Here is a 70,800-nt window from a genome sequence, read left to right on the forward strand (position 1 = left end):
TCTACTCCGGCAACTACCGTCTTTGAAGCTGGCGGCAGAATTTCTTTGCGACTTTCCAGTTGACTCCTTAAGGCTTATCGCTAAGAACATGGCACTTGCTAATTCTGTTAGAAGAGCCATATGGCTAAAACTCTGGTCTGGAGACCCCTCTTCCAAGAGTAACCTGTGTTCCCTTCCCTTCAAACCTGGCAAATTGTTCGGTTCTCATCTCGATAAGCTTCTTGAGGCCAATATGGAAGATAAAGCGTTAAGTTTTCCACAGCCTAAACGCAGAGAGAGGAGATTTTTTCGTGCCTACAGGGGTCAAGATTCCAGGAGATCTACCTTTAGAGGTCGTTCCAGTCGTGGAAGATCTGACCGTAGAACCTGGATTCCGGCGGAGAAGTCCAGAAAAAAGACCGACGATAACAGATCTACCAAACCTGAGTTCTGAGGTCAGAAAGTGGGAGGACGCCTGGCACTCTTCTACCCCAAATGGCAGCAGATTACTTCGGATTGTTGGGCACTGAATGTTGTTCACAATGGCTATGCTCTAGAGTTCAGCCATCTACCAAGAGACAGATTTCTTCTCAACGATGGAAGAGACCCAGAGATCGTCCAGCTTTTAAAAGAGTTCGTGGAAAAAGGAGCCCTAGAACCAGTTCCAGTTCATCAAGAATATTCAGGCGTCTACTCCAGAGTATTTCGTGTTCCCAAACCCGATGGAAAAAGCCGCTTAATCATAGATCTCCGTTATGTAAACCGCTGCATGAAAAAGATCCATTTCAAAAGGTCCATCACTGCGGTCCTCAGAAAGAATCAGTTTATGTCCTCCCTGGACTTAAAGGACGCATACCTCCACATTCCGATCCAGTTACAATCAAGAAAATACTTGAGTCGCCATCAGGATGGGAAAAAGGACGCGGCATTTCCAATTCAGGGCCCTCCCGTTCAGCTTGTGTGGAGCTTCGTCTTCGGAGGATTCAGATTTTCCCCTATTTGGACGATGGGCTTGTCATTGCACAGTCAGAGAATCTTCTGCAGCATAATTTAGAAGAGACCATAAAACTTCTCCAGTCTGTAGGTTTCCTGTTGAACTGGGCAAAGTCCGATCTGATTCCCTCCACTTCCAAGATTTTTCTCGGCTTCCTGATAGACACAGTCTCCATGAAGTTATACCTTCCTCTACCAAAGATGGAGTTACCGAAGAAGGAGATAAGGAAACTTATATCTCTGCCGTCACCGTCTGTCCACAGAGTTATGAAAACATTGGGACATCTGACAGCTGTTGCGGATGCAGTACCCTGGGCGAATATCCACACCTGAGATCTTCAGCAGAATCTACTCCAGTCTTGGCGGCGCAGCCATTACCAGTTAGGGGCAAAGGTGAAGTTATCTTCCTCCACAGTACAGAGCCTCAAATGGTGGCTTCACTCAAGCAATCTGACCAAAGGGAAGAATTTCCAGTTTCTCTCCTCAGTAATCATCTCGACGGATGCATCCGGCCAGGGCTGAGGAGCACACCTCAAGAACAAGTGGGTGCAAGGCCGCTGGTCCCCCATAGAAATGGGACAGTCTTCGAATTACAAAGAATTGAAAGCTGTACTGTTAGCACTGTAAAAGTTCGAGACCGAGGTGTCAGGGAAATCAGTGCTGATCCATTCAGACAATCTTGTCACAGTATTTTATTTGAACAAGCAAGGGGGCACGAGGAGCAAGCACCTTCTGAATTTATGCAAGAAAATTTTCAAATGGGCGGAATCACATCTTGCGGAGTTGAAAGCTCTGCATATCAGAGGCTCCTCGAACACTCAAGCGGATCTTCTGAGCAGGAAGATAGTCAACCAAGTGGAATGGGAACTAAATCCTATTGTCTTCCAAAGCATTGTAGCCAAGTGGGGTTGTCTGTCCTGGGACCTGATGGCATCTGCAACAAACAAGAAGTTAAGCAGGTTCTGTTCTCTGAAGATCTCTGACAATCCTGCAGTGGTAAATGCTTTCTCAATAAGTTGGAAGGACCTTTCCACCTACGTTTTTCCCCCAGTTCCTCACATTACGGAAAATAGCAGAAGAGAAGCCTCTATTTGTAATTATAATAACTCCCTTTTGGCCAAGGAGGTCATGGTTCCCGCTCCTCCTTCATCTGTCCAGGGGAGAATTCTGGAAGCTCCCTCCTCATCCGGATCTTCTTCTCCAGAACGGCCTATATCATCAGAGTCTAGACTCTAGACCATCTAGATCTTACTGCCTGGAAGTTGAAAGATCTAAATTAGAAGCCGAAGGCCTCTCACAGTCTGTCATTAATACTCTGCTTGCCTCTCGCAAAGACTCGACTAACAGGAAATATTCTAAAATATGGAGGAAATTTGTTTCCTGGAGTTCTGATTCTGGCCACAATGACCTTGACGCCTCTTCAGTACTGCAATATCTTAAAGATAGCTTTCAGAAAGGTCTCAAACCAAATACCCTGAGAGCCCATATGACTGCCATTAACTCCATGACAAAAAATAGATTCCTTCATCACCCTCTAATCCTCAGGTTCTTCAAGGCAGTTAGAAGACTGCAACCAGTGCATAGAGATCCTACTCCTATTTGGGACCTTTCCTTAGTCCTAAAAAGACTTATCGCAGCACCTTTTGAGCCTTTACAAGATGTAGATCTCAAATGGCTTTCTTACAAGGCTTTATTTTTGACGGCCCTCACTTCCGCCAAGAGGCTGGGTGAACTCCAGGCCTTGTCGTCCAGATCTCCCTATGTACGCTTTTTACCAGATGGAGTCCTATTGCGTACAGTTCCTACTTTTCTGCCGAAAGTACCTTCTTTAGCTAACAAGAATAGGGAATCATTTCTCCCGGTATTTTTTCCTAATCCTGTTAACGAGCAACAGATACTCCTGAATACTCTAGATGTTAAAAGAACATTACAAATCTATCTCCAAAGAACTAAAGACTTCAGGAAACTCCGAAAATCTTTTTGTTCTCTTCGCTGGTCCAAGAAAGGGACAACTACCTTCTAAGGACTCTCTTGCGAGGTGGATAAAGACAACAATTATGGAAGCCTATTCTCTTGAAGCCCTTCCTCCACCCTTTCCAATCAGGGCCCATTCCACCAGAGCTGCAGCAACCTCCTGGGCTGAAATGGCGCAAGTTCCCATTGAAGATATTTGCAACGCCGCATCATGGTCCTCATCTCTGACGTTTGCTAAGCACTATCGTCTGGACATCAATGCTAGGAGCTCAGCCTTTGGTACTGGGGTTTTGTCAGCAGCCGTGGATGAAAGTCCCTCCCTATGAGATCTATTAAAATCCCATTCTGTGCTGCCGGAGGACGATAGGGGAAAGGAAAAATTCGTACCTGGGATTTTACTTTCCTTGAGTCCGGAGGCAGCACAAGTTTACCCTTCCTAATAAATTTATTTTGTGCATATGTTTGTCTGAGTCTATTTCTTTAACACACCGAGGCATCCGGGAGGGGTCCCTTATAGGGGAGGCCATTAATTTAATTAACTAATTGATTACTTGTTTTACTAGGTGGGCGGTCCTAGAAAGAAGAAGACCAACTATTAACCCATGATGTGCTGCCTCCGGACTCAAGAAAAGTAAAATCCCAGGTACGAATTTTTCCTATCTCAGCCAGGGGGCGATATAGGCTGGTGAAGGCCTGCCGACGTCCCACCTCACTATCTCAGCCAGGGGGCGATATAGGCTGATGAAGGCCTGCCGACGTCCCACCTCACTATCTCAGCCAGAGGGCGATATAGGCTGGTGAAGGCCTGAGGACGTCCAACCTCACTATCTCAGCCAGGGGGCGATATAGGCTGGTGAAGGCCTGAAAACGTCCAACCTCACTATCTCAGCCAGGGGGCGATAAAGGCTGGTGAAGGCCTGCCGACGTCCCACCTCACTATCTCAGCCAGGGGGCGATATAGGCTGATGAAGGCCTGCCGACGTCCCACCTCACTATCTCAGCCAGAGGGCGATATAGGCTGGTGAAGGCCTGAGGACGTCCAACCTCACTATCTCAGCCAGGGGGCGATAAAGGCTGGTGAAGGCCTGAGGACGTCCCACCTCACTATCTCAGCCAGGGGGGATATAGGCTGATGAAGGCCTGCCGACGTCTCACCTATCTCAGCCAGGAGGCGATATAGGCTGGTGAAGGCCTGCCGACGTCCCACCTCACTATCTCAGCCAGGGGGCGATATAGGCTGATGAACGCCTGCCGACGTCCCACCTCACTATCTCAGCCAGGGGGCGATATAGGCTGGTGAAGGCCTGAAGACGTCCAACCTCACTATCTCAGCCAGGGGGCGATAAAGGCTGGTGAAGGCCTGCCGACGTCCCACCTCACTATCTCAACCAGGGGGCGATATAGGCTGGTGAAGGCCTGCCGACGTCCCACCTCACTATCTCAGCCAGGGGGCGATATAGGCTGGTGAAGGCCTGCCGACGTCCCACCTCACTATCTCAACCAGGGGGCGATAAAGGCTGGTGAAGGCCTGCCGACGTCTCACCTCCCTATCTCAGCCAGGGGGCGATATAGGCTGGTGAAGGCCTGCCGACGTCCCACCTCACTATCTCAGCCAGGGGGCGATATAGGCTGATGAAGGCCTGACGACGTCCCACCTCACTATCTCAGCCAGGGAGCGATATAGGCTGATGAAGGCCTGCCGACATCTCACCTATCTCAGCCAGGAGGCGATATAGGCTGATGAAGGCCTGCCGACGTCCCACCTCACTATCTCAGCCAGGGGGGCGATATAGGCTGATGAAGGCCTGCCGACCTCCCACCTCACTATCTCAGCCAGGGGGCGATATAGGCTGATGAAGGCCTGCCGACGTCCCACCTCACTATCTCAGCCAGGGGGCGATATAGGCTGATGAAGGCCTGACGACGTCCCACCTCACTATCTCAGCCAGGGGGCGATATAGGCTGATGAAGGCCTGCCGACGTCTCACCTATCTCAGCCAGGAGGCGATATAGGCTGATGAAGGCCTGCCGACGTACCACCTCACTATCTCAGCCAGGGGGCGATATAGGCTGATGAAGGCCTGCCAACCTCCCACCTCACTATCTCAGCCAGGGGGCGATATAGGCTGATGAAGGCCTGCCGACGTCCCACCTCACTATCTCAGCCAGGGGGCGATATAGGCTGATGAAGGCCTGCCGACATCTCACCTATCTCAGCCAGGGGGCGATATAGGCTGATGAAGGCCTGCCGACGTCTCACCTATCTCAGCCAGGAGGCGATATAGGCTGGTGAAGGCCTGCCGACGTCCCACCTCACTATCTCAGCCAGGGGGCGATATAGGCTGATGAAGGCCTGACGACGTCCCACCTCACTATCTCAGCCAGGGGGCGATATAGGCTGATGAAGGCCTGCCGACGTCTCACCTATCTCAGCCAGGGGGCGATATAGGCTGATGAAGGCCTGCCGACGTCTCACCTATCTCAGCCAGGAGGCGATATAGGCTGGTGAAGGCCTGCCAACCTCCCACCTCACTATCTCAGCCAGGGGGCGATATAGGCTGGTGCGCAGGCCTTCATCAGCCTGCGCTGCGCTAACCCTATAACCTGGGAGCTCTGCAGCCGGGGGTCCTCTCCCTATAACCTGGGGGCCCTGCAGCCGGGGATCCTCTCCCTATAACCCGGACGCCTTGCAGCTGGGGGTCCTCTCCCCACGTGTGTGTGTGGGGAGGGTGCTGTGTGCCTGCGCTGCATGTGTATGTGTGGGGAGGGTGCTGTGTGCCTGCGCTGCGTGTGGGGGGAGCTTGCTGTATGCCTGCGCTGCGCTAACCCTATAACCTGGGGGCCCTGCAGCCGGGGGTCCTCTCCCTACAACCTGGGGGCCCTGCAGCCGGGGGTCCTCTCCCTATAACCTGGGCGCCCTGCAGCCGGGGGTCCTCTCCCTATAACCTGGGGGCCCTGCAGCCGGGGGTCCTCTCCCTATAACCTAGGGGCCCTGCAGCCGGGGGTCCACTCCCTATAACCTGGGCGCCCTGCAGCCGGAGGTCCTCTCCCTATAACCTGGGCGCCCTGCAGCCGGGGATCCTCTCCCTATAACCTGGGCGCCCTGCAGCCGGGGGTCCTCTCCCTATAACCTGGGGGCCCTGCAGCCGGGGGTCCTCTCCCTATCACCTGGGGGCCCTGCAGCCGGGGGTCCTCTCCCTATAACCTGGGGGCCCTGCAGCCGGGGGTCCTCTCCCTATAACCTGGGGGCCCTGCAGCCGGGGGTCCGCTCCCTATAACCTGGGCGCCCTGCAGCCGGGGGTCCGCTCCCTATAACCTGGGGGCCCTGCAGCCGGGGGTCCTCTCCCTATAACCTGGGGGCCCTGCAACCGGGGGTCCTCTCCCTATAACCTGGGAGCCCTGCAGCCGGGGGTCCTCTCCCTATAACCTGGGGGCCCTGCAACCGGGGGTCCTCTCCCTATAACCTGGGGGCCCTGCAGCCGGGGGTCCTCTCCCTATAACCTGGGGGCCCTGCAGCCGGGGGTCCTCTCCCTATAACCTGGGCGCCCTGCAGCCGGGGGTCCGCTCCCTATAACCTGGGGGCCCTGCAGCCGGGGGTCACGACTATGATACACTATTACACTGCGCTCTGGCTGCTGAGGCGTCCCCTGAGGCCAGACATGCGCAGTCTGCGGCCTAGAATGGCCGCCGCCATCTTGAAGGCTGGAAGCAGTGGACTGCGCCTGCGCCGCTTTGTGTCGTCACTTCCGCTTCGGTGCGCCCCTCATAGAGCTGTGTGAGAGCAGCGGTAGATCGTCGTCATGTTCCCGGGCTGGCCTCCCCGTTACGCTGGCTCGCCCGGTCCCCCGGCTCCGGCCCCGGCCTTCCAGAGCCTCCGGGACCAGCACTTGGCCCAGCTCGAGCAGCTCCAGCGCATGCACCAGCGGCAGCTAGAGACGGTTCTTCCTGCGGGGGCTCCTCCGCGACCCTACTTCACCCCCCCGCGCCCGCCGGCTCCGTACCCCTTCCCCCCACCACCGCCCTATGGACACACCGTTCCGCCGCCCGACTACCAGCAACCGCTGGCCCCTCCGGAGCCCGAGCATCCTCCGCCGCCGCCCGCCCCCGACCAGCCCCCGCCGCCGCCCGCCCCCGACCAGCCGCCGCCGCCCCCTCCCCTGCCCTCCTCCGAGGGGGGGCCCCCCCAGGAGACAAACTCTGCCACACTGGAGGTAAGTGTCCCCTAAAGGGGGGCTGTGCGCCTGCGCTGCATGTGTGTGGGGGGCTGTGCGCCTGCGCTGCATGTGTGTGGGGGGTTGTGCGCCTGCGCTGCATGTGTGTGGGGGGCTGTGCGCCTGCGCTGCATGTGTGTGGGGAGGGGGCTGTGCGCCTGCGCTGCATGTCTGTGTGTAGGGGGGCGCTGTGCGCCTGCGCTGCATGTCTGTGTGTGGGGGGGCGCTGTGCGCCTGCGCTGCATGTCTGTGTGTGGGGGGGCTGTGTGCCTGCGCTGCATGTGTGTGTGTGGGGAGGGTGCTGTGTGCCTGCGCTGCGTGTGGGGGGCTGTGCGCCTGCGCTGCATGTGTGTGTGGGGGGGGGGGCTGTGTGCCTGCGCTGCATGTGTGGGGGGGGGGGGGCTGTGTGCCTGTGCTGCATGTGTGGGGGGGGGTCCTGTGTGCCTGCGCTGCGTGTGGGGGGGGGTCCTGTGTGCCTGCGCTGCGTGTGGGGGGGGGTCCTGTGTGCCTGCGCTGCGTGTGGGGGGGGTCCTGTGTGCCTGCGCTGCGTGTGGGGGGGGGGTCCTGTGTGCCTGCGCTGCGTGTGGGGGGGGGTCCTGTGTGCCTGCGCTGCGTGTGGGGGGGGGTCCTGTGTGCCTGCGCTGCGTGTGGGGGGTCCTGTGTGCCTGCGCTGCGTGTGGGGGTCCTGTGTGCCTGCGCTGCGTGTGGGGGTCCTGTGTGCCTGCGCTGCGTGTGGGGGTCCTGTGTGCCTGCGCTGCGTGTGGGGGTCCTGTGTGCCTGCGCTGCGTGTGGGGGTCCTGTGTGCCTGCGCTGCGTGTGGGGGTCCTGTGTGCCTGCGCTGCGTGTGGGGGTCCTGTGTGCCTGCGCTGCGTGTGGGGGTCCTGTGTGCCTGCGCTGCGTGTGGGGGTCCTGTGTGCCTGCGCTGCGTGTGGGGGTCCTGTGTGCCTGCGCTGCGTGTGGGGGTCCTGTGTGCCTGCGCTGCGTGTGGGGGTCCTGTGTGCCTGCGCTGCGTGTGGGGGTCCTGTGTGCCTGCGCTGCGTGTGGGGGTCCTGTGTGCCTGCGCTGCGTGTGGGGGTCCTGTGTGCCTGCGCTGCGTGTGGGGGTCCTGTGTGCCTGCGCTGCGTGTGGGGGTCCTGTGTGCCTGCGCTGCGTGTGGGGGTCCTGTGTGCCTGCGCTGCGTGTGGGGGTCCTGTGTGCCTGCGCTGCGTGTGGGGGTCCTGTGTGCCTGCGCTGCGTGTGGGGGTCCTGTGTGCCTGCGCTGCGTGTGGGGGTCCTGTGTGCCTGCGCTGCGTGTGGGGGTCCTGTGTGCCTGCGCTGCGTGTGGGGGTCCTGTGTGCCTGCGCTGCGTGTGGGGGTCCTGTGTGCCTGCGCTGCGTGTGGGGGTCCTGTGTGCCTGCGCTGCGTGTGGGGGTCCTGTGTGCCTGCGCTGCGTGTGGGGGTCCTGTGTGCCTGCGCCGCGTGTGGGGGTCCTGTGTGCCTGCGCCGCGTGTGGGGGTCCTGTGTGCCTGCGCCGCGTGTGGGGGTCCTGTGTGCCTGCGCCGCGTGTGGGGGTCCTGTGTGCCTGCGCCGCGTGTGGGGGTCCTGTGTGCCTGCGCCGCGTGTGGGGGTCCTGTGCGCCTGCGCCGCGTGTGGGGGTCCTGTGCGCCTGCGCCGCGTGTGGGGGTCCTGTGCGCCTGCGCCGCGTGTGTGTGTGTGTGTGGGGAGGGTGCTGTGCGCCTGCGCCGCGTGTGTGTGTGTGTGTGGGGAGGGTGCTGTGCGCCTGCGCCGCGTGTGTGTGTGTGTGTGGGGAGGGTGCTGTGCGCCTGCGCCGCGTGTGTGTGTGTGTGTGGGGAGGGTGCTGTGCGCCTGCGCCGCGTGTGTGTGTGTGTGTGGGGAGGGTGCTGTGCGCCTGCGCCGCGTGTGTGTGTGTGTGTGGGGAGGGTGCTGTGCGCCTGCGCCGCGTGTGTGTGTGTGTGTGGGGAGGGTGCTGTGCGCCTGCGCCGCGTGTGTGTGTGTGTGTGGGGAGGGTGCTGTGCGCCTGCGCCGCGTGTGTGCGTGTGTGTGTGTGGGGAGGGTGCTGTGCGCCTGCGCCGCGTGTGTGCGTGTGTGTGTGTGTGGGGAGGGTGCTGTGCGCCTGCGCCGCGTGTGTGTGTGTGTGTGGGGAGGGTGCTGTGCGCCTGCGCCGCGTGTGTGTGTGGGGGAGGGTGCTGTGCACCTGCGCCGCGTGTGTGTGGGGAGGGTGCTGTGCGCGTGTGTGTGTCTGTGTGTGTGGGGAGGGTGCTGTGCGCCTGCGCCGCGTGTGTGTGTCTGTGTGTGTGGGGAGGGTGCTGTGCGCCTGCGCCGCGTGTGTTGTCTGTGTGTGTGGGGAGGGTGCTGTGCGCCTGCGCCGCGTGTGTGTGTGGGGAGGGTGCTGTGCGCCTGCGCCGCGTCTGTGTGTGTGGGGAGGGTGCTGTGCGCCTGCGCCGCGTCTGTGTGTGTGGGGAGGGTGCTGTGCGCCTGCGCCGCGTGTGTGTGTGTGTCTGTGTGTGTGGGGAGGGTGCTGTGCGCCTGCGCCGTGGTGTGTCTGTGTGTGGGGAGGGTGCTGTGCGCCTGCGCCGCGTGTGTGTGTGTGGGGAGGGTGCTGTGCGCCTGCGCCGCGTGTGTGTGTGTGTGGGGAGGGTGCTGTGCGCCTGCGCCGCGTGTGTGTGTGTGGGGAGGGTGCTGTGCGCCTGCGCCGCGTGTGTGTGTGGGGAGGGTGCTGTGCGCCTGCGCCGCGTGTGTGTGTGTGTGTGGGGAGGGTGCTGTGCGCCTGCGCCGCGTGTGTGTGTGTGTGTGGGGAGGGTGCTGTGCGCCTGCGCCGCGTGTGTGTGTGTGTGTGGGGAGGGTGCTGTGCGCCTGCGCCGCGTGTGTGTGTGTGTGTGGGGAGGGTGCTGTGCGCCTGCGCCGCGTGTGTGTGTGTGTGTGTGTGTGGGGAGGGTGCTGTGCGCCTGCGCCGCGTGTGTGTGTGTGGGGAGGGTGCTGTGCGCCTGCGCCGCGTGTGTGTGTGGGGAGGGTGCTGTGCGCCTGCGCCGCGTGTGTGTGTGGGGAGGGTGCTGTGCGCCTGCGCCGTGGGGGGCTCGGCCGTACCCCTCACCTCTCCGCTCTCCATGTTGCAGGAGCAGCAGCAGTATTACTACAAGCAGCATCTCCTGAGTCTGCAGCAGAAATCCAAGAAACGCTTGAATGAGGCGACTGCTCCGGAAGCTCCGCAGAGTGCCCCCCACCCATCTGCAGGACATGCTCCACCCCCTCTGGAGCCACCCCCAGTGGATACGGCTCCGCCCCCCGCACTGGACACCACGGTAAATCCCTAGACCTCAGGGTGGTCTCTGCTGCGGCAGGGGCTCCGGGGGGGTGGTCTCTGCTGCGGCAGGGGCTCCGGGGGGGTGGTCTCTGCTGCGGCAGGGGCTCCGGGGGGGTGGTCTCTGCTGCGGCAGGGGCTCCGGGGGGGTGGTCTCTGCTGCGGCAGGGGCTCCGGGGGGGTGGTCTCTGCTGCGGCAGGGGCTCCGGGGGGGTGGTCTCTGCTGCGGCAGGGGCTCCGGGGGGGTGGTCTCTGCTGCGGCAGGGGCTCCGGGGGGGGTGGTCTCTGCTGCGGCAGGGGCTCCGGGGGGGTGGTCTCTGCTGCGGCAGGGGCTCCGGGGGGGTGGTCTCTGCTGCGGCAGGGGCTCCGGGGGGGAAGGGTCTCTGCTGCGGCAGGGGCTCCGGGGGGGAAGGGTCTCTACTGTGGCTGCGGCTCGGTGGTGATCTCGGCTGCGGCAGGGATTTGCTGCCGCTCATTACTCTTGTGTTGTTCTTCCAGCCAAGCATGAACCTGACGGAGGACCCGGAGCAGGCGCTGCGGCTGAAGACCCTGCAGGAGGCGGCAGCGCACTGGCAGCAGCATGAGCAGCATCGCTTGGGCTTCCAGTATCAGGGCATCATCCAGAAACACAGCGCATTGCAGCAGCTGCTCCAGCGGTGTCAGCAGCTCTTAGTGGATCCCCCACACCTTGCTGTAAGTTACACAGTCCACGGTGGGGTCGCGAATTTCTGGGAGTGAGACCGATTTCTGCACATCATGTTCATAAGTGTTTAGAATTCATCTAATCCTTGTATAAACCCGTCCCCTGTCCCTGCTGTGACCACGTCCTGAAGTGACTGCTCCACAGATTCACAGCTCTTACAGTAAAGAAGCCTTTTATAAACCCCTCCAATATGGTGCTCCGGTATCATCCGCCTGTGAGTGGTAAAAGTATGTGAACCCTTAAAAACAACAGATAGTGTGACAGGTGTCTTCAATCAGATGTGAGCGGGGATCTGTTCTACCAAAGACAGGAACAAAGCAGATTCCTGCAGACCTCAGAAGAAGAGTTGTTGATTGTCATTAGGCTGGAAACAGGTCACAAAACCATCTAAGGCTACTTTCACACTAGCGTTGTTTGAATCCGGCGTTCAATTCCGACACCGGAACTGCCTGCCCGATCCGGAAAAACGTGTCTGTGAAAGTAGCCTAAGAGTCTGGACTCTGGCAATCCACAGTCAGACGGTGTAGGAATGGAAGAGAGACCATGATTATCCTCCCAGGAGTGGTCAACCAACGAAGATCTCGCGAAGAACAAGGAATGTAATGGTCCACGGGGTTACAAAGGAACCGAAGGAAACCTTTCTGACATTAGCTGATAGGAGGACACTGAACAACAATGGTGTGCAAGGCAGGACTGCAAGGAGAAGGCTCAAAAGGAACATTGCTGCTCGTCTGCAGTTTGTAGAGGTTACCTGGACAAGGATATTGGAAGAATGTTCTGTGGACGGATGAAAACAGAACTTTCTGATGTAAATGAGAAGCTTTATGTGTGGAGAAAGGAGCATCCAGCATAAAGACCTCATCTGTGACACACAGTACCAGTAGGATCATGGTCTGGGCCTGTTCTGCTGCATCTGGACCAGTAAGTCTTATGATAACTGATGGAGCAATGATTTCCGAGTTATACCAGAACGTCTGTCCACGAGCCGTATCTCAAGAGAACGTGGGTCATGCAGCAAGACGACGTCCCTCAGGACACAAGATGTTCTCCAAAGAATAGGTAAAGAAGAAAAAAAGGAAAAGTTCTGGAACTTCACAGTCTGGACCTGATGTGGAAGGAGCTGAAGCGAGCAGTTCATGGAGGAAGCCACCGACATAGCAGAGCTGGAGCTGCTCTGTATGGAGGAATGGCCTAAAGTTCTTGAAAGCCGATGTGCAGGAATAATCTACAATTGCCGGAATGAAGGGGGTCACACCAGATAATGAAAGTGGGGGTTCACATACTTTTACCGCTCACAGACATGATATCAGAGTATTTTCCTCCAGGTCTTTGTGACTCATTTGACTTTTTTTTTTTTTTTTTTATCTACTTTTAGGACTTATGTAAAATTCTGGAGTTTTAGGTCAAATTTATGCAGAAATATAGAGAAGTCTGAAAGGTTCTCAGACTCCCAGGCAGCGCTGTATCCTGAACTGATCCTGAGTTACTGCTTGTTCAGTGTCTGCACACAGCTTGTGGTGGTTTATAGTCTAGGGTTGACTCTCCAGCAGGCTGCCCCTTCCCTGCATGTTGGGGGGTAGCTAGCCTGCAAGCTTGCTGGCTGTGTGTAGACAGCTGGGAGTGGATGGGGCAGCACCACATTGTCCTCCCCAGGCCGTGTTCAGGTTCTTCATCAGCTTCTTGTGTTTTATTGCAGGCGCTGTCTGTGGACGTGCAGCTGCAGCACTACGAGATGCAGCACAAACAGTTCTTGCCTCTTCACCAGGAGTGGGAGAGTCAGTTTAAAAAGTGGCAGGAGTTACTGCAGACATACCCTCACAAGGACCAGCTGCAGGACTACCACGTCCAGTGGACATCGTGGCAGGCACACATGAAAGCCATCAAATCTCAGCTGAAGGAGAAAGTGACTTCTCTGAAAAGTTTGAAGCAGCAGTATGGGGGCAACCATTACATTGCTGTTGTACCTCAGTACCCTACGTATCCTCAAGTCATGCCACCTTCTGTACCCCCAGGAATAAGCATACCACCCCCATTTTCGGCATCCCAAATATATAGCACAGTTCCCCCTCCTCCCCTACCTACTGCTCCCACAACAACTTATCCTGAAGCTGCTCCTCCTCCTCTGCCCCCCGTGGCTGCACCTCCATTGCCTCCTGCGGCGAGTGCTCCGCCGCCTCTACCACCAGTTAGCTCTGCTTCTGTGGATGCAGTGCAACCACCTTTACCGCCTGACAACACAGACAGCACTGAGGCAGCTGCACCTCCGCCTTCAGTGTCGAGCACTGCTCCACCACCTGAGAAGACAAATTCCATCCCCCAGCTTCTGCCATCTTCTGGAGCTAGCTGCTCTGCACCTGCTCCCTCTCCTGTAGAGACAGACTCTTCTGGGGATAAAGGTCTTGCTCCAGGCCTTTCCTATCAGGCACAGCAAGCTCTGAGGAATGCCAGGCCTTCCACATATATGCCTCTAAATGCCCCATCTTATCCTCATAAACACCTGCCAGAGTTACCAACCACAGATCGTTGCAGTTCTCAGTCAGTGGAGAAACTTCCTGAACCAACAGATGTGAACTCCAAACCTTTAATGTTTTCATCTGACAAGGATACGGCACCCTCTGCTCCGCCATCAACCCATCCAGTGAACCCAGCAGGGTCGAGGTAAGGCTACAGTCTCAGGTTGTTTTTTGCTTCCACTCCCTGATATTGATGCTTTTTCTAGAAATAACCATGAGACATGATGAACATGGCAGAATTATTTGTGGCGCATCAACTTCACGTATTTATAAAGCTGAGCGTTTTTTCTTTTCTCGTGACAGGTTTTCTGGTCCAGGCTGTGGGCCTCGATCCTCAAGATTTCACGCACCTGAAGAAGGACAGTTTCCAGGTCCCAGGGATTCACTTGGATTTCAAGGTCCTCGTCCATTTCTTGATGGAAAGCACTTTCAGGGCTCTGGTTTCGGTTCTGCCAGTGATGCTTTCCAAGGTCAGAACCAGCCCTTTTCCAAGGAGCAGCTTGCTGGATCTGCCCCAGACTTGGGAGGAGCTGACAAATCCATGCACAGTTTAGAGCCTGGTGTCCATGTACAAACTCCACAGAAACAAACTTGGGAACGAGGTGAAGGTAGTAGGGAGGTTGGAAAATGGGAGGAAGTTCAAGGACCGTTTCCTGGAAAAAAGTGGGATGAGCAGCAGACTGTGCCTCCACACAGATGGGACCAGCCAGAAGAACCTTTGCACCAGACATGGGACAGACCTGTGGTTCCCCAGGAACGCAGTTGGGACAAGACTGCTGTAGACAAATGGGACAAAAAAGGCAACAATTTTTCTGGTAGGATGGGCAGATCTGAAGGTCTTACTCAGGAAAATGTAGATGACAAACCAGGCAGGCAGGGTTTAGACAGTAGTGACACTATCTCAAGGGACATCAGAAATAAACCTGAAAGTTCTCATTTTGGCAGACAAGATAAGCAAGTGGGCAGTAAGTGGGGGGAAGTTCCTGACAACTGGAGTGCCTCAGACCCCCAGCATGATAGATGGAGTGGCCCTGATAGAGTACCTCAAGATAGGTGGAGCAGCGCAGAGAATACTCCAGACAGTTTTAGTGATGCTGGTGGTCCTTGCCCTGATGGGGTTAGAAATCGTGAGGGACCTCCAGTAGATAGATTTCATTTTCATGAAGCTCCCTTCCATGGTCCAAATCTCTTCAGGTTTGGTGCTCCAGAGAATGCGTCCCCTGGAAGAGCCCGATTTCCTGGTGGACCTCATCGTGGTAGGTTTATCGCTCCAGAGGGCATAAACCGGGATAGATTTGACCATTCTGAGGGACCTACTAGGGTCAGGTTTGGTGGTCCGGAAGGTGGGCATCAAGATCGGTTTAGCTGTCCAGAAGATCATCCTAGAGATCTTAATGAAGGCCAGAATTTCCCACCACCTAGGAACAGCTTTGGTGGCCCTAAGCTTCCTGCAGACACATATAGAGGTTATGATCTTCCACCCACATCAGAACAATTTGGTCCTGACTGTGGGTCTCGTGATGAATGGGGCTTTCATGAAGAGCTTGACCGTTTTGGTAGTGCAAATAACCCACAGGACAGTTGGGTAGGTAAAAGGACCCAATTTAGTAAGGGCACTGGTAGACCAGAATGGCATCCTGAGGGTAGTATGAAGGAGGGTAGACTTTCTTTGCCTGTGGATGCTTCTCGTGATGCTAAAGGTGGGGAGAAGTGGGGAAAGTTTGGATTTGCTCCTAAAGACCAAAAGAGTCATGAAAGTTTACCGCAAGACAGCAGGGCTGACAAGGAAATGCCACCTCATGATGTTAAAGTGAAAAGTGATGAGCACAGTGGCCCCAAAGTTCCAGCTGGCACCTTCCACAGCCAGTTCCATGGGAGCGACCTGAGCTTTAAGGTTACTAGTGCTGAGTTAGGGAAAACTAAAGGCGACATAGAGACTGAAAATGTTGACAAAGCTTCAAAAGACAGCATCTCTTCAGTACAAGGACCACCTCAGATGGTCAGACCAGCTTCTCCTACAAGCCAGACAGCTGCTGAAACTACAGAGTCCATTCTAACTAAAAGTGAGGCTTCAATATTTCCCAAAACACTTTCTGTTCAGTCACATGAAAAAGATGTATCTGCTCCTGGCAATAAAATGGTCTCTCGAGCTGAGGTGTCTACTCCTGTGACTAGTGCTGATAAGATGAGTGGGCCCCAAGAATCTATTTCTTCAAAAGTGCCTGCTGTTTCAAGGCTTCCCGCACCAGAGGCTAAAAAAAACAATGTCCCACAGGTTCCTATCACGAATAAAACTGCTCAGATGCCTGTTCCTACAAAGCCTAATGAGACCCAAGTGTCCTCTGATGGTTCAGCTGACCTTCTGGCTCCTACTGCTCAACATGACCCTCTATCAACATTCTCTTCTCAGTCTGCTGGACCAGAAGCTCCTGCCATCAGAACTGGTGCCCCCAGTATGCCCACCCCTGTTATGTTTGAGGTGCCTCAAGCCCCTCCTTTTGTCAGAGCTGGGGCACCTCAGATTTCTGCTCCTTTGAAGCCTGGAGCTCCTCAGGCTGCCTTTCCTATCAGGCCAGGAATGCCTCGGGGACCTCCTCCAATCAGACCTGGGCTTCCCCGAGCTTCATACCCTGTCAGACCTGGATCTCTTCGGCCCCCTCCACCTGGTGCTCCTTGGGCTTCTCCCTCCATTAGACAAACTATTCCAAAGATTTCTCCCCCAGTCAGGCCAGGACAGGTCAGAGGAATGCGCCCGGTTAGGCCTGTTGCACCAAGGATGCTGCCCCCTGTTAGACCTGGTGAATTTCAGACACCTATTTCTGATGATGAATTCAATGTCGAAGCTCCCCAAAATGAAGATAGTCTGTATGAGCAACCTATAGTTGCAGATCCAAGGGCACAATCTTTTTATAAAGGGGGTGATCTTGGTACATCAATGAATGAACCACAATTTGAGCCAGACCATGATCCCATTATGGAAAGAAATAAGTTTCCCAGATTGTCTGTCCCAGAAGGTCATCATGGGAATGTCAGGCAAAATTTTCCCATTCAGGACATGGACAGTATTGAAAGCCCTCATGACCAGGAGTCTGCAAGACCAGGTAGTTTTAGAGAGTATGAGATGTCGGATGAGTGTGAGTATTATCCAGATGATTTCCCCACTCAAGGTCCAAGGAAAGGGAACTTTGAGCCAAGATTTCAGCCTCCATCCAGGGGGCGTTCAAGGGGATTTATTCATGAGAGACTTCCACCCAGACCAGGAGGTCGAGAACTAATGCATGTTCCAAGTGATAGAGGTTATGAGTGCAGTGACCCATTTTTAGAAGAGAGACTACCGTTTAGAGAGGGCACAGATGACTTGCCACCTTTTGATCGTGAGGCATTCCGTGCACAGCCTAGGATTTTTGAGAGGGAAAGGTTTTTAGATCCTTTCATAGAGGATCGAAGGAGGGACCTCCCTGTTGAAGGGCCAAGAAGTGAGAACTGGGAAAGGGAACGATACTGGCGGGATCATGAAGCAGAGTTTGCCAGAGACCCATATTTCAGGGAAGAACGACTCCCTTTGCCCGTTCCTTCTCTGCCTCGTGATTTAGACGTTAGATGTGACCCTTGGGTTCGGGAGAGGAATTTAGATAGGGAAAGCTATTTTGACAGAGCTGAAAGACGGTATTTATATGATGACCTTGGTAGAGACTTTGCCAGGATACCAGAAGATCTTGATCTTCCTCTAAGGGAGAGAGACTGGCAGCCTTCTCGGCGGCCATTGTCGCCACGTCGCCCTTTCTCCCCAGTTCAGACACGTTCATCGTTACCACCTCTTCCACCACTTGACAGCTACCTGGAAGAAAGATGGAGGCTAGACCGAGATCTTGCAGACAGAGATTTTCGTGAACGCTTGGAGCTCCGGATTCGGGAGTACCCAGACGTTTCTTTGTGGCGTGAGGACAGAAAGCATACAGAGTTTCCAGACAATCCAAGTGTAGAACCCAGAGATGGCCAGTGGCATCCATCTGAAAGAGTAATGGAGGAAGGAAGGAATCTGCTACCAGCTCAGTCAGCTCCAGAACCGGTTGGGCTTCCTGGACCATCCACCGTTGTGGACTCTGACCCTGCTGCCCCTGGTGTGGTTGCACTGAGCCAGAGACAACACGAGATCATACTGAAGGCTGCTCAGGAGCTGAAGATGCTTCGGTGAGTTTTGGATTGCTTTGTTAATGCTGGCATAAGTAGATTGTCCGCTTGTGGCCTTTTGCTGTTCTCCTTATGCTTTTCCTCTAGTTAAACCCACCTTTATTAGAATAAGACAGCTCAGCTACAAAGATTGTCTGAGACCGGGATTGTAGAAAAGAATACGTATAGCAGCACAGCGAAAAAAATTAAAGCCTTATCTCGTGGTGGTGCCAGCCGTGTCGGGAGCCAATCTGAAGTTCCCCCTTGGATGCGTCATATGGAAGAAACCGCAGCACTCGCTTGTCCTCAATTCTATGGAATTTATTTCACCAGCAAAAAATGCGACGTTTCGGCCGTAATGGTCTTTCTCAAGCAGGTTGCGAAACGTCGCATTTTATGCTGGTGAAATAAATTCAATAGAATTGAGGACAAGTGAGTGCTGCGGTTTCTTCCATATGAGACCAGAATTGGTCATTGTTGATCTTTAGAAAAAAATAAATCGAGAGCTCATGTTGTTTGGTCCAGGTCTGCTGTGATGTTCAGGAAGATGGCTCCCTGCTCGCTCGCTCGCTCGCTTGTCTCCAGCGCTGCCCCTGTAGTCTAAGGCTGGATTTATTACAGATTGTCTTAATAATCCACAGGGAGCAGAAAGAACAGCTGGACAATCTGAAGAATTTTTTCAGTGATACAAAACCATCTGATCCAATGAAACCCATGACGGAGCCATTACAGTCGGAGGTCTTACAGGTGAGATTTGTGTTTGAGTTCTTCTAGGTACAGATACGGCAGAGGATTTGTTTTCTGATTTATTCTTGAAGTCATGAGGCAATTCCTTAGCTTTGTCTCATGCATAAACTCAGGGAATCGACCGCTTTTGGCACAAACTATTGGTATTTGATGTTTTCTGCTCTTTATTCTTGCTTTCAGATGCCCCCAGGCGGGGAGAGTGGCGTGCGGCCATCTGCTAGTGGCAGAGGAGCTGCAGAGCACTGGGATGAAGACTCCTTCAGCGGTCTTTGGGATGAAGAACGACAAGCGGGTCATTCTGCAAACCTTCCTGTTGGGTCCAAACTGTCAGGAATTCAGCAGACTGTGGACTACGCACACGGGAGAGGTGTGGCACCCCCATCCTCTACTGTCGGGGTGTTCTATGATGTCATCTTGCTCATTAGTTTCTGTTCTGTGTCCTAGATCTCACAGTGGGCAAAGTGGAGCAGACCCCCTATGGAGAGAGAGTGGTGTTGTTGCCTGAACCTTCATTGGAGAGGGGTGCTTCTTCATTTCCAAAAGGTATGAGGGGTACAGTGCAGGAGAGCCTTGAGTCTCTGGTGCCTGAGCACAGACATGAGGAGGTTGTCGGGCTGCCATGTGCGTGCCGGTGCCCGGATGTACAGGACATGGTATTAGCTTCAGGTCTTAGGAGGGGGCACATATGTTCATTAAAACTAAGACCACTGTGAGTAAGTGACTCTGCCTTGTGCCGTTCCGCAGTTACACCTCCTGCAATGTATGGAGGGGCTCTGATACTGACCAGTTGGTGCTAAACAGAGTGATAACAGACTGTTCCATGTTCTAAGTATTTAATAAGGCAGACATCTTGGGGAGGGCCAGTTCTGTCTTGAGATCCGGCACCTTGCAGCAAACCACAGTCAGCGGCCAGCTGGCATGGTAAGAGAACAGAAGGGTACTGCTGCCTTCTGCACGACATTAACGTTGTGTCCTGCCGCATTTGCATCGCGGTTCTGTTTTGTCAGACTTTCTGATATTCTGCAACTTAAAACCCAATAAATGCTGACAGATGCACGTTAGGCCTCATGCACACGGCCGTTCCATTTTTTGCGGTCCACGGATCCATTGTGGTAATGCCTATTGTCTGCAAAACTGACAAGAATAGGACATGCTATATTTTTTTTTATTTTTTTGCGGGGCCACGGAACGGAGCAAAGGATGCGGACAGCACACGGAGTGCTGTCCGCATCTTTTGTGGCCCCATTGAAGTGAATGGGTCCGCACCCGAGCCGCAAAAACTGCGGCTCAGCTGCGGACCCGAACTATGTTCATGTGCATGAGGCCTAAGTCTGGAGATGGAGCTCACCTGTGTGGATGTGGAAAGCAAGTGAGGTGGCCCGCCTGGCAGTAATGGATGCAATGACTGGGCACAATCTCTTTCTCTAGACTATTTGATTGATTGCTATGACCGAGACCTCAGGGACCAGGATCCATACTTTGAAAGGCAGAGTAGTAAGCACCTGGACCGTCGGGGCTATGAACGCGAGAGAGAGCGGGATCGTACAGATACGCACAGGGACCGAGGAGACCATGACCGAGAGCGCTTTGACCGTGATCGTCACTCACGTGAAGACAGGTAAATGGTGGCTAGATGGTGAAATGGGCTGTCTTAGATGGCGTGCTCATGTGTATGCTGCTTCTGCAGGTCCTCGTCTTATCGGGATAAAGATGGCTCAAGTCGTCGTAGTGGTACTGACAAACCCTCCTATGAGCGAAAGCCAGAGCGGTCATCCTACGAGGCACCACCACCTGCATTTGGAGGTTAGAAAGTCCCTGGTCATCTAGAAGACTTCTCAGTATGGTGGTCGGGCTGTAAAACATCTGCCTTCTCCTCCTAACAGCCGCTCGTAGGCCTTACCCAGAAGAGAGGGCGGCGATTCCTCCCCCTGCGCCCCTTCCTCCAGAGAAAAAGCCAGAGACTAAAAATGTGGATGACCTTCTGAAGAAGCCGGGCCGTGGCACAAGACCTGAGCGGGTAAGTCTTTATTCTTCTGTCTCCTCGATCTCATCCTCCTCAAGGTGGTCTCAATATTTGCTTTGTCTTTGCTTTAGATTGTCGTTATCATGAGAGGTTTGCCTGGAAGTGGAAAGACGCACGTTGCCAAGCTGATCAGGGTGAGATAATGTTCTGCGGCCGATGTCTTCATGTTCTTGGCTCGTTCTCCTCATGAGCCCCCTACTATTTATTCACACTCAGGATAAAGAGGTGGAGTGTGGGGGATCTGCTCCTCGAGTCCTCAGCCTTGATGACTATTTCATGACTGAAGTAGAGAAGACTGAGAAAGATCCAGAGTCTGGCAAGAAAGTAATAAGAAAGGTGAGTTAGTGGCCTGAGCTGTGCCTGTAGCACACGACTTGCCCTGTAACACCAGCTCTGTATGTTCCTGAAGGTTATGGAATATGAGTATGAAGCAGAAATGGAGGATACTTACCGCAGTGGCATGTTAAAGACCTTCAAAAAGACCCTGGATGACGGCTTCTTCCCATTCATCATCCTGGACAGTATCCATGACCGTGTGCGGCACTTTGAGCAGTTCTGGAGCGCAGCCAAGACTAAAGGATTTGAGGTGCAGTATATCTCATAGCCTGTAGTGGGTGCTGTCATTGAGCGCAGCAGTGTCGGGCACGCACGGGGACTGTGACTCCTAGAGCGGTCAGCCTCTGTATATAGAAGGGGCAGGTTCAGCGGCGAGCAGTCAGCCTCTGTATATAGAAGGGGCAGGCTCGTCATTCAGCAGGGAGTGGTCAGCCTCTGTATATAGAAGGGGCAGGCTCGTCGTTTAGAGGGGTGCGGTCAGCCTCTGTATATAGAAGGGGCAGGCTTGTCATTCAGCGGGGAGCGGTCAGCCTCTGTATATAGAAGGGGCAGGCTCGTCATTCAGCGGGGAGCGGTCAGCCTCTGTATATAGAAGGGGCAGGCTCGTCATTCAGCAGGGAGTGGTCAGCCTCTGTATATAGAAGGGGCAGGCTCGTCATTCAGCGGCGAGCAGTCAGCCTCTGTATATAGCAGGGGCAGGCTCGTCATTCAGCAGGGAGTGGTCAGCCTCTGTATATAGAAGGGGCAGGCTTCTCATTAAGCGGGGAGCGGTCAGCCTCTGTATATAGAAGGGGCAGGCTCGTCATTCAGCGGCGAGCAGTCAGCCTCTGTATATAGAAGGGGCAGGCTTCTCATTAAGCGGGGAGCGGTCAGCCTCTGTATATAGAAGGGGCAGGCTCGTCATTCAGCGGGGAGCGGTCAGCCTCTGTATATAGAAGGGGCAGGCTCGTCATTCAGCGGGGAGCAGTCAGCCTCTGTATATAGAAGGGGCAGGCTCGTCATTCAGCGGGGAGCGGTCAGCCTCTGTATATAGAAGGGGCAGGCTCGTCATTCAGCAGGGAGTGGTCAGCCTCTGTATATAGAAGGGGCAGGCTTGTCATTAAGCGGGGAGCGGTCAGCCTCTGTATATAGAAGGGGCAGGCTTGTCATTAAGCGGGGAGCGGTCAGCCTCTGTATATAGAAGGGGCAGGCTTGTCATTCAGCGGGGAGCGGTCAGCCTCTGTATATAGAAGGGGCAGGTTCGTCCATTAAGCGGGGAGCGGTCAGCCTCTGTATATAGAAGGGGCAGGCTCACGGACACCTCTGCACTCGCACTGCCTGACATCTGACATGACTTTCTGTTCCAGGTTTACTTGGCGGAAATCTCTGCAGACATTCAGACGTGTGCCAAGAGAAACGTGCATGGACGCAAGCTGAAGGAGATTAATAAGGTGCGGGACGGGTCCTTGGCCTCGCGCCTCGTTCCTCTGCGTATTATGGGTCATGTCATCTTCTTCACCTCTGTTTTCAGATGGCTGATAACTGGGAGCCGGCTCCACGGCACATGATCCGTCTGGATATCCGCTCTCTGCTTCAGGATGCCGCCATTGAAGAGGTTTGTCTGGTGTCATGTTAGGAACGCAGGACAGTGAGCGGCTGCCCAACCCCCTTCATCTGCCCCTCCTTGTGCTGCAGACAACGGGCATTGAGCGTCCTCTGCCCGTCGCACACGTCTCCGGTCATCTCCCCAGTCTGCGCTCTTCCTTTCTGTATTGCTCTCCTCAAGGCGGCTTCTTGTGCTCAAAGTCTCCTTGCTGGATCTCCTGCGTCTTCTGCAGACCCTAGTTAATAGCTCTGCTAGCTGAGGGCCCTCGTTATAATAGCTCTGCTAGCTGTGGGCCCTCGTTATAATAGCTCTGCTAGCTGTGGGCCCTCGTTATAATAGCTCTGCTAGCTGAGGGCCCTCGTTATAATAGCTCTGCTAGCTGCGGGCCCTAGTTTATAATAGCTCTGCTAGCTGTGGGCCCTAGTTTATAATAGCTCTGCTAGCTGTGGGCCCTTGTTAGAATAGCTCTGCTAGCTGTGGGCCCTAGTTTATAATAGCTCTGCTAGCTGCCGGCCCTAGTTGAGAAGAGCTCTGCTAGCTGCCGGCCCTAGTTGAGAAGAGCTCTGCTAGCTGCCGGCCCTAGTTGAGAAGAGCTCTGCTAGCTGCCGGCCCTAGTTGAGAAGAGCTCTGCTAGCTGCCGGCCCTAGTTGAGAAGAGCTCTGCTAGCTGCCGGCCCTAGTTGAGAAGAGCTCTGCTAGCTGCCGGCCCTAGTTGAGAAGAGCTCTGCTAGCTGCCGGCCCTAGTTGAGAAGAGCTCTGCTAGCTGCCGGCCCTAGTTGAGAAGAGCTCTGCTAGCTGCCGGCCCTAGTTGAGAAGAGCTCTGCTAGCTGCCGGCCCTAGTTGAGAAGAGCTCTGCTAGCTGCCGGCCCTAGTTGAGAAGAGCTCTGCTAGCTGCCGGCCCTAGTTGAGAAGAGCTCTGCTAGCTGCCGGCCCTAGTTGAGAAGAGCTCTGCTAGCTGCCGGCCCTAGTTGAGAAGAGCTCTGCTAGCTGCCGGCCCTAGTTGAGAAGAGCTCTGCTAGCTGCCGGCCCTAGTTGAGGGTGGGCTCTGCCGTGATTCCAATGGGCAGGCTGCGGATTGAAGGAGGGGGTCCTGTCGTCGGTGTTGTGTGGGGTCCGGGCAGCCGCCCCTCCAGGATTAATCCGGCCATGTCCTTTTCCTCAGGTTGAAATGGAGGATTCTGAACCGAGTGCTGAGCCGGATCAAGACGTGAAGAAGGAAGCTCTGGATGAGGAGGAGAGCGAGCGGGTAGGGCAGGCAGCGCAGGCTGCTCGTATGGCATGGGCATTCCCTCTCACTGCCCCTGTAGCGTTACAGTGTGCCAGTAGCCTAAAGCTGGGCTCTACTACTGCGGCCAGCCCAGCACCCCACGTTAAAGGGAAGGTGTCTTCAGAAAATAAATGTCCCTGTGTATTTAAAGTTTTCACACTGGCCACGAGGCCTAAAATATGTCAAGACTTTCTGTACTTGGAGAGCAGCCACCGTGGACAGGAGGGGACCTCATTGTACAGGGAGGGAGAGTAGATAAGCTGAGAGAAAACTATTGTGAATCAAGGATTCTGTGATATCGGTCATTGTGATCATGCCTGTGATGATAATGTGATCTTTATCTGAATAGTTAATCGTCAAATTGAATTAGGCCTGGTGGCCAGTGTGAAATCTGCAGGTTCTTAGGGATCTCTCTTTAAATGTACTGACGTGAAACATCACCAACAGTCAAAAAGACTGGTCCAGGTTTACTAAATTCTGTGCCAATAATCTGTCTAAAAAAGTGGCGTAATTTGGATCATCTAGGGTTTCTACATTTAGTTTTAGTTTTTTTTCTTGCCTGCAGGTCTAGAGGCCGGGCTAAGCTTACACCATCTATAGGATTAGTAATTCTGGGGCAGGTCTAGAGGCCGGGCTAAGCTTACTCCGTCTATAGGATTAGTAATTCTGGGGCAGGTCTAGAGGCCGGGCTAAGCTTACACCATCTATAGGATTAGTAATTCTGGGGCAGGTCTAGAGGCCGGGCTAAGCTTACTCCATCTATAGGATTAGTAATTCTGGGGCAGGTCTAGAGGCCGGGCTAAGCTTACACCATCTATAGGATTAGTAAATCTGGGGCAGGTCTAGAGGCCGGGCTAAGCTTACACCATCTATAGGATTAGTAATTCTGGGGCAGGTCTAGAGGCCGGGCTAAGCTTACTCCAACTATAGGTTTAGTAATTCTGGGGCAGGTCTAGAGGCCGGGCTAAGCTTACTCCGTCTATAGGTTTAGTAATTCTGGGGCAGGTCTAGAGGCCGGGCTAAGCTTACTCCGTCTATAGGATTAGTAATTCTGGGGCAGGTCTAGAGGCCGGCCTAAGCTTACTCCATCTATAGGATTAGTAATTCTGGGGCAGGTCTAGAGGCCGGGCTAAGCTTACTCCGTCTATAGGATTAGTAATTCTGGGGCAGGTCTAGAGGCCGGCCTAAGCTTACTCCATCTATAGGATTAGTAATTCTGGGGCAGGTCTAGAGGCCGGGCTAAGCTTACTCCATCTATAGGATTAGTAAATCTGGGGCAGGTCTGGAGGCCGGGCTAAGCTTACTCAGTCTATAGGATTAGTAATTCTGGGGCAGGTCTAGAGGCCGGGCTAAGCTTACTCCGTCTATAGGATTAGTAATTCTGGGGCAGGTCTAGAGGCCGGGCTAAGCTTACTCAGTCTATAGGATTAGTAATTCTGGGGCAGGTCTAGAGGCCGGGCTAAGCTTACACCATCTATAGGATTAGTAATTCTGGGGCAGGTCTAGAGGCCGGGCTAGGCTTACTCAGTCTATAGGATTAGTAATTCTGGGGCAGGTCTAGAGGCCGGGCTAAGCTTACTCAGTCTATAGGATTAGTAATTCTAGGGCAGGTCTAGAGGCTGGGCTAAGCTTACTCCGTCTATAGGATTAGTAATTCTGGGGCAGGTCTAGAGGCCGGGCTAAGCTTACACCATCTATAGGTCTAGTAATTCTGGGGCAGGTCTAGAGGCCGGGCTAAGCTTACTCCATCTATAGGATTAGTAATTCTGGGCCAGGTCTAGAGGCCGGGCTAAGCTTACTCAGTCTATAGGATTAGTAATTCTAGGGCAGGTCTAGAGGCCGGGCTAAGCTTACTCCGTCTATAGGATTAGTAATTCTGGGGCAGGTCTAGAGGCCGGGCTAAGCTTACATTGTAAGCATGGAAATTTTGAATTGGTGGCGAGAATAGGGGCAGGGCATAGCGGTAGGGGGTGGGGTTTTTGTTGTAACTTGCGCCGTCCCCTGTTTTTGCACACAGACTAACAGGCGACTAATTTATTAACGGCGTCTCAGGCGCCCGGAAACAGTAGGTGCTCGCCCCTCAATATGTCATGAAGCATCCCTTTAAGCCTGCAGCAAAGGCGGCGACTTATCCGGAGGGGCGCATGTTCCCCTTAGTTTGTTTCACTTTAACCCTTCCAACATTTTTTTTTCTCCCATGATTTAGGGATATCTTCCGAAAAGCAAATGGGAGATGGACACCTCAGAAGCTAAACTTGGTGAGTGTGCGGCTGCCCCTCACATGGCGGTGAGGACTGTGGCCTGAATCTGTGTGATCTGGGAAGCTGGAGGCTCGGCGGGCCCCCTTCTGGGGGCAAGGAGGCTCGGCGGGCCCCCTTCTGGGGGCAAGGAGGCTCGGCGGGCCCCCTTCTGGGGGCAAGGAGGCTCGGCGGGCCCCCTTCTGGGGGCAAGGAGGCTCGGCGGGCCCCCTTCTGGGGGCAAGGAGGCTCGGCGGGCCCCCTTCTGGGGGCAAGGAGGCTCGGCGGGCCCCCTTCTGGGGGCGCATTGTATGTGCTGCCCGGGCTGTCAGGGCTGTACCCTAATGAGTTAACCGTCTCGCTGCCAAGAACATATGCATTACGATTGCTGCAGCTAAAGTAGATCGCGCCAGGTGAAAGGTCAGAGATCTGCAGAACAAAAGTACTTCCTGCGTCTTACAGTCCACGTTAAGAGACGCCGGGTATATAAACCTTATTGATGCAGAACGGGGTGTATAAAACCTTATTAATACAGAACCGGGTGTATAAAACCTTATTAATACAGAACGGGGTGTATAAAACCTTATTAATACAGAACCGGGTGTATAAAACCTTATTAATACAGAACGGGGTGTATAAAACCTTATTAATACAGAACGGGGTGTATAAAGCCTTATTAATACAGAACCGGGTATATAAACCTTATTAATACAGATCCGGGTATATAAACCTTATTGATGCAGAACGGGGTGTATAAACCTTGTTAATACAGAACCGGATGTATAAAACCTTATTAATACAGAAAGGGGTGTATAAAACCTTATTAATACAGAACCGGGTATATAAACCTTAATAATACAGAACGGGGTGTATAAAACCTTATTAATACAGAACCGGGTATATAAACCTTAATAATACAGAACGGGGTGTATAAAACCTTATTAATACAGAACGGGGTGTATAAAACCTTATTAATACAGAACCGGGTATATAAACCTTAATAATACAGAACGGGGTGTATAAAACCTTATTAATACAGAACCGGGTGTATAAAACCTTATTAATACAGATCCGGGTATATAAACCTTATTGATGCAGAACGGGGTGTATAAACCTTGTTAATGCAGAACCGGATGTATAAAACCTTATTAATACAGAAAGGGGTGTATAAAACCTTATTAATACAGAACCGGGTATATAAACCTTATTAATACAGAACCGGGTATATAAACCTTATTAATACAGAACCGGGTATATAAACCTTATTGATGCAGAACGGGGTGTATAAAACCTTATTAATACAGAACGGGGTGTATAAAACCTTATTAATACAGAACCGGGTATATAAACCTTAATAATACAGAACGGGGTGTATAAAACCTTATTAATACAGAACCGGGTATATAAACCTTATTGATGCAGAACGGGGTGTATAAAACCTTATTAATACAGAACCGGGTATATAAACCTTATTGATGCAGAACGGGGTGTGTAAAGCCTTATTGATGCAGAACGGGGTGTGTAAAGCCTTATTGATGCAGAACGGGGTGTGTAAAGCCTTATTGATGCAGAACGGGGTGTGTAAAGCCTTATTGATGCAGAACGGGGTGTGTAAAGCCTTATTGATGCAGAACGGGGTGTGTAAAGCCTTATTGATGCAGAACGGGGTGTGTAAAGCCTTATTGATGCAGAACGGGGTGTATAAAGCCTTATTGATGCAGAACGGGGTGTGTAAAGCCTTATTGATGCAGAACGGGGTGTGTAAAGCCTAGTCTAATTAGGGTCTTGCCTTATAGGGCGGCCCCCACTGACGTCATCAGCCGACGGTTACGAGGCAGAGACTGGAGCGGTTCTTTTCTCCTTGGCGATGAGCGGGTCGCTCTGACTGGATGCGCTCACAGCCAGGGAGAAGAGAACCGCTCCAGTCTCTGCCCATAACCAAGTCGGCTCATTAGAATATAAGGCGCCGAAATTAACGGGGGACGACAGTGGACTTTGTAAAACAGTGGTCTGACATCAGTGGGCGCCACCCTATAAGGTAAGACCCTAACTAGACTAGGGTTAAACTGATGGAAGGTCCTCTTTAAGGCCGCTTTCACACTACCGTATGGCTATTTTCAGTGTTTTGCAGTCAGTTTTTTTCACGGATCCGTTCCGTTTAGGTTCTGTTTTTCCGTATGGCGTATACAGTAATTATATGGAACAAATTGGGCTGGGCATAACATTTTCAATAGATGGTCCCGCAAAAAATGGAACGGATACGGATGCATTTCCGTATGCATTCTGTTTTTTTTTTTGTTTGTTTTTTGCGAACCCATTGACTTTAATGGAGCCACGGAACGTGATTTACGGCCAAATATAGGACATGTTCTACCTTTGCACGGAACAGAAACGGAATGCAAACGGCACGCAAAACGAAAAAAAGACTAGTGTGAAAGAGGCCTAATACAGAACAGGGTGTATAATACAGAAGTGGGTGTATAAAGCCTTATTAGTACTGAATTCTATGTCAGCCCTGCACTGAGGCTGTACAGCGCTGTATACTGCTGTACGGCCTCTCTGGGGGGTGTATTTCCCATGTAACTGGGGCTCCTATGTCAGCCCTGCACTGAGGCTGTACAGTGCTGTATACTGCTGTACAGCCTCTCTGGGGGGTGTATTTCCCCTGTAACTGGGGCTACTATGTCAGTCCTGCACTGAGGCTGTACAGTGCTGTATACTGCTGTACAGCCTCTCTGGGGGGTGTATTTCCCCTGTAACTGGGGCTCCTATGTCAGCCCTGCACTGAGGCTGTACAGCACTGTATACTGCTGTACGGCCTCTCTGGGGGGTGTATTTCCCCTGTAACTGGGGCTCCTATGTCAGTCCTGCACTGAGGCTGTACAGTGCTGTATACTGCTGTACAGCCTCTCTGGGGGGTGTATTTCCCCTGTAACTGGGGCTCCTATGTCAGCCCTGCACTGAGGCTGTACAGCGCTGTATACTGCTGTACAGCCTCTCTCGGGGGTGTATTTCCCCTGTAACTGGGGCTACTATGTCAGCCCTGCAATGAGGCTGTACAGTGCTGTATACTGCTGTGCAGCCTCTCTGGGGGGTGTATTTCCCCTGTAACTGGGGCTACTATGTCAGCCCTGCACTGAGGCTGTACAGCGCAGTATACTGCTGTACAGCCTCTCTCGGGGGTGTATTTCCCCTGTAACTGGGTTACTATGTCAGCCCTGCACTGAGGCTGTACAGCGCTGTATACTGCTGTAAAGCCTCTCTAGGGGGTGTATTTACCCTGTAACTGGGGCTACTATCTCAGCTCTGCACTGAGGCTGTACAGCGCTGTATACTGCTGTAAAGCCTCTCTAGGGGGTGTATTTCCCCTGTAACTGGGGCTCATATGTCAGCCCTGCACTGAGGCTGTACAGTGCTGTATACTGCTGTACAGCCTCTCTGGGGGTGTATTTCCCCTGTAACTGGGGCTACTATGTCAGTCCTGCACTGAGGCTGTACAGTGCTGTATACTGCTGTACGGCCTCTCTGGGGGGTGTATTTCCCCTGTAACTGGGGCTCCTATGTCAGCCCTGCACTGAGGCTGTACAGCACTGTATACTGCTGTACGGCCTCTCTGGGGGGTGTATTTCCCCTGTAACTGGGGCTCCTATGTCAGTCCTGCACTGAGGCTGTACAGTGCTGTATACTGCTGTACAGCCTCTCTGGGGGGTGTATTTCCCCTGTAACTGGGGCTCCTATGTCAGCCCTGCACTGAGGCTGTACAGCGCTGTATACTGCTGTACAGCCTCTCTGGGGGGTGTATTTCCCCTGTAACTGGGGCTACTATGTCAGTCCTGCACTGAGGCTGTACAGTGCTGTATACTGCTGTACGGCCTCTCTGGGGGGTGTATTTCCCCTGTAACTGGGGCTCCTATATCAGCCCTGCACTGAGGCTGTACAGCGCTGTATGGCCTCTCTGGGGGGGGGAGTATTTCCCCTGTAACTGGGGCTCCTATGTCAGCCCTGCACTGAGGCTGTACAGTGCTGTATACTGCTGTACAGCCTCTCTGGGGGGTGTATTTCCCCTGTAACTGGGGCTCCTATGTCAGCCCTGCACTGAGGCTGTACAGCGCTGTATACTGCTGTACGGCCTCTCTGGGGGGTGTATTTCCCCTGTAACTGGGGCTCATATGTCAGCCCTGCACTGAGGCTGTACAGTGCTGTATACTGCTGTACAGCCTCTCTGGGGGTGTATTTCCCCTGTAACTGGGGCTACTATGTCAGCCCTGCACTGAGGCTGTACAGCGCTGTATACTGCTGTACAGCCTCTCTTGGGGGGAGTATTCCCCCTGTAACTGGGGCTACTATGTCAGCCCTGCACTGAGGCTGTACAGTGCTGTATACTGCTGTACAGCCTCTCTGGGGGGTGTATTTTCCCTGTAACTGGGGCTCCTATGTCAGCCCTGCACTGAGGCTGTACAGCGCTGTATACTGCTGTACGGCCTCTCTGGGGGGTGTATTTCCCCTGTAACTGGGGCTCATATGTCAGTCCTGCACTGAGGCTGTACAGTGCTGTATACTGCTGTACAGCCTCTCTGGGGGGTGTATTTCCCCTGTAACTGGGGCTACTATGTCAGCCCTGCACTGAGGCTGTACAGCGCTGTATACTGCTGTACAGCCTCTCTGGGGGGTGTATTTCCCCTGTAACTGGGGCTACTATGTCAGCCCTGCACTGAGGCTGTACAGCGCTGTATACTGCTGTACAGCCTCTCTGGGGGGTGTATTTCCCCTGTAACTGGGGTTACTATGTCAGCCCTGCACTGAGGCTGTACAGTGCTGTATACTGCTGTACGGCCTCTCTGGGGGTGTATTTCCACTGTAACTGGGGCTCCTATGTCAGTCCTGCACTGAGGCTGTACAGTGCTGTATACTGCTGTACAGCCTCTCTGGGGGGTGTATTTCCCCTGTAACTGGGGCTCATATGTCAGCCCTGCACTGAGGCTGTACAGTGCTGTATACTGCTGTACGGCCTCTCTGGGGGGGTGTATTTCCCCTGTAACTGGGGCTACTATGTCAGCCCTGCACTGAGGCTGTACAGTGCTGTATACTGCTGTACGGCCTCTCTGGGGGGTGTATTTCCCCTGTAACTGGGGCTACTATGTCAGTCCTGCGCTGAGGCTGTATACTGCTGTATACTGCTGTACGGCCTCTCTGGGGGGTGTATTTCCCCTGTAACTGGGGCTACTATGTCAGTCCTGCACTGAGGCTGTACAGTGCTGTATACTGCTGTACGGCCTCTCTGGGGGTGTATTTCCACTGTAACTGGGGCTCCTATGTCAGTCCTGCACTGAGGCTGTACAGTGCTGTATACTGCTGTACAGCCTCTCTGGGGGGTGTATTTCCCCTGTAACTGGGGCTCATATGTCAGCCCTGCACTGAGGCTGTACAGCGCTGTATACTGCTGTACGGCCTCTCTGGGGCTCATATGTCAGCCCTGCACTGAGGCTGTACAGTGCTGTATACTGCTGTACGGCCTCTCTGGGGGGTGTATTTCCCCTGTAACTAGGGCTACTATGTCAGTCCTGCACTGAGGCTGTACAGCACTGTATACTGCTGTACAGCCTCTCTGGGGGGTGTATTTCCCCTGTAACTGGGGCTACTATGTCAGTCCTGCACTGAGGCTGTACAGTGCTGTATACTGCTGTACGGCCTCTCTGGGGGGTGTATTTCTCCTGTAACTGGGGCTCCTATGTCCGCCCTGCACTGAGGCTGTACAGTGCTGTATACTGCTGTACAGCCTCTCTGGGGGGTGTATTTCCCCTGTAACTGGGGCTCCTATGTCTGCCCTGCACTGAGGCTGTACAGTGCTGTATACCAGTGTTTCCCAACCAGTGTGCCTCCAGCTGTTGCAAAACTACAACTCCCAGCATGCCCAGACAGCCAAAGGCTGTCCGGGCATGCTGGGAGTTGTAGTTTTGCAACAGCTGGAGGCACACTGGTTGGAAAACATTGCTGTATACTGCTGTACAGCCTCTCTGGGGGGTGTATTTCTCCTGTAACTGGGGCTCCTATGTCCGCCCTGCACTGAGGCTGTACAGTGCTGTATACTGCTGTACAGCCTCTCTGGGGGGTGTATTTCTCCTGTAACTGGGGCTCCTATGTCAGCCCTGCACTGAGGCTGTACAGTGCTGTATACTGCTGTACAGCCTCTCTGGGGGGTGTATTTCTCCTGTAACTGGGGCTCCTATGTCAGCCCTGCACTGAGGCTGTACAGCGCTGTATACTGCTGTACAGCCTCTCTGGGGGGTGTATTTCTCCTGTAACTGGGGCTCCTATGTCAGCCCTGCACTGAGGCTGTACAGCGCTGTATACTGCTGTACAGCCTCTCTGGGGGGTGTTCCCCCTGTAAAAAGGTAGATGTCCCCCAGAGGTCTTGTATGATCTTATAAGTGTAAAAAAAAAAATTGTTTTAAAAATAAAAAATCGAAAAAAGGTTTCACATGTAAAAAAATAAATAAAAAATTCCCCAATTAAGTAATAAAAAAAAGATAGACATATTTGGTATTGCCACGTCCGTAATGACTTGCTTTATAAATATATCACATGTTCCACCCCGTCCAATAAACACCATAAAAAGTGTCAAAGCCATTTTTGTCACCTTCCATCAGAAAAAGTGCAACTCCAAGTGATCAAAAAGGCGTATGCCCCCCCAAAATAGTACCAATCAGTCACCTCATCCTGTAAAAAATGAGATCCTACCTAAAACAATCACCCAAAAAATTCAAAAGCTATAGCTCTGACTATGGAGACACTGAAACATCATATTTTCTTTTTTTGGTTTAAAAAATACTATTATTGTGTAAAACTTAAATAAGAATGAGTATACATATCAGGTGTTGCCGCGTCCGTAACGATCTGCTCTATAAAAGTGTCACATCGCCGCACAGACCTCAGGTGAACGCTGTAAAAATAAATAACTAAAAACTGTGCTGTAACAACCAATTTTTGGGTCACCTTGCCCCATAAAGGGAAATAATGAATGATCAAAAAATCATATGTACCAATAAAAACTTCAAATTTCCTTGCAAAAAAAAACAAGCCCCTGCACCAGATGATCGGCAGAAAAATAAAAAACAATATGGCGTTCTGAAAATGGAGACACAAAAACATAAATTTTTTATTTTTTTTTCAAAATTGCTTTTGTTTGTTTCAGTTTTACATAAGGCGACTTTCACACCTGCGTTCGGTGCGGATCCATCTGGTATCTGCACAGACGGATCCGCACCTAATGATGCAAACGCTTGCATCTGTTCAGAACGGATCCGTCTGCATAACGGCTTTTCAGATCTGAGTGTTCACATCGTGAGAACTCAGATCCGACAGTATATTCTAACACAGAGGCGTTCCCATGGTGATGGGGATGCTTCAAGTTAGAATATACTAAGAACTGTGTACATGACTGCTGCCTGGCAGCACCCGATCTCTTATAGGGGGCTGTGATCAGCACAATTAACCCCTCAGGTGCAGCCAGGCAGCAGGGGGCAGTCATGTACACAGTTCTTAGTATATTCTAACTAGAAGCGCCCCCATCACCATGGGAACGCCTCTGTGTTAGAATATACTGTCGGATCTGAGTTCTCACAATCTAACTCAAATCCGATGGTATATTCTAACATAGAGGCGTTCCCATGGTGATGGGGACGCTTCAAGTTAAAATATACCATCGGATTGGAGAAAACTCCTGACTTTACATTGAAAGTCAATGGGGGACGGATCCGTTTGCAATTGCACCATATTGTGTCAACGTGAAACGGATCCGTCCCCATTGACTTGCATTGTAAGTCAGGACTGATCCGTTTGGCTCCGCACGGCCAGGCGGACATCCGAACGCTGCAAGCTGCGTTCAGGTGTCCGCCAGCGGAGCGGAGCCAGACTGATGCATTCCGAGTGGATCCGCATCCACTCAGAATGCATTAGGGCTGGACGGATCCGTTCGGGGCCGCGTGTGAGAGTCTTCAAACGGAAATCGCAAGCGGAGCCCCGAACACTAGTGTGAAAGTAGCCTAAGAAAGTAGCCCTGTTTGATATAATTGTCGGTAACCACTTGGTCCATATAAATGGCACATGATCTGTCCTGTCAGAGGAATGTTGTAAGAAATAAAAACAGCCAAAACCTTGCCTCCCAAAAATCATATGTACCCGAAAATAGTACCAATAAAACTGGCACCTTATCCCATAGTTTCCAAATGGGACATGGTGTCTAAAAACCAGTTCAGCTAAATCTGCCTTCCAGAAACCGTATGGCGCTCCTTTCCTCTGCGCCCGGCCGTGTGCCCGTACAGCGGTTTACGACCACATATGGGGGGTTTACTGCAGAATCGGGATAATAAATATTGAGTTTTGTTTGGCTGTTAACCCTCGATGTGTTAAAGAAAAAAATGGATTCAAATGGAAAATCTGCCAAAAACTGAAATTTATAAATGTCATCTCCATTTTCCTTTTTATTCTTGTGGAACATCTAAAGGGTTAACAAAGTTTGTAAAATCAGTTTTGAGTAACTTGAGGGGTGTAGTTTCTACAATGGGGTCATTTATGGGGGGGTCCACTATGTAAGCCCCACAAAGTGACTTCAGACCTGAACTGGTCCTTAAAAGTGGGGCTTGGAATTTAAGGAATTGCTTCTAAACTTCTAAGCCTCTAACGTCCTAAAGAATATATCATTCCCGAGACGGTGCAAGCGGGACGCCGACACGTGGGGAACGTTAAGTAACACCTGCTTTATCAGGTATCGCTTTCTGTTTTAAAAGCAGAGAAATGGAAATTTTGAAAATTGCAAATTTTTCCTGATTTTTGGTAAATTTGGGATTATTTTATAAAGGTGAAATATATCGACTCAAATTTACCGCTGTCGTGAAGTACAATGTGTCACGAGAAAACAGTCTCTGAAGGGTTAGATACGTGTTACAAAGTTATTACCACAGATGTGCAAAATTAGGCCTGGTCCGGAAGGGGGATATGGCCCAGATGTGAAGTGGTTAATAGTGTATTAAACCTTATTACAGAACCGGGTGTATAAAACCTTATTACAGAACCGGGTGTATAAAACCTTATTAATACAGAACCGGGTGTATAAAACCTTATTACAGAACGGGGTGTGTAAAACCTTATTAATACAGAACGGGGTGTATAAAACCTTATTAATACAGAACGGGGTGTATAAAGCCTTATTGATACAGAACGGGGTGTATAAAGCCTTATTGATACAGAACGGGGTGTATAAAGCCTTATTAATACAGAACGGGGTGTATAAAGCCTTATTAATACAGAACCGGGTGTATAAAACCTTATTAATACAGAACCGGGTGTATAAAACCTTAATACAGAACGGGGTGTGTAAAACCTTATTAATACAGAACGGGGTGTATAAAACCTTATTAATACAGAACAGGGTGTATAAAGCCTTATTAATACAGAACGGGGTGTGTAAAGCCTTATTAATACAGAACGGGGTGTGTAAAGCCTTATTGATACAGAACGGGGTGTATAAAACCTTATTAATACAGAACGGGGTGTGTAAAACCTTATTAATACAGAATGGGGTGTATAAAACCTTATTAATACAGAACGGGGTGTATAAAACCTTATTAATACAGAACGGGGTGTATAAAGCCTTATTAATACAGAACGGGGTGTGTAAAGCCTTATTAATACAGAACGGGGTGTGTAAAGCCTTATTGATGCAGAACGGGGTGTGTAAAGCCTTATTAATACAGAACGGGGTGTGTAAAGCCTTATTAATACAGAACGGGGTGTGTAAAACCTTATTAATACAGAACGGGGTGTGTAAAGCCTTATTAATACAGAACGGGGGGTGTAAAGCATTATTAATACAGAACGGGGTGTGTAAAGCCTTATTAATACAGAACGGGGCGTGTAAAGCCTTATTGATGCAGAACGGGGTGTGTAAAACCTTATTAATACAGAACGGGGTGTGTAAAGCCTTATTAATACAGAACGGGGTGTGTAAAGCCTTATTGATACAGAACGGGGTGTATAAAGCCTTATTAATACAGAACGGGGTGTATAAAACCTTATTAATACAGAACGGGGTGTGTAAAGCCTTATTGATGCAGAACGGGGTGTGTAAAGCCTTATTGATGCAGAACGGGGTGTGTAAAGCCTTATTGATGCAGAACGGGGTGTGTAAAGCCTTATTGATGCAGAACGGGGTGTGTAAAGCCTTATTGATGCAGAACGGGGTGTGTAAAGCCTTATTGATGCAGAACGGGGTGTATAAAGCCTTATTGATACAGAACGGGGTGTGTAAAACCTTATTACAGAACGGGGTGTGTAAAGCCTGGTTGGTACAGAACCGGGTGTGTAAAGCCTGGTTGGTACAGAACCGGGTGTGTAAAGCCTTATTGATACAGAACGGGGTGTGTAAAGCCTTATTACAGAACGGGGTGTGTAAAGCCGTATTGATGCAGAACAGGGTGTGTAAAGCCTTGTTGGTACAGAACCGGGTGTGTAAAGCCTTGTTGGTACAGAACCGGGTGTATAAAGCCTTGTTGGTACAGAACCGGGTGTGTAAAGCCTTGTTGGTACAGAACCGGGTGTGTAAAGCCTGGTTGGTACAGAACCGGGTGTATAAAGCCTTGTTGGTACAGAACCGGGTGTATAAAGCCTGGTTGGTACAGAACTGGGTGTATAAAGCCTGGTTGGTACAGAACCGGATGTATAAAGCCTGGTTGGTACAGAACTGGGTGTATAAAGCCTGGTTGGTACAGAACTGGGTGTATAAAGCCTGGTTGGTACAGAACTGGGTGTATAAAGCCTGGTTGGTACAGAACTGGGTGTATAAAGCCTGGATGGTACAGATCTGGGTGTATAAAGCCTGGTTGGTACAGAACTGGGTGTATAAAGCCTGGTTGGTACAGAACCGGCTGTATAAAGCCTGGTTGGTACAGAACCGGGTGTATAATTTCTTGCCCTCCTGGGTGTATATATTGTTGTGCTCTCCTTCTATTACAGCGATGTATGTGGTACATTGGGGGCCCCACACTCTACTGGGGAGCGCTCCATGCATGTGAGCTGTGATGTTACTTGTACGGTGAGACCACAAGAGCTTACAGTCTGCCCCCAGTTCAGAGGATGTTGGGGGTGGTGTCTGAATACTGTGATGGGCCAGGCCCTCATCATGTTGCAGTTTTCAGATGCTGCTGGTGATGCCTGCAGGACGCCATGGTCAGGCTGAGCCTTCAGCGCTTGGGTTATCTGGACGGCCCACACTATGGCGGGTTTACACAGGGCAGTTGTCAGGAATGAACATTAGTATGAACACTCGTTCTTGAAAATTGCTCTGTGTAAAGGTGGTGCCAATCGCCCGGCGGGCGCACACACCTCAGTCGTGGTTACTGCTGCCCAGTTAGAATGAACCTGTATGAGGACGAGTGTCTGCTGCACCTCCACAGCGTCTTCCAGCCTTGAGTGCTGCGGGGGTCAGTGCGTGGTGCCACCATTTCCGGGTGCAGTGTCGTTTCAATAATCCTGTCTGTCTTCTCAGATAAACTAGACGGCTTAAAGACGAGGAAGCGCGACTGGGGGTCAATGGCCGGCTGCATGGAAGATTACCTGCAACTTCCAGATGACTACGACTCCCGGGAGTCTGCGCCTGGGAAGAAACGGGTAAAGCAGAGGGGCGAGAATCTCTCGTTTTACAACTCTGACCTGTGCACTTCTTGGCATTGATCTCATTCTTCTCCCAACAGGTGAGATGGGCAGATCTGGAGGAGAAGAAGGATGCCGACAGGAAGAGGGCCATTGGCTTTATTGTTGGCCAGACAGACTGGGAGAAGATCACAGATAAAAGTGGGCACCTGGCGGCGCGAGCTCTGAACCGCACCAAGTATATTTAATACCTCCCGGTGAGTGGGGCCTGAGCTCCATCTCTATGACGTGGCGCTCCGTCTGCTTCTATCTTGATGTAGATACTAAAAGGGTTCTCTCCCTGTAGATGAGAAGATTTCTCGGCTGATTGCGGTGCCCGTGGCCCCCGTAGTCCTTCAGTTGTCGTCTGTGCTCGTGGTCTTTTATATTGTGTTTTACTTTCCTGTTCTCAGTGTGAAATAAATGAGCTTTGGACTGAGACTCTTTAGCTTCGCCCCTTTGTCTGATTGCTGCGCTCGCTTTCCTACAGCCGACATTTGGAAGGATAGTCTTTTCAACTGTGCATGGCAAACTACAGAGACCTCCGAGGACACAGACGTGCGGAGCGCCAGCAGCGACTGAGACAGTCTGGGATTTTCTCTGCGATCGGTGTTTTCTCTCATTTCCGTATCTCGTCTGTCGTGGCGCAGGCTTCAGTTCATTCACCCAGTGATGGAGAAGCCTGGAACGCCCTGAAGGCACTAGTGGTGTCCAGATCATTACTATGGGAATGTGCTCTTTGTGCACTCTTCACTGGGGGAATGGCTGTTGTGTGGACGGCGTGCACGTCTCGGCAGTGAGCGTTCCATCAGACGGGTGGTAAATCCTCGTACAATAAACCTGCAGTGTTTTCTTAGTGATGTCTGAAGTCAGCCTAGGAACGCGTCTTCTGTTCTGACCTGGCTGGCAGACTCTCTCCGCATATGTGCAGAATGACTCATCGCTGGAGAGATGGACAGTGTGGACAGACCAGAAAGTCACGTCGCTGGAGTAGAAGCAGACCTCTTGAACCATCCGGATCTCCTCCTCTGATTTGGTCCCATTAGTTGTGTGTGTGGCCATGAGCTGGAACTGGAAATAAATGGTGATGTGGGAAACCTGCATGGTGTCCGTTATTATAACAATATTATTCTTACAGTAGCTCTAAAAGGCTCTCCTTGGGCAGAACACCAGGATGGGTGCGGTGGGAGCAGGGATCGTCAGTGTGGCAGAACACTAGGATGGGTGCGGCGGGAGCAGGGATCGGCACAGTGTAGAAGAGCACCAGGACGGGTGCGGCGGGAGCAGGGATCGGCACAGTGTAGAAGAGCACCAGGACGGGTGCGGCGGGAGCATGGATCGGCACAGTGTAGAAGAGCACCAGGACGGGTGCGGCGGGAGCATGGATCGGCACAGTGTAGAAGAGCACCAGGACGGGTGCGGCGGGAGCATGGATTGGCACAGTGTAGCAGAACACCAAGACAGGTGCGGTGGGAGCAGGGATCGGCACCGTGTAGAAGAGCACCAGGACGGGTGCGGCGGGAGCAGAACACCAGGACGGGTGTGGCAGAGCACCAGGACGGCTGCAGCGGGAGCATGGATCGGCACAGTGTAGAAGAGCACCAGGGCGGGTGCGGCGGGAGCATGGATCGGCACAGTGTAGAAGAGCACCAGGACTGGTGCGGCAGGGATCGGCACAGTGTAGAAGAGCACCAGGACGGGTGCGGCGGGAGCATGGATCGGCACAGTGTAGAAGAGCACCAGGACGGGTGTGGCGGGAGCATGGATCGGCACAGTGTAGCAGAACATCAGGACGGCTGCGGCGGGAGCAGAACACCAGGACGGGTGTGGCAGAGCATCAGGACGGCTGCAGCGGGAGCATGGATCGGCACAGTGTAGAAGAGCACCAGGACGGGTGCGGCGGGAGCATGGATCGGCACAGTGTAGCAGAACACCAGGAGGGGTGTGGCAGAGCACCAGGACGGCTGCAGCGGGAGCATGGATCGGCACAGTGTAGAAGAGCACCAGGACGGGTGCGGCGGGAGCATGGATCGGCACAGTGTAGCAGAACATCAGGACGGCTGCGGCGGGAGCAGAACACCAGGACGGGTGTGGCAGAGCATCAGGACGGCTGCAGCGGGAGCATGGATCGGCACAGTGTAGAAGAGCACCAGGACGGGTGCGGCGGGAGCATGGATCGGCACAGTGTAGCAGAACACCAGGACGGGTGTGGCAGAGCACCAGGACGGCTGCAGCGGGAGCATGGATCGGCAGTGTGGCAGAGCACCAGGGCGGGTGCGGCGGGAGCGTGGATCGGCACAGTGTGGCAGATCACCAGGGCGGGAGCATGGATCGTCACAGCTCTTACAGTAAAGAACCAGCTCCTGAGGCGACTGCTCCGCAGACTCACAGCTCTTACAGTAAAGAACCAGCTCCTGAGGTGACTGCTCCACAGATTCACTGCTCTTACAGTAAAGAACCAGCTCCTGAGGAGACTGCTCCACAGATTCACAGCCCTTACAGTAAAGAACCTGCTCCTGAGGTGACTGCTCCACAGATTCACAGCTCTTACAGTAAAGAACCTGCTCCTGAGGCGACTGCTCCACAGATTCACAGCTCTTACAGTAAAGAACCTGCTCCTGAGGCGACTGCTCCACAGATTCACAGCTCTTACAGTAAAGAACCAGCTCCTGAGGAGACTGCTCCACAGATTCACAGCTCTTACAGTAAAGAACCTGCTCCTGAGGTGACTGCTCCACAGATTCACAGCTCTTACAGTAAAGAACCGGCTCCTGAGGCGACTGCTCCACAGATTCACAGCTCTTACAGTAAAGAACCTGCTCCTGAGGCGACTGCTCCACAGATTCACAGCTCTTACAGTAAAGAACCTGCTCCTGAGGCGACTGCTCCACAGATTCACAGCTCTTACAGTAAAGAACCAGCTCCTGAGGAGACTGCTCCACAGATTCACAGCTCTTACAGTAAAGAACCTGCTCCTGAGGCGACTGCTCCACAGATTCACAGCTCTTACAGTAAAGAACCAGCTCCTGAGGAGACTGCTCCACAGATTCACAGCTCTTACAGTAAAGAACCGGCTCCTGAGGTGACTGCTCCACAGATTCACAGCTCTTACAGTAAAGAACCGGCTCCTGAGGCGACTGCTCCACAGATTCACAGCTCTTACAGTAAAGAACCTGCTCCTGAGGTGACTGCTCCACATATTCACAGCTCTTACAGTAAAGAACCGGCTCCTGAGGCGACTGCTCCACAGATTCACAGCTCTTACAGTAAAGAACCGGCTCCTGAGGTGACTGCTCAACAGATTCACAGCTCTTACAGTAAAGAACCAGCTCCTGAGGAGACTGCTCCACAGATTCACAGCTCTTACAGTAAAGAACCTGCTCCTGAGGCGACTGCTCCACAGATTCACAGCTCTTACAGTAAAGAACCAGCTCCTGAGGTGACTGCTCCACAGATTCACAGCTCTTACAGTAAAGAACCTGCTCCTGAGGTGACTGCTCCACAGATTCACAGCTCTTACAGTAAAGAACCAGCTCCTGAGGTGACTGCTCAACAGATTCACAGCTCTTACAGTAAAGAACCAGCTCCTGAGGAGACTGCTCCACAGATTCACAGCTCTTACAGTAAAGAACCTGCTCCTGAGGTGACTGCTCCACAGATTCACAGCTCTTACAGTAAAGAACCAGCTCCTGAGGAGACTGCTCCACAGATTCACAGCTCTTACAGTAAAGAACCGGCTCCTGAGGTGACTGCTCCACTGATTCACAGCTCTTACAGTAAAGAACCGGCTCCTGAGGTGACTGCTCCACTGATTCACAGCTCTTACAGTAAAGAACCAGCTCCTGAGGCGACTGCTCCACAGATTCACAGCTCTTACAGTAAAGAACCAGCTCCTGAGGCGACTGCTCCACAGATTCACAGCTCTTACAGTAAAGAACCAGCTCCTGAGGAGACTGCCACAGATTCTGGCCTCTGAAGTGTTGCTGCTGGATCCAGCTCTTTTGCCCGTTGTATTCGGAGGACATGTTTTGCCCATTGCACATGACAGTGCGGTGGTGGTTGCTCCTCAGCACGGGTGCAGTATAAGGGGAAATCGGAGTGTGCGTTCTTACTTTGAAAATCCCCTTAAAGTTTTTTTGATTCTTCAGCTAAAATTTGTCAGGATGTTGGTAATATCGACATGGAGAAGGCGGTATGTGAGCCCGCCTTATGTGCAGGGGACATTCAGTCTCCTAACTGGTATCTGCTCGGTGGGGGTCCGCCACCCGGGACCCCTGTCCATCAGCTGTTTAAGAAGGCACTGCCATGGCTTTCTTCGTGCTCACGAGCACAGCTCCGTACGTACTATAGTGGATGAGCCCGGTATCGCGCTTAGCCCTATTCACTTCTATGCGGCTGAGCTGCTCCTAGGTCAAGTGACTGATTTAACGTGACGTCACTGGCCTAAGCGGAGAGTAGACCACGGCGCTACTTCTCAATCCCCCTCCTCGCCCACGTTCTCAATCCCCCCCCCCCCCCTCCTCGCCCACGCTTTCATTCACTGTGCTGCCTGTCCCATTATGTCTCAGCATCCCATGGCAGCTTGAACCATTACCTGCCAGGAGGACGCCGGTTATCCTCCTCTCTGTAATATCCTCCACTTCTGTGGGAGATCTGAGAACAGCCAAGAAAGTATGCATGCTGGGAGTTGTGGTTTCTCCACTGCTGGAGTCATTGTGCCAGGATAGTCACTCCCCTGGGCACAACCTCTGTGATGGAGTCCATGCGGGTTTATTGAACATGAGGCCTTGATCTCCATAGACCCGTGTAGCCTAGCCCAGATTCTTAATGCCATGTGCTAGGAAGGTGGCTGAATTTGCAGGAAAAACGCAAGACTGTCAGAACAATATTTTTGCCATGCGACTCCCCCCCTCCCATGGCAGCGGCCCTTCCCAGGTACTAGCAGATATACTAATCCTGCTGTTATCATATAGCTGACCTTCCCCGCAGTCATCTCATTATCACAACCGGTGGGATCACAATGAGACATATAGCATAGAAGATGACCACAGCTGATTGGCTGCTGTAAAGCATGTCGCCAAATACTGTTAGCTGCAGCTCATGCAAAATGGCCGCCCCCATAATCATAGTGAGCAGAAGGTACAAGTGAGACGTTCGCGCTAAGCCTGATCCCTGCACTCCAGATAAACGTAGAAGACAGCGCTGGAAGGAGAAGCCCCCGTTACCAGTGAATGAACCCACCAGAAAATCCCCCATGTTACCTTATGGGGCTGGAATTTCTGTCCCTGCGTTGTGTTCCACAGTGTGAATGATGTCTTGTGGCTTTCCTGTAGAGAATTGAAATATTCCAATCAGAGATTCTCTTGATATCAATGTTGCCTCTTATTCAGTAATATGCATCTTTACTGAATAGTGATAATATTGATGTAGTACATCTAACATTACACATCCGCAATAAAGCAGGGATTTTCCTAAGTATCAAGCTAATGAATTCATTCAATACTACATATAATAAAGTTTTTTTATACGTTACTCAAGAGTGCAAATGATATGCAGAGTCTAAGGGAAGGGATTTTCTCTTGGGGTGTGCTTCCTTTCTTTTTCTGTGTCTTCTGTTGCACCCTGTTGTTCCCTCGTGTGTGTGTGTGGTTTATGATCACAAACTTATCAGTTAGACACACCTTCCTAACTTTGTTTTCCAATCATTGTCAGATAGGCGTGTACATATGATAATGACTGTGATGTCACCCAGAATGCATTTTAGCTGTTGGTGCAATGTTACCTATTCATACCTAGGTGGCACTATGGCATAAGCTAGTAGCCTCATCACTATTAAGGGTTAACTGTCCAGGTCTGATTTCTCATACTTTCTATACACATAATATATGGAATTCTAAATCCGAGCTAAGGGATTATTTTTGACACCTAAACCCATAGACTTTGTGGTGCCATTTAGACTTTTCCCATACTCTCAAATTTAGGTACCGATAAGAATATAATGGACCTTGTACTCACAGAGATTTGTCTCCTCTGTTACTCCAACGGTTGATAGTTAAAATAACACTCTTACGAACAAAATTTTACATTGAAAATATTTCTCACCATGCTTTAGGAGGGTATGCGTTCCTAATGAGAAATATATAAGATAACAGATGTATTGACGTCCTTCATAATATTCAACAATACAAAGCAATATATGTCCTATTGATTATCTTATACTAAAACTTAATAATGTTCATTATACATATACATCACAGATTTTCTGCTTCATCAACAGACATAAAACTATAGTAATAATTGGTACCAGATGCGTCTATCGTTATCACAGTCATAAATCTGTAAGGAGACAAGAATGACTCTTCTCAGACTGGTACATCTACAGAGAAGAAATTATATGTGTCCTTTCCATGAACCTCTTTCGGCCTACTTTAAAAGGGTTCTGCAGTAGATCAGCAGCATCTGATCAGCGGGGGCCGACACCCGGGACCCCCGCTCATCAGCTGTTTGAGAAGGCAGCGGCGCTCCAGCAGTGCCGCGGCCTTCTCACTGTGTACCGCAGGCCCAGTGACGTCACGACTAGTATCAATGGCCCGGGTTGGGCTAAGCTCCATTCAAGGGAATGGAGCATAGCCACATTCATGCTAGTTGCTACTAGTTGTGACGTCACTGGGCCTGCGGTACACAGTGAGAAGGCCGCGGCACTGCCTTCTCAAACAGCTGATTGGCCGATCAGATGCGATAGATCATCAGTTAAAGGGCTTCTGTCACCCCACTAAAGTCATATTTTTTGGGGGGCTATTTAAATTCCTTATACTGCGATAAATGGAAATATAATGGTGTTACTTACTTTCCTTCAGTAGTTTCTTATTAAAACAAGCTTTTATAATATGTAAATTGGGTCTCTACCAGCAAGTAGAGCCAGGATGCCACCGGACGCAGGCGCGATGTGATGGCTTCATATAGGAAGTCCATGCATTCCATGGCCGTGCGCTTCTGGTCAGGTGACCGGAAGTTCGGCATCTTTAAAAGCGTTATCATGTATGGCAGCGATCCGGACGTTCGAGTCTTCTGCGGCTGAATTCAGGGTGTCGGAGGAAAGGCGATAGACAGCAGAAGTTCTGTCCCAAGTGGTGTCCGTGGCGTGGTGGGTCTGCAGGATACGGTGGATCTCTCTGGTGGCACATGGTAACTATTTGCAATGTTTATTACATGCAGGGATCCTGCCACATTATAGTTATAATGTTTGGTCCTTAAAGGGTTAAGGCTGTTTCCTTAGATATGGGTATGTTTCCTTTTCTTAGATTGTGCCTAAAAAAGTGGTGGCCAAGAAAAAGAATAAGGAATAGAGCCCTATTTGCAAATGTCCGCTGATGTCTTCATATACTAAGAAGCTCTGTCAGCAGTGCATTGAAAAACTGTGGCGGAAGAGACTCCGGGTATTCTAAAAGATTTGAAATCACTTATGTCGAAGTTAAAGTGTCCCTGAAAGCCGGTAAAGGAGAAGAGCGGTGAGGCAGGAGTCGGATGTGGAGTCAGAAGACAGCAAGTCTCATTCTGTGGATAGGGACTCTGATGATTCCTCCTCCAGAGGATGAAGCGAGAGAAAGGAAGTTCCTATTTCCAGCAGAAGATACAGACAAATTACTAAAAGTTATTGGATCTACCCCGAAGTTAGAGGACACCAGGAAGGATAGATCAGTGGAAGATGCCGTATTTGAGGGTCTTGGGGAAGAAAGCGTCAATGTTTCCCTGTTCATAAATCTATTTTAGCGGTAATAGAGAGAGAATGGAAAAAGCCAGATAAGGGCTCTTTCACACCTGCGTTCTTGTCTTCCGGCATAGAGTTCCGTCGTCGGGGCTCTTTTACACCTGCGTTCTTGTCTTCCGGCATAGAGTTCCGTCGTCGGGGCTCTATGCCGGAAGAATCCTGATCAGTTTTATCCTAATGCATTCTGAATGGAGTGAAATCCATTCAGGATGCATCAGGACGTCTTCAGTTCCGGAACGGAACGTTTTTTTGGCCGGAGAAAATACCGCAGCATGCTGCGCTTTTTGCTCCAGCCAAAAATCCTGAATACTTTCTGCAAGGCCGGATCCGGAATTAATGCCCATTGAAAGGCATTGATCCGGATCCGGCCTTAAGCTAAACGTCGTTTCGGCGCATTGCCGGATCCGACGTTTAGCTTTTTCTGAATGGTTACCATGGCTGCCGGGACGCTAAAGTGTAGTGGGGAGCAGTATACTTACCGTCCGTGCAGCTCCCGGGGCGCTCCAGAGTGACGTCAGGGCGCCCCACGTGCATGGATCATGTGATCGCATGGCACGTCATCCATGCGCATGGGGCGCTCTGACGTCATTCTGGAGCCGCATGGACTGTAAGTATACCGCTCCCCACTCCTACTATGGCAACCAGGACTTTAATAGTGTCCTGGCTGCCATAGTAACACTGAACGCATTTTGAAGACGGATCCGTCTTCAAATGCTTTCAGTACACTTGCGTTTTTCCGGATCCGGCGTGTAATTCCGGCAAGTGGAGTACACAACGGATCCGGACAACGCAAGTGTGAAAGAGGCCTAAGAAGCCATTTATTTCAAAAACCTTTAAATGAAAGTACCCCGAAGAAAAATCTACATCCTGGGATAAGGCCCCAAGACTTGATGTAGCCATTTTAAAAATTTCTAAGAGATCCTCCTTGATGTTTGAGGATTTTGGGGTTTTTAAGAGACCCTTTAGATAAGAGAATAGATTCTTCACTTAAAAATACTTAGGAGTCTTCTGCGGCTGCATTCAGGCCTAGTATAGCTGCCACAGTAGCCGCGAGGTCAATGTCTCTATGGCTGGATAGACTGGAAGGGCAGATCAGGGACATATGTCCTAGGGAGCAGTTGTTAGTGTCCATACCCACTTTCCAAAAGGCCGCAGACTTTATTGCGGATGCCTCAGTGGATGCAGTGAGACTGGAAGCCAGAGCCACATCCCTTTCTAATTCTGCACACTGGGCTTTGTGGCTTAAAACTTGGAATGGGGGAGATATGCCTTCGAAACTGAGGCTATGTGGCATTCCCTGTGACGGCCAATTTCTTTTCAGGTCAGAGCTAGACTCTGCTTGAAAAGGCTGCAGATAGAAAAATTTTCCTCAGGAGTCCTTCACCCAGTTTAAGCAGTATAAACGCCCCTTTCGGAACCCGTCCAGATTCCAGAGTAAAAAGCAGACGGGAGAGAGCAGGGAGCAAGGCTTAGATCTGGGAATAATGGTTTTTTGTTCAGATCAGCCTCAGCCCATGCAGAAAAACAGGAAAAGCAATGAAGCCATGATCCCAATAGGAGGAAGATTAAAGTTCTTCCTTCCTGCTTGGGAGAAGATTGCAGGAAAATGGCTGGTAGGACTTTTGCAGGAAGGTCTAAAATTGGAATTCTTGAAATATCACGCAGAAAGATTTGTGATCTCAAGATTGAATGCAAGAAATTAAAAAAAAATAACAAGCAAAAAGGTGTTGATTCCTGTCCCAGGGTTAGAGCTAGGGAGAGGTTTCTATTTTACTCTGTTCCTAGTGAAAAAAACAGAGGCGTCATACCGGACGATTATAAATCTAAAACACCTGAACAAATTTCTGAGGGCCAGAAAATTCTAAATGGAAACTATCAGGTCAGCAATCTATCTTTTTTCTCCAGGATGCCATATGGCGGTTCTGGATTTAAAGGATGCCTACCATCATATCCCGATTCCTCAGGGTGGCTGTAAAAACAGATTCCGGTGTTCTTCACCTTCAGTTCCAGGCACTACCCTTCGGCCTCTATGGCGCCTCGGATCTTTAACAAGGCAGGGCGGAGACGGCTTCCTTCATCAGAAAGGAGAACATCATGTTCATGCCTTACCTGGACGATTTTCTGGTGGTGGCCCAGTCTCGGGAGACGTGTGTCAGGGCGCTGAATTGGGTGATGGATGTACTTCAGTCCCTAGGATGGTTATTGAACTTCCAGAAGTCCAGGTTGCAGCCATCAACAAGTCAGGTTTTCTTGGGCCTGGTATTGGATTCCAGACAGGAGAGAACTTTCCTCACAGTGGAGAAAGTTGCCAGGGTTCAGTCAGGAGAGGCCCTGTCCATAAGGAAAGCTATGTCCCTTTTGGAAGTTCTGACATGCTCTATGCCAGCAGTCCAGTGGGCTCAAAGACACTCTCGGCAACTACAAGGAGAGATCCTGGCCGCCATGAAACTGGCAGGGACGTCCCTGGAGTCAATTATAAAATTATCAGATCTAACGCTTTTATCCCTGAACTGGTGCAAGGAAGCAGAGAATTTGACTCGGGGAGTTCCCTGGTCCTTTCCGGAACCAGTAGTAGTAACTACAGACGCCAGCCCTGGGGATGGGGGACTCATGTGGAGGATTAGATTTTTCAGGGAGAATGGTCTCAGGGTCAGAGACATTTTTCTTCAAATCGTAAAGAGCTACGGGCGGTCTTACTAGCTTTGAGAGCAGCTCTACCAATGATCCAGAACAGGCATGTGAGAGTAATATCCGACAATCGGGCGGTCGTCTCATACCTCAATCATCAGGGAGGAACCAAGTCAGATTCCTTACAGAGGGAGGCGGAATGAATTTTCGAAGAAATAGAAGGGAGAGTTCTAAATCTCTCAGCCATTCACATAAGAGGAGTTGAGAATTCTCAAGCAGATTTCTTGAGTCGCCCCACAGGCTACGTCAGGGGAATGGTCTCTGAATCCAGAGGTTTTTTTCCCAGATAGTGGATTTATGGGGTCTTCCATCAGTAGACATGTTTGCCACAAGGGAAAACTGGAAGGTAGAAAAGTTATTTTTCCTCAGTCCAAGGGAGTACCCCTCTGGAGTGGATGCCTTCCTCCAGAGATGGGACTTCCCTCTAGGATATGCCTTTCCCCCTCTACAGTTGATTCCGCTAGTGATAAGGAAGATCAGGTACGAGGAAGCAAGAGTGTTTCTAATAGCGCCCTTCTGGCCGAAGAGGGCATGGTTTTCCCTTTTGAGAGCAGTGTCCGTTTCGGACCCACTGATTCTGGCAGGGATCCCAAACTTGTTGTTGCAGGGTCCAGTATTCGTCTATCCCTGGTGCTACTGCTAGCAGGGATAGACGACGTTTTCTTAATATTGTTAGGCAAGCAAAGCAGGAAAGGGACGTGGATGTTATTGTCCATCTTGGGACAAATGATCTGGCTTGCAATGAGGTTTCAAAGGTGAAGGAAGCTTTTCACACACTTGGAAATGATATACGGGAGTTTGAATCAACTGTTTCATTTTCTGCAGTTTTGTCTGTGCATAACCTTCAGCATGACAGGAAGATGCGCATTAAGGAATTCAAGGCATTTGTAGACAAGACTGAGCTTGTAATTTCTTAACCTATGTGCTACTGGTATCTTCTGGCATTGTCTCCCCCCCCAGTACATAGGTTAAGAAATGACAAGATCAGAGCCTTGTCTACAAATGCTTACAGTTTAGGGAATAAGATCAATGAACTTGAGTCTATAATGGCAACACAGAATATACAGTCGTGGCCAAAAGTTTTGAGAAGGACACAAATATTAGTTTTCACAAAGTTTGCTGCTAAACTGCTGTTAGATCTTTGTTTCGGTTGTTTCTGTGATGTAGTGAAATATAATTACACGCACTTCATACGTTTCAGAGGCTTTTATCGACAATTACATGACATTTATGCAGAGTCAGTATTTGCAGTTATGTTATGTTACTAAGTCCTTGTATAGCGCTCTAGAGGAACTCAATCCGATCGAAGCGCTTGTCGACTGCTATATTGGTGGGCCCCTACATCATCCTACACAAAAAGCCAGGTCTTAACCAACTTCCTAAATTCCAGGTAGTTTGATGTTGTTCTAATGTGTTCTGGGAGGGAGTTCCAGATCTTGGGGGCCAATACTGAGAAACGTCTGTCCCCCCTTGTCTTGAGGCGGGTTCTTGGCACCGACAGAAGGGAGGCTGAGGTGGATCTCCGTTCTCTAGGAGGATGGTGACGTGTTATCTTCTTTTGCAGGTAGATGGGACCTGTTTTGTAGAGAGCTTTGTGTGTTAAGCAGCACAGCTTAAACTGCACTCTCTCTTTCACTGGGAGCCAGTGGAGTTCCCTGCGTGCTTTTGTGACAGAATCTGTCCAGTCTAGTTTCTTGATGAGCCGGATGGCTCTGTTTTGACAGTGTTGCAGAGCTCCCAGATCTTTCTCTGGCAGCCCCGCATACATTGCATTACCATAGTCCAGGTGGGAGTTGACTAGAGCTCCCACCACTACCTGTCTGCATGTGTTGGGGAGAAACGGTAGGGCTTTTTTTAGAAGGAATAGGGCGAAGTTTGCTTTCCGTATTACTTCTTTAATCTGGGGACGGAGGCTCATTTCTTGATCCAAGATTATCCCCAGACTCTTTCCTTGTGTGGCGATGGCAACGTTTTCCCCGAAGATAGACGGGGCGGCAGCCTCAGGTGTTTTATGTAGTGCAATAAGCTCAGTCTTGGTCGGGTTGAGTTTGAGGTGGTTATGTGCTAGCCAGTTCCTGGCCTTATTTAGTCCTTCTTGCGTGAGCTTGTAGTCATCAGCGGATTTCGATACTCTCAAAAGGATCTGTGTATCGTCCGCATAAGACTCATAGCTGATGTTATACTCCTTCAGAATAGCGAGCAGAGGTCGGACATATATATTAAAGAGTAATGGCGAGAGGGGAGATCCCTGAGGGACTCCCCACTCCACCTTCTCGACTGGGGAAAAGAATGAGCCCAGTTTGACTCTCTGAGTTCTGTTTTTCAGAAAGGAGTCAAACCAGGTAAGTCCGTGGCTATCTACTCCGATGTCAGCTTTTAATCTATTTAGGAGGATGGGATCACTGATAGTGTCAAAAGCTGCCGACATGTCTATGAGGACCAACCAGGTCCCCCCTCCCTCGTCTGCGACCCCTAGGGCTTCATCCCATAGGCTGACCAGGGCTGATTCCGTGCTGTGTGTTGGCCTAAAGCCCGACTGGTGTTCATCTAGAAGTCGATGCTTTTCTACGTGCAGCTGGAGTTGGCTTGCCACTGCTGTCTCCATGATTTTAGCTATTAGGTGGATGTTAGGTGGATTATATTTATGTCTGCTCCTGGTTTCTTGAGGAGGGGAGTTATGATTCCTAACTTGAGAGTCTCGGGGACGTTGCCACTGAGAAAGGAGTCATTTATAATTGTTAGAATTAACGGGGCAATGGTGGTCGTGCATTCAATAAGAGATTTAGTTTGGATATTGGAGAGGGGATAAGTTGCTTTGGACATGTTTTTCATGCTTTTTGTTAGGTCTTCAAGTTTTAATGGGCATAGGGTGAAGGTGTGAGTAGGGTTAGTCACGTTGTTCTCTATGGGGGGGGACAGTTGCCTGTTGAGCTAGCAGGATGTCGTTTTGGATATCGTCGACTTTTTGTTTAAAAAATTTCGAGATGTCGTTGCAGAGGTCTTGGGATTCGGGGATGGTGGTTTTGAGGCCATCGGGGTTAGCCAGATCGAAAATGATCTGAAAGATCTTTTTAGGCTTTTGAGCAGCATTTTCAATCTCGCTAGCAAAATGATCTTGTTTGGCCTTAAAGATTGCTTTGTGGTAAATCGTCAGTTGGGTCTTATATTTTAGCTGTGATTCTTCTATCGGATTTTTCCTCCATGCCCTCTCTAGTCTGTTGCATTCTATTTTCACTATTTTTAGTTCTCTCGTATACCACGGTGCTTTTTTCCCTGATTTCTTTACCAGTCTCAAGGGGGCAAGTTGGTCCGCCGTTTTTTTGACGATGTCGTCAAATTGTAATGTGAGTTTCTCACAGGGCAGTTTGAAGTCAATTTTACTGATGTGTTGGCCCTTCTTTTTCAGGACCTCTGCAATTCGACTGGGCATGCTCTCAATCAACTTCTGGGCCAATTCCTGACTGATAGCAACCCATTCTTTCATATTCACTTCTTGGAGTTTGTCAGAATTGGTGGGTTTTTGTTTGTCCACCCGCCTCTTGAGGATTGACCACAAGTTCTCAATGGGATTAAGATCTGGGGAGTTTCCAGGCCATGGACCCAAAACATCAACGTTTTGGTCCCCGAGCCACTTAGTTGTCACTTTTGCCTTATGGCACGGTGCTCAATCGTGCTGGAAAATGCATTGTTCTTCACCAAACTGTTGTTGGATTGTTGGAAGAAGTTGCAGTTGGAGGGTGTTTTGGTTCCATTCTCTATTCATGGCTGTGTTTTGGGGCAAAATTGTGAGTGAGCCCACTCCCTTGGATGAGAAGCAACCCCACACATGACTGGTCTCAGGATGCTTTACTGTTGGCATGACACAGGACTGATGGCAGCGCTCACCTTTTCTTCTCCGGACAAGCCTTTTTCCTGATGCCCCAAACAATCGGAAAGAGGCTTCATCGGAGAATATGACTTTGCCCCAGTCCTCAGCAGTCCAGTCACCATATTTTCTGCAGAAGATCAATCTGTCCCTGATGGTTTATTTTTTTGGAGAAGTGGCTTCTTTGCTGCCCTTCTTGACACCAGGCCATCTTCCAAAAGTCTTGGCCTCACTGTGCGTGCAGATGCGCTCACACCTGCCTGCTGCCATTCCTGAGCAAGCTCTGCACTGGTGGCACTCCGATCCCGCAGCTGAATCCTCTTTAGGAGATGATCCTGGCGCTTGCTGGACTTTCTTGGACGCCCTGAAGCCTCCTTAACAAGAATTGAACCTCTTTCCTTGAAGTTCTTGATGATTGTGACGGTATCATCCGTGTCACCGTCTAGTATTCCCTTCTTCCCTTGAAATAGCACCGCCAAGTAATCCACAGAGCAATAAATCGCTATTATCGCTATTATCGCCGGTATCGCCAAATAAGTCTATACATTAGCCCAAGCTGAATGCTAGAAATACTTTACTGGAAGGCTTCACATTAAAAAATACAATTGCTTTTATCCCCTGCTCCCATGCAAGGGAGACACCCACAACAACCATACATTAACACAACCATACAGGACACCATGGTTAACATAATCAGGAGAATACACATTGCCCTTTGTCCTGAGAGACAATCGAATTACAACTCGGGTTGTCTCCAGGACAGAGGACAATCGCCAATACACACAGAGAGACAATGGAACAGACATCACTTACTCAAACATACAATGTCCCACCCTTTACAATACACATAGACATTTAACACATCCCAAAATGGCACGAATTAGACCAGGAATTCAAAAGTTAGTACAAGTCTCTTTGGCCTGGATGTACTTATGGCTTTTCTGCACAAAACCGGTGCATTCAACATGGGACCATAATCGCATGGTAAGAGGCGGGCAAGTAGTCCTTTCCAAGCACTCGTGGCAACCTCAAAAGAGGGGAGTTTGTCACATATCTTCCCTTTGGGGTTAAGACTAAACAGGTATCTGACCTCCTGTCGGTCAGTACCTAGATTAGTCGGGAAGCCCACCCACACAGAAACATTAGCAGAGTTTCCCACCCACGGTAAATAGTTAACAGGGTAGCTCACCCACCAGGGACTGTACTGGTCTGTAGGTCCCAGGTTGTGGTAAAACAGTTCTGCATCCTCAGTCTCCCTGGTGCAGCTAGGTAAACCGCTGGGGCTACTTGGGGAACAGCGGCCAGCGGTGTTCTGCACTGATGCCAGCACTTCTGCTGGGGCGAGGGGGGTGCAAGCCAGTCCTGTAACAAGGGGGTCGGTGAAGCAGAGGCTAGCGGCGCTCTGCCCTGATGCCAGCTCTTCTGCTGGGGTGAGGGGGGTGCAAGCCAGTCCTGTAACAAGGGGGTCGTGGAGCAGAGGCTAGCGGCGCTCTGCCCGGATGCCAGATCTTCTGCTGGGGAGGGATCAGTGGGTATCGCAGGCTCATCCCCTGCCCCCAGAACTCGGTTGGAGGGATCAGTGGGTATCGCAGGCTCATCCTCTGCCCCCAGAACTCGGTTGGAGGGATCAGTGGGTATCGCAGGCTCATCTTCTGCCCCCAGAACTCGGTTGGAGGGATCAGTGGGTATCGCAGGCTCGTCCCCTGCCCCCAGAACTCGGTTGGAGGGATCAGTGGGTATCGCAGGCTCGTCCCCTGCCCCCAGAACTCGGTTGGGAAGTAGCTGGGAAGGGGAGGGCTCGCTTACCTCCTCCTCCTGGTATCCCTGCGGAGATGGCTGGGGATCTGGACCGACCGTCCAGCATCCCTGTAGGACTGGCACCGAGCCCGCGGTCTCATCTGCGCCCGTGTAGAGGGGTTTGTGTTCCCCTTTTCCCGGTATCTCCGGCTGCTGTTGGAAGGTGAGGCCGGTTGCCTCTCCTCCCCAGGACTCTGGTTGCTGTAAGGCAGAGGGACCCCGCATCTCCTCCCCCTGGAACTCTGGTTGCCGCTGGGGAGAGAGACCGGTTGTCTCCTCTCCCTGTGATATGCACTGCCGCTGGAGATCTGGGTAGGCGGCCCAGCATCCCTGTAGGGCCAGTAGAGAGACCTCGGTCCCATCTCCACCTGCCATCTGTGGGTCCTCCCAGGACAAGTCTATGAGGTTGCTCACCTCTGAGGTTGGTTGGGCAAACGAGGGTATAATTTCCAGGCAATCCTCTGGGCTGAGGGATGGTGGTTGAGCTAGGTTGAACAGTTGACGGTAGCTCTGCTCCAGCTCCCACTCCATGGTGACTAGATGAATCAGGTCTGGCCCCAGGTCGTCCGCTCGGGGAAGGTCCAGCTCGGTTTCCCTGATGTCGTGGATGTCCCAGAACCGACATTCTGTGGGGCATCCAAAGTCATCGCCCCCATCAAAGGCTTCCCACAGTAAGCCTGGACCATTATAATCCTCTCCCTCCGGCAGATAGTGGTTAGTCATCCATGGGTTGCGCTGGGTGGCATACCACTTTAGTGCCCGGTACGCTTTGTCCAGCCACAACTCCCTCCAACTCAGGGTCTTCAGTTCTGTCACCCACTCAGCCAAGGGTTGCTTTCCTAGGAAGGGTGACCGCAGGGACACGAGTACCTGGAGCCTCTGTTCCTCACTGGGAAGACTCTCTCTGCGCTGCCACTGTACCTCCTCCAAAGCGTCATACCACAGCCCCTTTCGAGTGGCATCTCTGTAGTCCAGTATGCCCTCCTCTGATAAAGGCCCATCCTGTTGGGCCAAGTACTGCTGCAACCTCCAGTTAAACTCCTCTTCCATGTTGCTGTGGATAGGAACGCTGCCCGGTAGCTAGCTCTGTCCCTTGAGCTCCTTCAAAGCCAGGGTCGCTGCACGAGTGCCAGCATTGCCCTCCATGCACCATACACTAGTGCCTTCCTTGAATCCTCTGTGCAGGGAAAAAGAAGGGAAAATCCCGCTGCTTGCCACCAGTTGTGACGGTATCATCCGTGTCACCGTCTAGTATTCCCTTCTTCCCTTGAAATAGCACCGCCAAGTAATCCACAGAGCAATAAATCGCCGGTATCGCCAAATAAGTCTATACATTAGCCCAAGCTGAATGCTAGAAATACTTTACTGGAAGGCTTCACATTGAAAAATACAATTGCTTTTATCCCCTGCTCCCATGCAAGGGAGACACCCACAACAACCATACATTAACCCATAACACAAAGGTTACAACCCACAAGGACACCATGGTTAACATAATCAGGAGAATACACATTGCCCTTTGTCCTGAGAGACAATCGAATTACAACTCGGGTTGTCTCCAGGACAGAGGACAATCGCCAATACACACAGAGAGACAATGGAACAGACATCACTTACTCAAACATACAATGTCCCACCCTTTACAATACACATAGACATTTAACACATCCCAAAATGGCATGAATTAGACCAGGAATTCAAAAGTTAGTACAAGTCTCTTTGGCCTGGATGTACTTATGGCTTTTCTGCACAAAACCGGTGCATTCAACATGGGACCATAATCGCATGGTAAGAGGCGGGCAAGTAGTCCTTTCCAAGCACTCGTGGCAACCTCAAAAGAGGGGAGTTTGTCACAATGATCCTTTAAATTGTTGATTGAGGTGCAATCTTAGTAGCCACAATATACTTGCCTGTGAAGCCATTTTTATGCAACGCAATGATGGCTGCACGCATTTCTTTGCAGGTCACCATGGTTAACAATGGAAGAACAATGATTTCAAGCATCACCCTGCTTTTAACAGGTTAAGTCTGCCATTTTAACCCAATCAGCCTGACATGATCTCCAGCCTTGTGCTCGTCAACATTCTCACCTGAGTTACCAAGACGATCACTGAAATGATCTCAGCAGGTCCTTTAATGACAGCAATGAAATTAGTTTTTTTGGGGATTAAGTTAATTTTCATGGCAAAGAAGGACTATGCAATTCATCTGATCACTTCATAACATTCTGGAGTATATGCAAATTGCTATTATAAAAACTTAAGGAGCAACTTTTCCAATTTCTAATATTTATGTAATTCTTAAAACTTTTGGCCACGACTGTAGATTTAGTGGCTGTTACTGAGACATGGTTCAATGGGAGTAATGACTGGGATATAACAATACCAGGGTTCTCTTTATAGGAAAGACAGAGAATGCAAGAAAGGGGGAGGGGTGGCCCTGTATGTGAAAGATGGCATAAAGTCTAATTTAATACAAGTTAGCAAGACAAATTTAGAGTCGGTTTGGGTTACCTTGCAGCTTGATAATCATAAGGTAACTCGTGTAGGTGTGATATATAGACCACCTAGCCAAGTCAAAGAATTTAGATGATCTACTAGTTGAGGAAATATCTAAAATGACATTAAAAGGGGAAGTTATCATTATGGGAGACTTTAATCTTCCTGATGTAAACTGGAAAACCAAAATGGCTAGTTCTGCCAGGAGTACAGATATTCTAAACTCCCTACTGGGATTATCTCTACAGCAAGTAGTGGAGGAGCCAACCCGGAAGGAGGCCATTTTAGATTTAGTATTCACAAATGGGAATTTGGTATCTGATATTACTGTAGGGGAAAGCTTGGGATCTAGTGATCACCAGTCAGTGTGGTTTACGGAGTCACACCACACAAAAACTAAAGTTTTAGATTTTAGAAAAACTGACTTTTCTAAAATTAGATTAGTGGTACACGAGTCCCTATCAGATTGGAACGGTTTCATTGGAGTCCAGGAGAAATGAGACTACTTAAAAGTGGCACTATTGAAGGCAACAGAAAATTGCATTAGGCTTGTTAGTAAAAGCAAAAAAAAAAAGGAAGAGACCACTGTGGTACTCAGCAGAAGTGGCCAAAATCATTAAAAACAAAAAGATAGCATTTAGTAATTATAAATAAAAAAGAAACTAAAACAAGGAATTACCAAATTAAAAACAAAAAAGGAAGGTATATGGAAGAAGATAAAGAACTAGCCGACTGCCTCAATGAATACTCCTGTTCAGTCTTTACAAAGGAAAATGAAGGAGAAGGACCTCAGTTAGGAAAGAAGACTAATGAATCTTTTGATGCATGTGTCTTTACAGAGGAAGATGTTCTAAGTTTGCTGTCTAAAATGAATACAAATAAGTCACAGGGGCCTGATGGGATACAAAGCTATTAATAGAGCTTAGCGGTGACCTAGCAAAACCATTAACAGATTTATTTAACCAATCACTGGTAACAGAAGAGTTTCCAGAAGATTGGAAATTAGCAAATGTTGTGCCCATTCACAAGAAAGGTAGTAAGGAGGAATCGGGCAACTATAGGCCAGTAAGCCTGACATCAATAGTGGGGAAATTAATGGAAACCATACTTAAGGAGAGGATTGTGGAACATCTAAAATCCCATGGATTGAAAGATGAAGAACAGCATGGGTTTACTTCAGGGAGATCATGGCAAACTAATCTTATAGATATTTTTGATTGGGTGACTAAAATAATAGATGGCGGAGGTGCAGTAGACATCGCTTATCTGGACCTTAGTAAGGCTTTTGACACTGTCCCACATAGAAGGCTTATCAATAAATTGCGGTCTTTGGGCTTGGACTCCCATATTGTTGAATGGATTAGGCAGTGGCTGAGGGACAGGCAACAGAGGGTTGTAGTCAATGGAGTATATTCAGACCAAGGTCTTTTTTTTTTTTTATTCTGTTTATTTGAAAGCAGAATCACAAGAAATATAACACAAAAGTCATGTATCCAGACAACATACATTGTACATGCTTTCCCCCCATGACCTTCAGGGAAAGCCAGGGAGCCAAAAACAGTATCACATGGAACATGAGTACAGCACTTACAAATCTGACTGCATTTTTTATTTTAACTAAACGAGTAGGTGAAAACAAAAGTAATAGAGAAAAAAAGAAAAAAGGGAAAGAAATGGGAGGGGATAGACAGGAGGGGGGGGGGGGGGGAGGCAGAACTATACTGCCAGGGGTCCCAAGGTATTACCCAGAGATGCTTTAAGATACCATGAGGTATACTGAAATGGTTTGACCAATTCCCCAATCTCTGTCGGGCTAAGATGCACCCCAATAAAAGCACGCCATTTATTGAAGAATTTGGAAGCCGAACCTTCCTTGTGTCTAGATGCTTCAATCCTCTCAAACCCCAATAGAGTCCTCAGTTCAGAAACCACCGCTGGAATGTCTGGCATGGCATCCGTGAGCCATCTCTGGAGCAGTACTCTTTTAGCTACCAATAAAACAGAGTCTACTATAATCGGTATCTTAGTCGGGGTCTCTGGACGTATATAATGGAAAATCAGGGTCTGGGATTCCGCAGGCAATTCCACCGACCCAGGTAGTCTTGACATACGCAATCACCGCAGCCCAAAACTTCACGACCTCAGGACAGGTCCATATGCCATGCCAGAAATCCGTGGCCGCCAATTTGCAATTTGGACAATGCGTGATGCGGTCCGGAAACTGAGGCGAGACTGGGAAGTTAAAACCATAGATCGCTCGATGCATCATTCTAAAAAAAGTTTCACGCCAAGTCTCACTGATCACGCACTGACGTACCTTACTCCAACCTTCCAAGATTTTCACCCCAATCTCATCATCCAAGGTGACAAGCTCCCACTTCCTAAAAAGTGTAGACACTTTGGCTTTCGTGAAATTGCCCGAAAGGGCCCTATACAACCTAGAGAGAGAAACTGTTTGGGGGGAGAAACGAAGAATCTCGTCAAAGGAATTTGAGACCGCCTCCTTTGACAGATCACGCAGTCTACATGAGCAAAAACCCCAAATCTGCATTATTTGCAGGAAATGGGAGTCCGGTAGGGTGAATCTCTCCTTCAATTCCTTTGGAGTCAGCCAGCGCTTTTCCCCCGGGTGCATCAGATGCTCCGCCCTGGTCAAACCTCTAGATACCCACAGCTCCGGGGGTCTCAAACTAGTACCTGACGGAGACTCTGGATGGCCCCACAGCGGTAACCATTTTGAGATTGCATGAGGCAAACCCATTGCCTTCCTAATCGCCTTCCAGGCTGCCATCGTATCTCTCAATAAAAGCGAGGATTTAATATCCCCAGGCAACGCGGCCATGTTAGAGTGAAGACACGAAACCAAGTTCCAAGGAGCTACTAAGTTTTGTTCTAATTCCCTATTGGAGAAAAGATCGGTATCGTGTACCCAGTCGGATATGTGGCGCATAAGACATGCTAAATTGTAACCCCGCACATTTGGGAATTTCACCCCTCCTTCTGGTTTCCATAGCATAAGCTTAGAGAGAGAGATACGAGGGCGCCTGCCCGACCACAGAAACGTGGTAAACGCTTTATTTAGGGCAGTGACGTCAGTGTTTCAGTAGGATCGGAAGCGTTTGGAGGGGGTAGAGCAACTTAGAGAAACTCATCATTTTAATAAGCTGACATCTTCCTAGCAGAGATAAGGGCAGGGAATGCCACTTCTGTAGTTCTGATATTATTTTCGCAATAAGGGGAGGGTAATTTAGCGAGTATAGTGACCCTGGGAGCTTCCCTATTTTGATCCCTAAGTAAGTGACATACTTTTTAACCACAGAGAGAGAGAAACCCACGTCCTGCCAAATCTGCGGTGGGTTAGTGGCATGTAACTCCAGAATCTCGCTTTTGGTCGAGTTTATTTTATAGCCCAAGAAAGACCCAAAAAAACTCAGGAACTCCATTAAGGGGCCTAGGTGTCGCTGAGGGGCGTCCATGAAAATCAGAAGATCATCAGCATACAGGGCTAATTTGACCTCCTTCTTACCAATCGTGATACCAGAGTATAAGTCAGAGTCCTCTAAAAATCTAGCCAGTGGCTCGATAGCTAGGTCAAAGAGGAGGGGGGAAAGCGGACAACCCTGTCTAGTCCCTCTCTGAAGAGGAAAGACCTGAGACAGGAAACCACCCGTATGGATGCGCGCCGCTGGGCTGGAATAGAGACCCTTCAGAAAAGTGTGAATATCCCCGAAAATCCTGAATTTATCGAGCACCACCCCCAGCCAGTCCCACCGCAAGGAGTCAAAGGCTTTTGCCGCATCAAAAGCCAGCAAAATAGGGGCCGAGGCTGGCTGAGGGCGGCGCCGCACCCAATCCAAAGTCGCCAATACCTTCCTGATATTGGCCACCCCCGACCTCCCTTTAATGAAACCTACCTGGGAGGGACCTACCATGGCAGGCATTAGTAAGCTCAGTCTGTCGGCCAAAATTTTTGTCAAGATCTTTAAATCCTGGTTAATAAGTGAGATTGGGCGGTACGAGCCTGGATCTAGTGGGTCCTTATTAGGTTTAAGTATCAATTTGATGTGGGCAACATTTACATGGGCAGGAAAGCTACCTGTGTGTAGTAAGTGATTGAAATATTCCGTTAACGTGGGGGCAAGATTGTCTTGAAGCACTTTATAGAATTCCCCTGAGAATCCATCAGGGCCTGGCGCCTTTCCATTATGCAAGGAGCGTATTATGTGGAGTACTTCCTCATCAGTTATTTCCGCATTTAGAGATCCCAATTGTTCCTCAGTCAGGGACGGCAGTTTGACCCCAGATAGAAAGCGCACACCCTTCTCCGGGTCCTCTGGAGTGTCCCTGTAGAGACGCTCATAGTATGTCCCCAGCAAATCATTTATCAATTTAGGATTGGTTTGGACCACTCCCCCCTCCCCCTTCAGAGCTGTTATGACCGTAGGAGCTCTCCTACCCCGAGCTAGGTTAGCCAGCATTTTGCCTGACTTATTGCCAAATCTGAACAGATCCATCTGGAATTCTGACCTATACATTTCCTCCCTTTTGTCCACCCATACCTCGAAGGTGTTCCTAGCTGCTATCCAAGCCTCCTTGTGCTGAGCGGTAGCCACCCTGAGGAATTGAGTATACGCCTGCCTAAGGGCCGAGCTAGCCTCTTGATATTGTTTTGCCACCACCTTGCGCAAATTACTAACATAACTGAGAATTCGACCTCTCAGGACCGCTTTAGCAGTCTCCCAATGGTTCGAAACATCCGATGCACCCCGAGGATTGTCACCCTGAAACTCCCACCACCAACCTTGTAGCGTATCTTTAAAGTTGTCATCTTTGGCCAGAAAAGAAGGAAAGCGCCACAGAAAATCAGTTCCTCTAGGGTAAGAATCCTGCATGGAAATGGAGACAGGTGAGTGATCAGAAATAAGCAGGTCATGAATTTCAGCGGATACCACCCTAGATGACATATGCAAGGGAAGGAAGAGGTAGTCAATACGAGACCATGCATTGTGGGCATGCGAAAAATGTGTGTATTCCCTGTCATCAGGATGCAGAGAGCGCCAAGTATCATACAACCCTGTAGAGGTTAGAAGGGGAGGTATAACCTTGTCAGAGAGCCTTTGCGCTCCATCCGACCTCCCATCCCTCTTCCGGTCTTCCACAACAGATGCGACTGAATTAAAATCACCACCCACAATTTTATTGTGAGTTCCATCTACAAGCAGTCTGTTTTCCAGAAGAGCGTAAAAGGGGGCGTTATTGTCATTTGGGGCATAAACATTATGAATACTATAAGATATCCCTCCAATCTCAACTAAAAGCCTATGCCACCTGCCCTCACTGTCATGAGATTCTGAAAGCATTTTCCCTGAGAAATTTCTATGCAGTAATGTGAGTACTCCAGCTTTGCGTTCTCTGGCCGAGGATCCGTACACAGAACCTACCCAGAACTTTTTCATACGAAAGAAATCCTTGTCCTCCAGGTGCGTCTCTTGCAGGAGAACCACGTCAGGCTGAAGACGCTTCAGGTGGCGCAAAATTTTGGACCGCTTCTGTGGGGAGCGTAAACCCTTGACATTCCAGGAGATGATTTTCATTTCAGCTCTGGTGTGCCCGGATCCCCGGACAGAGAAAGCCAAGGGAGAAGGGAAGAGGGAAGGAAAGAGGAGGGAGGGAGAGAGGAAAAACAAAACCAATAGAAATACAACAATAACCCTGCCTAGGTGTGTGGCAGCAAATAATAGCCTGCTAAGCAGGTTACGACTAGATGGTATCAGTCGTCACTTAATCTAGTTATAGACTTTCCTTTTTTCCACCATGGCAGAGCCCCTGCATACCTAGCCTAAACAATGGCAAACTGTACGACTGACCAATAGAAGGCCCTAACAGGACGCATGGAGCAGAAAACACATATCCATGAGCTAGGAAAAATGAGCAGCATTAACAGATACCACCCCTCAGGAATAAGTCCCGAACAAAAATGCAACTTGAGGAGTATCAGCGCCCCCTTCTGGCGGGCCTATCCAGGTCAGATTGCGAGCGGTCATTCCCTCGGCGAACAGCTGGTCCCAATGAGTCCTTCAGATTAGGCCGCTGAGGGGATAAGGGGACATCTCGCAGCTCGGAATCCACAATTTCATCCAAGGCCTCCTCTGCTTCAGAAGGGGATCTAAAGGTAATAGTTTCGCCGCACGCTCTGTGGATCTTTAGAACCGCAGGGAAAAGAAGTTGAAACCTGATGTCCCTTTGGTAAAGTGCAGTACAGACTGGGCTGAAGGCCTTGCGCTTCTTCGCCACCTCAGCCGAAAAGTCCTCAAATAATAAGATTTTGTGACCTCTGATAGTTATCTGGTGCCTTCTCCTACGAAAACTGCGAAGTAGGGCCACCTTGTCATTGAAGTCCAGCAATTTAAAAATTACTTGACGAGGCCGTCCATCCCCCCCCCTCGTGGAGATTCCTTATTAGAGAGCTTAGTAGCGCCCCTATCCGGGCCAATCCTGTGGGCCCGCTCCACCCGACAGAAAAACTTTAAGCCCAGGGCCTCCGGCAAGTCCTTTTCACATATATCCAAAAGGTCTGGTTGCGTTACGGACTCGGGCAGCCCCACCAACCTCAGATTGTTGCGGCGGGACCTGTTTTCCAGGTCATCCACTTTAAATCTCAAATAATCCAGGGACTGCTGTTGGGATTTTAACATGGATTCAGTGTCCCCTGCTTGCTGCTGCAAAGAACGCAGCTCTTTCTCCAGGGCCCCCACTTGCATGCTGGTTTGATTGACCTCCTCCCTCAAGGAGTTAAAAGAGGCCAGTATTGTCGTTTCCAGCGTTTTCTGGATATCCGGCATGATCCGCATTGCCACTTCAATGGCTAACTGTTTATAGTCTAAAGGGACTGAGCCACCCAGGGGGGACCCCTCACCCTGAGAACTCTGGGAGCCCTCCTCCCGAAAAATCAGTGGCTGAGAGTCCGCCATTTTTGCCGCACTCTGTGAGGCTGCCAGCTGCGCACCTGTAAACTTCTGCCCGCTCCGGAGGAGATATCTGTCCATCAGTTCCTCGGTCCACGAAAGCGGTGCCAGTCGGACGTCTCCTAGGGCCGAAGATCAGTGCCCTGCGCTGCAAAATGAAAGCGGTGGTCGGCGGTAAGCAGGAGCTCCGTGTACTGCGTCCTCACATGGCGGCGCCGGAACCGGAAGTCCAGACCAGGGTCTTGTTACCAGTGGGGACCTCAGGGATCTGTTCTGGGACCCATGTTGTGTAATATCTTTATCAGCGACATTGCAGAAGGCCTCGATGGTAAGGTGGGTCTTTTTGCTGATGACACAAAGATTTGTAACAGGGTTGATGTTCCTGGAGGGATACACCAAATGGAAAAGGATTTAGGAAAACTAGAGGAATGGTCAAAAACCCTAAAATGTAATGTTGATAAGTGCAAGATAATGCACCTGGGGCGTAAAAACCCAAGAGCAGAATATACAGTCAGTGATACAGTCCTAACCTCAGTGTCTGAGGAAAGGGATTTAGGGGGTCATTATTTCAGAAGACTTAAAGGTAGGCAGACCATGTCACAGAGCAGCAGGAGATGCTAGCAGAATGCTGGGTGTATAGGGAGAGGCATTACCAGTAGACAGAGGGGGGCGCTCATGCCGCTCTACAGAGCACTGGTGAGACCTCATCTGGAGTATTGTGCTCAGTACTGGAGACCATATCTCCAGAAGGATACTGATACTTTGGAGAGAGTTCAGAGAAGAGCTACTAAACTGGTACATGGATTGCAGGATAAAACTTACCAGGAAAGATGAAAGGACCTGAACATGTAGAGCTTGGGAGAAAGACGAGACAGAGGGGAGATGAGAGAGACGGCTAAATACATAAAGGGAAGCAACAAGGGAAAAGAGGAGAGAAGATTTACAAGAAGGAAAACTGCTACAAGAGGACATCGTTATACATTAGCGGGGCAAAGGTTTAACAGTAATATCAGGAAGTATTACTTTACTGAGAGAGTAGTGGATGCATGGAATAGCCTTCCTGCAGAAGTGGTAGCTGCAAATACAGTGGAGGAGGTTAAGCATGCATCGGATAGGCATAAGGCCATCCTTCATATAAGATAGGGCCAGGGGCTATCCATAGTATTTAGTATATTGGGCAGACTAGATGGGCCAAATGGGTCTTATCTGCCGACACATTCTAGGTTTCTTCAATTTAGCATAGTTTTCTTTAACAGAGCAGGTTCTTGGTTCAGAAGTGAGTCAAGAGATAATTAGTTACAGAGAAAAAATACACAGAGATAGGTTAGTACATTTGCTTGTTTATATGATACTGAACCTGGGTTTCTGTCTTTGCTGGAACCTTGATATCTCTTCACTCATCATCTGGTTATTCTTCCATTTTGCAAAGTTGTGACCTAGGATGACAGACAAATAATTGATTAATATGCACCCATTTTTCTATACATCCATTCCCCTTAGGAATTTTGATCTTGTAGACCACAGGTGACAATTTGTCAATGACGACATAGGGTCCTTTCCAGAAAGCCAGAACTTCCTTTCCTTTACCTGATCCCCAGCAAAGTTATAGAGATAAGCCTGATCAGAAATCTGGTACTCCTTTTGAGTAGTCTTCAGATCATAGTAGGTTTTGGCACTTACTGCTGCTTTTTCTATATTCTGGGCAAACGCAAAAGCATGTTGAAGGTGCTTGCGTAGATTCTCCATATATTGAGCTGTTGAAGCATTTATCAAATTGTGGTCTGTTGTCCGGTAGTGTAAATGCTGGGGTAACACCATCTTCCTGCCTGTGATCATTTTGAAGGGAGATAGTTTGGTTGCCACGCTTGGGGTGGCCCTGATGGCCATGAGAACCAAAAGCAACTTTACATCCCAGTCTTTACCGGATTCATTGACAAATTTCTTTGGAATGTTGACAATTGTTTGGTTGTAGCGTTCTACACCACTAGAGGCTGGCCGATAAGCTATATGTAGCTTCCTTTTTACCCCCAAAATCTCCCATATTTTCGTCATCACCTCACTAGTGAAATGACTTCCGCGATCGTACTTGATGCATTCTGGAAGACCAAACCTGGAAAACACGTGGTTAATGAGTAGAGACACGCACACACTTAAACTGCATATTCTGAAAGGCAAACATTCCACCCATTTTATGAACAAGTAAGTCACGGTTAACATATATCTGTTGCCTTTTGATGAAGTTGTTACTGGTCCAATAAAGTCCATCTGGATGTCTGACCATGGCATGGACATCCCCCTTTTCATCTGCGGTGCCCGATGAGTGGGTGCTTGTGGCTGGAATTGAGGATATATTAAACATCCTTGACAATATGTGCAACATATGAGGCCAATAAGCGTAATCCCTTAATAATTCATATGTTAACTTCCCACCTCAATGACCACCCATTGTGAGATGCCATTCTTCAAGGTTCTTACCAACAATCCATCCTGTAACGAGAATTGGGACTTGCCCTTCATCAAAATCCGTAACTGTTCTTTGCCTACATAGTCTTCCAAAGGTATGGGACAAGTCTGTGGATCTTCAATGTGTTTGTAAAAGATACCAATGACTGGATCCCCCTTTTGACTCTCGATGAGATCCTCACTAGTGGAATCTTAGCTCCATTCCACCATATTGGCTTTGGCCTCCATTTGGGCCTGTCTACTTGTCGTTGCCTCCACTTGAACAGTTCCCATAAGGTCATCAGCGTTTAGGAATTCTCCATTAATGGCTCTTTTGATTCGCAAGGGAATCTGCCAAATCATTCCCTTCCTTATCCACACCTAGAAATTTTGAGTGGCCTTTTACCTTTTTCTAGTAAATGGTGAGACCGTGGGCGATAATCATCTCGTCGATCCTACAAAACATTTTACCATGCTTGACGTTGCTTCTTACCATGTTAGACCTTTTTCATCTAGAGAAGTACTCCACGTAGTTGTTGCGAACATAATTAGAATCTGTGATTATAACAAACTCTTTAATACCAGATTCGATGGCCATTTGTACGGTTTTATACACAACGGTAAGCTCTGCGACCTGACTACTTTTGGGACCAATTATGTACCCCACGGACACATCTGGGAATATATTATTCCACACGACTCGGATACCCGCAACCAATGTACGTTCAGTTTCCATATTGCTATGGAAAGAACAGCTGTCTACAAATACACATAGTAAGGATTTGCAATATTCTTCTTCATAAGACTTGCATGGAGATGAAGGTCGTTCTTCCAGGAAATCAGTTGGTACAATCGTGAAGTTCAGCTAATCGTTGAGCAATTGGATTCCTCTTATTTTGTTTGTAATGGTCATCCCATTAAGGACATCGTCCAGGCGGTTATCCTGCGGTTTGACAGATTTCCATCTTTGATTCTATCATTTTGCAAATATTGCAGTGGTTGGTGTGTAGTTTCCACAATGAACTTTTCTCCTAGGATAAAACTCCTGAAATATTGCAACACCCACACTGTTGACAGTAATGCTTTTTCACAGTCATTGAATTTTACCTCAACCGGTGATAAGGACTTATAGCTTGCTGCAGTCTCAAAGTGCAGCATTTATAAGTGCATTGGAGATATTCAGGAGGTAATCTGGAGGTGGATACAATCTAAAAAAGTAAGATTTGTTTGTTTAAAATCTTTCCCCTCTTTAAAATGACAGACCTGGTTCTGTGCAGGAATTGTGCTTTTATTTCAGGTTCATTATATATTCACAAAAACCCTATTGTGGAGGAGCAGCAGCGTTGGAGATTACAATTGTAACATAAGCTGTATTACAACAGCTGAATTACGCTTTTTCCCCCTCCACACTGATTATTAAAACTTCACCTTTATTATTCATCATTAATACCTAACTCTACCAAATTAATGAGAACCTAAACGTTAAAACTTTCAGGGTGAGCAGTTAGTCTCTCTGAGATTCTTTACACTCTTGAATAGGCGCTTCCACAGGCGCTTGTATTAATTCGCTCTGCTAGCTGTGTTCATACAAACTGGATTCCCACAAAGTTGGGACACTAAACAAATTGTGAATAAAAGCTGGATGCAATGATGTGGAGACGGCAAATGTCAATATGTTATTTGTAATAGAACGTAGATGACAGATCAAACGTTTAATCCGAGTAAATTTATCATTTTAAAGGAAAAATACATTGATTCAAATTTTCATGGTGTCAACAAATCCCCAAAAAGTTGGGACAAGTGGCAATAAGAGGCTGGAAAAAGTAAATTTGAGCATAACGAAGAGCTGGAAGACCAATTACCACTAATTTGGTCAATTGGCAACATGATTGGGTATAAAAAGAGCTTCTCAGAGCGGCCGTGTCTCTCAGAAGCCAAGATGGGTAGAGGATCACCAATTCCCACAATGTTGCGCAGAAAGATAGTGGAGCAATATCAGAAAGGTGTTACCCAGCGAAACATTGCAAAGACTTTGCATCTATCATCATCAACTGTGCAGAACATCATCCGAAGATTCCGAGACTCTGGAACAATCTCTGTGCGTAAGGGTCAAGGCCGTAAAACCATCCTGGATGCCCGTGATCTCCGGGCCCTTACACGACACGGCACCACAAACAGGAATGCTACTGTAAAGGAAATCCCAGAATGGGCTCAGGAATACTTCCAGAAACCATTGTCAGTGACCACAATCCACCGTGCCATCCGCCGCTGCCAGCTGAAACTCTACAGTGCAAAGAAGAAGCCATTTCTAAGCAAGATCCACAAGCTCAGGCGTCTTCACTGGGCCAGGGATCATTTACAATGGAGTGTGGCAAAATGGAAGACTGTTCTGTGGTCAGACGAGTCACTATTCAAAGTTTATTTTTGGAAATCTGGGACGCCATGTCATCCGGACCAAAGAGGACAAGGACAACCCAAGTTGTTATCAACGCTCAGTTCAGAAGCCTGCATCTCTGATGGTATGGGGTGGCATGAGTGCGTGTGGCATGGGCAGCTTGCATGTCTGGAAAGGCACCATCAATGCAGAAAAATATATTCAGGTTCTAGAACAACATCTGCTCCATCCAGACGTCATCTCTTTCAGGGAAGACCCTGCATTTTTCCACAAGATAATGCCAGACCACGTTCTGCATCAATCACAACATCATGGCTGCGTAGGAGAAGGATCCGGGGACTGAAATGGCCGGTCTGCAGTCCAGATCTGTCACCTATAGAGAACATTTGGCGCATCATAAAGAGGAAGGTGCAACAAAGAAGGCCCAAGACGATGGAACAGTTAGAGGCCTGTATTAGACAAGAATGGGAGAGCATTCCTATTTCTAAACCTGAGAAACTGGTCTCCTCGGTCCCCAGACGTCTGTTGAGTGTTGTAAGAAGAAGGGGAGATGCCACACAGCGGTGAAAATGGCCTTGTCCCAACTTTCTAGGGATTTGTTGACACCATGAAATTCTGATTCAACATATTTTTCCCTTAAAATGGTACATTTTCTCAGTTTAAACTTTTGTTCCGTGATTTATGTTCTATTCTGAATAAAGTATTAGAAGTTGGCTCCTCCACATCATTGCAGTCAGTATTTATTCACGATTTGTATAGTGTCCCAACTTTTTTGGAATCTGGTTTGTACAATTGCGCTCACTATCTGGGCGAAAACTGTAACTCACAATCTGCCCCCCGACATGTTTCGCTGAGTAACCGGTGTCTTCAGGGGCTGGGCAGTCTGAGTCCAAGTGAACGAGGACTGGATCTTTTAATCCCTCCGTTTGTGACATCATTCCTAATAGGCCAATGCTGATCGCTGTATCTTAGCCATTCTCCCCTTGTCTAACTGTTCTTTTTACTGATTGGTTAGTCCTTAGTAATGCTAGATTCGCGTTCTCTCCTCATATTGCGCTCTATTCTGCGCATGTTCGCGAACTTAGTAAAAATAGTCTTCCCTTTTTTTTTGCGCTTGCGCCAGGTCTTGGAACATGTTCTGCTTCCCTTTGCCTGTTGCGCATGCGTTGGGACTTTAGTCTCTCTTCCTCTAGGATCGCCTTCTAATGCGCATATTCTTAGACTTAGTACGATGTAGTGATTTCTTATTCCTACTACGCTTGTGCTTGGACTTATCTTTTCTTACTACTTCCTTGCTAACTCTTCTCTTCAACTACTAATATGCATGTTCACGGACTTACTGTAGTATGATAATGTGATTTACTTATCACTGCCACGCTTGCGTTAGGGCTTTGATTTCTTTACCTAGTTATTTCCAGGTACCTTCCTATGAACTTAGTCAAAATAGTGTTTCTTTGGTTTTGCGCTTGCGCCAGGTCATAGAACATTTTCTGCTCCCTGTTGCGCATGCGTTGGGACTTAGTCTCTCTTCCTCTAGGATCGCCTTCTAATGTGCATGTTCTTAGACTTAGTACGATGTAGTGATTTCTTATTCCTACTACGCTTGTGCTTGGACTTATCTTTTCTTACTACTTCCTTGCTAACTCTTCTCTTCAACTACTAATATGCATGTTCACGGACTTACTGTAGTATGATAATGTGATTTACTTATCACTGCCACGCTTGCGTTAGGGCTTTGATTTCTTTACCTAGTTATTTCCAGGTACCTTCCTATGAACTTAGTCAAAATAGTGTTTCTTTGGTTTTGCGCTTGCGCCAGGTCTTAGAACATTTTCTGCTCCCTGTTGCGCATGCGTTGGGACTTAGTCTCTCTTCCTCTAGGATCGCCTTCTAATGTGCATGTTCTTAGACTTAGTACGCTGGAGTGGTTTCTTATTCCCACTGCACTTGTGTTTGGACTTAGTTTTTCTTACTACTTCCTTGCAAACTTGTCTCTTCAGCTACTAATGCGCATGTTGTAGGACTTAGTATAATAATGTGATTTTCTTATCACTACTGTGCTTGCGTTGGGACTTAATTTATTTGCCTAGTTATTTCCAGGCACCTTCCTACGAACTAACTTCCAATGTGTGAATCTTGGAGCGTAGTGTAATAGTCTAATGATCCCATCACTGCTATCCTATGCTAGAATTGGGGACAGAACATTACTACTATATATAAAAACTATTTATTGGTTACTTTGCTTAACTCACCATATTGGCAACCTATTATGATCCTTTAGATGATGTAAGTCCTCTATTTATTTCTCATTTTATTATGTATTCATCTATTATATTTATCTATTTTGATATCCTTCACTTTATTCATTTGGCTTTGTTGTCTGTAATATGCATATTGGGCATAAAAAATCTTTTATATAAATGTAGAGTAAGTGAACCCTTCATTAAGGCCTTTGGGGCCTAAACTTTGCAAGCGATAGATCCAGCGGGTTTCTTCTTGTAGGAGTCTTCTGTCGATGTCTCCTTGTCTGGGTCCTTTTTTAATTTTCTGAATCCCCCAGATCTTAAGTTTGGTCACATTCCCTTGATGTTGTCATGTGTCTAGAGAGCGGTGTATCTGCCGCTGTATTAAGTTTACTGAAATGTCCAGACAGTCTCCTTCT

The 70,800-nt window shown here is 49.7% G+C and overlaps 2 protein-coding genes across 2 annotated transcripts; one reads left to right on the forward strand and one right to left on the reverse strand.

Annotated features, from left to right (window-relative positions):
• The first annotated feature begins 6,448 nt into the window (after window positions 1-6,448).
• YLPM1 (YLP motif containing 1) lies at window positions 6,449-38,168 on the forward strand. Its single transcript, XM_044300227.1, has 21 exons — window positions 6,449-7,157; window positions 10,271-10,456; window positions 10,954-11,148; window positions 12,855-13,816; window positions 13,975-17,862; window positions 18,483-18,588; window positions 18,769-18,955; window positions 19,033-19,131; window positions 20,017-20,206; window positions 20,276-20,391; window positions 20,472-20,605; window positions 20,683-20,745; window positions 20,828-20,947; window positions 21,021-21,197; window positions 22,294-22,377; window positions 22,458-22,541; window positions 23,694-23,777; window positions 26,005-26,056; window positions 37,578-37,699; window positions 37,783-37,938; window positions 38,028-38,168. Exons 1-20 carry the CDS (start codon window positions 6,747-6,749, stop codon window positions 37,927-37,929), a joined length of 7,407 nt encoding a protein of 2,468 aa, XP_044156162.1. The 5' UTR covers window positions 6,449-6,746; the 3' UTR covers window positions 37,930-37,938; window positions 38,028-38,168.
• Window positions 26,570-37,568, reverse strand: LOC122942570. Its single transcript, XM_044300228.1, has 2 exons — window positions 36,105-37,568; window positions 26,570-27,803 (listed from the first exon to the last, which is right to left on the reverse strand). The coding sequence occupies exons 1-2, from the start codon at window positions 37,098-37,100 to the stop codon at window positions 27,420-27,422; spliced, it is 1,380 nt and encodes a 459-aa protein (XP_044156163.1). The 5' UTR covers window positions 37,101-37,568; the 3' UTR covers window positions 26,570-27,419.
• Window positions 38,169-70,800: the final 32,632 nt, after the last annotated feature.

Source organism: Bufo gargarizans, chromosome 6 (assembly GCF_014858855.1).
Source record: "Bufo gargarizans isolate SCDJY-AF-19 chromosome 6, ASM1485885v1, whole genome shotgun sequence".
In the NCBI taxonomy this organism is placed as follows: Eukaryota; Metazoa; Chordata; class Amphibia; order Anura; family Bufonidae; genus Bufo; species Bufo gargarizans.

Excerpts from the sequence above, each read along its gene's own strand:
- YLPM1 (XM_044300227.1), top strand. The coding sequence starts at position 6,747 with ATGTTCCCGGGCTGGCCTCCCCGTTACGCTGGCTCGCCCGGTCCCCCG. Across the intron at positions 18,589-18,768 it reads TACAGTCGGAGGTCTTACAG|ATGCCCCCAGGCGGGGAGAG; the intron begins GTGAGATTTGTG and ends TCTTGCTTTCAG. Across the intron at positions 20,746-20,827 it reads ACGTTGCCAAGCTGATCAGG|GATAAAGAGGTGGAGTGTGG; the intron begins GTGAGATAATGT and ends ATTCACACTCAG.
- LOC122942570 (XM_044300228.1), bottom strand. The coding sequence starts at position 37,100 with ATGCATGGAGCGCTCCCCAGTAGAGTGTGGGGCCCCCAATGTACCACA. Across the intron at positions 27,804-36,104 it reads CCCCGTTCTGTATTAATAAG|GCTTTACACACCCCGTTCTG; the intron begins GTTTTATACACC and ends TAATTAGACTAG.